The 63,154-nt window shown below is 38.9% G+C and overlaps 3 protein-coding genes and 1 pseudogene across 5 annotated transcripts; 2 read left to right on the top strand and 2 right to left on the bottom strand.

Moving 5' to 3' along the window:
* Positions 1-10,763: 10,763 nt before the first annotated feature.
* LOC103939736 (probable beta-1,4-xylosyltransferase IRX9H) lies at positions 10,764-13,752 on the top strand. Of its 3 annotated transcripts, none has more exons than XM_009349851.3 (4): positions 10,764-11,885; positions 12,551-12,800; positions 12,899-13,115; positions 13,426-13,752. In XM_009349851.3, exons 1-3 carry the CDS (start codon positions 11,080-11,082, stop codon positions 13,070-13,072), a joined length of 1,230 nt encoding a protein of 409 aa, XP_009348126.2. In that variant the 5' UTR covers positions 10,764-11,079; the 3' UTR covers positions 13,073-13,115; positions 13,426-13,752. The 3 variants fall into 3 exon arrangements, with proteins under 3 accessions (XP_009348126.2, XP_009348125.2, XP_048437499.1); XM_009349850.3 differs by having other exon boundaries at positions 13,362-13,752; XM_048581542.1 differs by lacking the exon at positions 13,426-13,752 and adding an exon at positions 13,233-13,322.
* A 15,440-nt stretch (positions 13,753-29,192) lies between these two features.
* On the top strand, positions 29,193-30,743 carry LOC125475996 (ubiquitin-fold modifier-conjugating enzyme 1). Its single transcript, XM_048581541.1, has 3 exons — positions 29,193-29,540; positions 29,644-29,705; positions 30,391-30,743. Exons 1-3 carry the CDS (start codon positions 29,208-29,210, stop codon positions 30,518-30,520), a joined length of 525 nt encoding a protein of 174 aa, XP_048437498.1. The 5' UTR covers positions 29,193-29,207; the 3' UTR covers positions 30,521-30,743.
* An 11,521-nt stretch (positions 30,744-42,264) lies between these two features.
* Positions 42,265-49,345, bottom strand: LOC103939731 (annotated as a pseudogene).
* An 11,826-nt stretch (positions 49,346-61,171) lies between these two features.
* LOC125476066 lies at positions 61,172-62,422 on the bottom strand. Its single transcript, XM_048581799.1, has 2 exons — positions 61,960-62,422; positions 61,172-61,633 (listed from the first exon to the last, which is right to left on the bottom strand). Exons 1-2 carry the CDS (start codon positions 62,390-62,392, stop codon positions 61,605-61,607), a joined length of 462 nt encoding a protein of 153 aa, XP_048437756.1. The 5' UTR covers positions 62,393-62,422; the 3' UTR covers positions 61,172-61,604.
* Between the last annotated feature and the right edge of the window lie 732 nt (positions 62,423-63,154).

Here is a 63,154-nt window from a genome sequence, read left to right as displayed (position 1 = left end):
TCCAGAGGGTCAACCTTTAACCTATATCATATTACAAAAAGGATACATAAGTGGTCATATTATGTTCTAATGAAACTAAGCCATCATCAACCGAATTTTTCTCTCGAAATTTATGTCGGGTTGAGAGTGTTGATATCTAATGACAGATTCAAGATTTGAACCTTGGAGCTTCCAGTGTAAATTGCATTTTTTATTTTATTTTTTAAGAATTGAATAGAGCGCGAAGTGTGTCAAAAAAAAAAAAAGTTTATTCACTTGGTGAGCTTGTTGTGCACAAGTCAACCGATATTGGCATATGCTAAAGTAATCTGATGAGCGATATGGAGAAAATTTGTTAAGTGTTGTTGATACAACATGTCGAGATATGTGCCTAGCATGCATTACATTATACATTTAACAAGCACAAAAAAGATTTGTACCAAACATTCTTCATAAGACATTCACATGCATACTTTCCGGACTCGGGTAGTCTTGGGATCACCTTGGTCCCTATTTCCATCCGTCCCTGCTGATATCTAATCCATCAAGTGCCAAGCATCATGGACAATTGATCAAACATTCCTAGGCACATTGATTGCCTTTTTTAAAACTTAAATCAAAATTTTAGTCTCCTTCAGTTTCTGCTCGTAATAATTGAAGCCTATATGCCCATATGAGCGCCTGTCGAGCAATGAAAGCTTTAGCCTACAACACAGAAGTGACTATATATAGGACCAAAATATAGGGTGTGTTGTATTATGTGATCCCCATGCATCGATGAGGACGACCCACATCGACCCCGCAGTTTATGTCTCCACCCGGAAAAAACTTCCTGAAACTCATGATTTACAGAACTTTGTGTACCTATAAAAATTGTAGATGCATGCATTGCCATTGTTGTTGTCTTTTTTTGATAAGTTACTTAGCTTGTTCTCTATGAACTAGATCAATTAATGTTTCCCTTAATCATAATAGACAAGCACTAATTAAACCATAAGCTGGTCGAGAGCTAATATCCAGTACATGGAGAGACGGACCAACATATAGGAGCAGCTTCACTCCGTACTCTGTAAACCAAAAATGAAAAAAGAAAAGTGGAGAATGAGTATCAAATCTCTTGCAAAGAAGATATGAAACCATGTTAGAATAGGGAATGTATATCAAACTTATAAAGAATTGGTTAATGTTTTTTATATTGGTAAATCTTAGAAAAGACTAAATTCATGAAGAAAAAAATCTGCCAATTATCGATTCAAGTTTCCTACAAAATTCATGTACTTTGTTTGATCACGACTAAACGTAAGTACCACCACGTACTAGTTGCCAAACATCCACATGGGATCGATCGTAATAGGAACATTCAACCTTATACCTAAGCTCACGAGTTTGGTTACTCCCACGCTAAAAGCAATACTAGTTAGGTAGACTAAATTTACAAACTAAATTATGTGTCATTAATAAAAAATAAGTACGTTAATCAACACTTAAGTAATAATCTAATCATCAACTTACATGTCATTTAGTTTATAAATTTAGTCTCCTAGTATTACCTCCTCGCTAATAGCGTTATGTAGAAAATAGTGCACGTACTATCTCATGCAGTAATTACAACACTTCCAAGTGGGGAACCCTAATAGTATCAAGCATGCGTATTAACATATAGTTAATATCAAAACAAAGGCGAAGAGAATGCTACATATTCAAATGATGATTAGTGAGAAAACTATATATATTATTCGGAGGTGATGATATATATATCTCTGCAAAAGGAAATATGTTCATTGTTACCGTGTTATTCCAATTCAATAAAACAAGGATGTGCATGTGTAATTTTTTTTCTCTATATGACATTATATTATACCAGAACACCATGATAATTGTGAATCCATTCCAACTAAGTTTTGCATCTCACATCTCACAAAATAACAAAATAAAAAAGGACTTTCATATAATGAATTTACTAATATCCCTACTAAACCAAAAACCCCAAACTACCCTAAACCAACCAACTATATTATGCATCTTACATCTCGCAAAATGAAAAAGGACTCATGACGTCAATATAATATAATTACATGTATAAGTTTTTCTTGTTAAAACAACATTACATTAGATCGAAAAGTCACACTAATTGTAAACTCACTTTATACAAATTAGCTCTTCGCAAAATAGCATCATGTTCTCATCGTGGCCTATATATCTCACTATTTGAAAAGTGAAAAGTTATGAAAAATTACAATACATAAAGGGATGAAGATTATTGGAGATCCACCCGTGCACTCCCCACTCTCTTCTTGTAGAGGGACTGCAAATAACACCCACAACCATAATCCCTATATAAATACGACACATGGCTTTTGACAGACTAAAGCACAACATATAGCATTGCCGTGCTGACCAGAAGTACCCTACTAGTGTATAAGGAGGGAAAAAATGGATCCTGCAACCATTCAAAGATGCCAATCGTGTGTCGTTCATACAGTCTCTCGCAAGGATAGCCTGCAGTGCCGTAATGGCTTTTCCATAGGGGTCCCCTGCATGGTGCTCTGCATGGACCATTTTTCACTACAACATCCACTAGGGGACCGACACGTTTTGGGGTTTTGTTCTAGTGGGGTATGGTACCACTTAAAGGGAACAAATCATTTGTAGGGCAAATACTGTGACCTAAGGGGTGAGGGAGGGTCTTTGTCTCTTATACATGATGATGTTTTTCCAGTTTCTAATATAAAAAACCGACCCATTACTTTGGAATGTTACAATAACTCCAAAAATTGTTGGCCTACTTCATGTTCTTCCCTCTTTCTTAAAGAAAAAAATTTGTTTTTCACCCTAGTTTGGCAAGTTGCTGGGTGAATAAAATCCAATTCAGTAGGGAAATTTTTCGAGGTCTGTGTGAGCAGTTGCCACTCTCGTCATTGAATGGTCTATAGCTGATTGTCGGTACTATTCACAATACGAGATATTAACACGGTATAATGAAATTATTAGCTAACCATTGTCGACAATGTATCAAATATAGTAAAATAGTACCTACTACTTAAAAAAAATCGTTTATTTTTCTTTACATGAATAATATGTGTATGAAATGAAGACACAACAATCCTGTTGCTTTTACGCAGAACATGTGGATGATAAGGAGCTATAGAAAGCACACGAACCCTCACAATGCTTCATTGCAGAGCATCTTTGATCTTGAAGTGAAGGCAAAGCAAACAATAGATGCTACTTTTCTATTAGTGGGTTGACATTTGTTTTCTACTGTTTTAGAGTATAATTGCGGTTTGACTATGAGGTTTAGTTGGGTCTCTCCTCCGATTAAAAGTGATTTGTTCTTAATTGAACAACCAGCTAATCATGAGAGGGGGAGGTGGAAAAGAAGTCCAACAAGCGATGATATCTTATTTGGAGTAGAGAAAATGATAATTACATTCTTTGTATTATTTTGGAGGGTTGACTAGGTCAAAGACTCAAAGTACATCAATGGATAGGGAAATGAACATTCGACATTAATACGACGACAGCGACGACGAAACTAGTGCTTGAGTCAACAAGGTATTTGTTCAAAAACGCTAACAATATTGGGCAAGTACAACTAAGACAATGACATGGATTTGAACCTACAGAAACATGTATCGATCAGTCTAAGCAATTTGTAGCACGGAAGCATGCGCATTGGCAGTGTTCTAGCAAAACCGAGAGGTTGAATGGTAGAAGCCAACAACAGATATGGATATGAAAATATCTATGTGCATGTTAAGTTGCACACTAACGTAACTCTCCAATCATATTGTGAACAAGGGAATGATAGTTGGGCCTAGGATATTTGAACAATTGTATTCGGAATGAGTGTCAAATTGACAGAGAGATGGGTCAAAGACCCACTTCTAACAATACCGATATTATTCTTAACTTGTTAATCACATTTGTACAATTGTACTTGCAATGGGTGTCAAATTAAACAGACAGGCCAAACCACTTCCAACAATACTGATATTGTCCCCAACTTATTATTTGCCACCTGCACAATCCAACATGTGTGAGGTTTTAACGCAAAATGTCTTGGGTATTAGTTAGAGTAGGGTTGAGATATTTAATTTTTTTCTTTTCAGATGGGCCAAAGACCCACTTCCAACAACATCAATATTATCCCTAACCTCTTAATTACCACATGCACAGTTCGACATGTGTGAGGTTTTATAAAGACCTCAGTATTAGTTAGAGTGATGATAGGATATACAAACTCTTCTATTTTATTCGTCTCTGCCACAATGTGGGATATTTCAACAATGAGTACCAAAGTTGCAAAAAACTTATGAATTCACAACAGTGAATAATTGAGGGCACAAGATAAGAAACAATAATAAAAGTTCCTCACCATACAATACTATGGTCTAATGATATACTTTTTACGCGTAAGTGGAATACCTCAAATTCGACATGGATGACACTAGCGCTCGATATTTGTATTGAGTTAGACACTTTATTATGTTTTGGCCATTGTGTCAGCCAAACAAATCTTACATTCCCATATAGTAGAAAATCTCCTTTTCTGGTGGCATCTCATCATGCACTCGAAGGCTCACATCTTGGAGTGGGATGTCATTTGAGAAGGAGAGAGCAATTGATATTAAATCGAGGTTTCGGCCTACACAAAAGGGTTGGGTTTTAAGGTTGGGCTTCAGGTAAGGTCCAATAATACATACAAAAATAAATTTAATTTTTGTAGGCAAATTAGTCCGGTTCAGTTGGTTTTGTTTTTTTTTTAAGAAAAAAACAAAAATCAAAACTGATTTAGATTGGTGAAATTTGATTTTTCATTTGAAGTAATGTTAGGGAAATTAAATTTGTAAGCAAAATTTATAAATCAAATGATGTATCATCAATACGAAATTAGCACGTTTATCAACTCTTAAGTTATAATCCAATCAACCTCCATGTCATTTAGTTTACAAATTTTGTCTACCAATTTAGCCTCCCTAGCATTATTCTTTTGATACGGGCTTTTTTTTTAATTTATTTTTTTTTATTTTTATTTTCGGGTTCGGTCAATTTTCTCCCCACCATTAACACATATTGTATGTATTTATTTTTTTTTTTAATTTTTATCTAGTGTGGAGGTTGTCTTACGTTGATTCAAGCAGTCTTAAGGTAGCCAACCAACTCCTTGTCAAAAGATTTAAAAAAAAAAAAAAAAAAAAAAAAAAAAAAAAAAAAAAAAAAAAAAAAAAAAAAAAAGAGGTTCAGTATGGGATTCTAAATCAAAATGGGATCTCGAATATCAAACTGAAAATTTTCGGGACAGAAATTTGAAGACCAGTTCCAAACCAAAATTTCAGTATTCCCAATTTTTGGGATTCCTGAAATTTTTTCGGTATTTCAATATGAATCGGGACTAAATTTTGGGTTTTTGTGTAGAAATTTAAGATTTTTGGGTTGTGGGCTAAATTTGGCTTTTGGCTTGAAAATTTGGTGACCAATTTCATATTAATTGAAATTTAGACTTTTACCTATTTTTGATCTGAAACTGGGATTCATTACCAAAGCGCGAAGGCCAGAAAAGTACATAGAAAGCTAGTAAATGGCTGACTGGCAGAGATTAAGAACAATTAAGTAACCACTAACTAAGGGGTTACTTAAGGACGCTGCCACAGATGGCTAAAGTGTCGTACCAGAAACAAAAGAGGAACTAATTAATCGGAAGGCAAGGTAGGCCATCCTTGTTCAAGATTCTCACAAGCGAAGATAAGGGCCTATTAACCCAAACTAAGTCGCACATCTCCTAAGTGTGGTTCGACACAACAAAGTCTGCTGCAACATTTGTTGATCTTGGAACCCAAGACCAGGAACAAGCTTGGAAAGGTTTCCTGATCACACGAATACGACTAAGGATTAGGAAGATTTCCCAAGCGATGTTCACAGTACAATCATTCAAACATGTGATAACTTGTTTCGAATCAGACTCGATCACCACCCGAGGTAGATTCAATTGTCGTGCCTGACACGTCTCGACCCCGATATCCCCATATACCAGGATAAGCATATGCTGGCTGACACCCGAGGGTGACGAAGCCATTTTAACATGCATGTAAGTGGTATCGAGAAACGACAGTAAATAAAATACATAAATATAAAGAAATACGCAAATGCGGAAACGTGATCAGAGCATACAACTACTCAAGAATAATGTGAAAGAATTACTATAAAAAATACGAACAAAAGGATGAATCCTAAACTGAGAAGACTTGAAGATACCTATGCTGAAGTTCCCTGACGCCGGGATCGTATGCCTAAAATCTAACTCCTGAAAGGGGTACTAAACAAAGGGTGAGTGGACCAAAGTTTATAATACTAATACTAATAATAAGAAAACCATTTTCTTTTTTAACATACTAACCCCCTGTTTTGAAAACTCATATAGTACTACATAATAGGTTTTCTGAAAACTCTAGCATGCCATGAAAAACATTTGAAAAACATGTACGTGTAAACCAGTGCTCAGTAATGGTAATATAGTCGCCCGAAGGCAAATCCGTAAAACCTCCGTAAATCACATCAATGATGTACTCAACTACGGGTATCATAGGCCCGAAGGCATAACCATCACTCAAAGGTGAAGCTGTACGACATTGGGTTACGCCAGTGAAGAAATATGGTAGGTCCCATTACTCAAAAGTGAAGCTGTACGACTCTGGGTTACGCCAGAGAAGAACCATATACATAACATAACACAACGACACTACCCGTAACTAGTGAAGCTATCCGACACTGGTTTCGCTAGTGAAGCTGGGAGCATGTCATAAATATCCTCAACTGTATCATATGGCCATAGACGTCTACATACTTGTGCTACGTGTATGTGTTGTATGATAACCCACTAGATAAGCACCGAAAACGTATCTCAAAACTTATACCAAGTTTAGCATTTAAAATCTCATCATCCGAAATCATAAACAAGCCATAAATGTGGTTCCTCTAAATATGCCATTTAATAAACTGTAGATGGGTAAGCCATAAATATTTCGTAAAAATAATTTAAATAATCATAAGTTCTCCGTAACCATAATTATAGAAATCTGTAAAACATATTATAAAACATAATCAATTCATGAATATATGAAATGCATGCAAGCCTAATATTTTATAAAAACATGCAATTTAAGAAGCAGTCCACTCATAGATACTCCGCTACCGGGGAACTGCTCAAACTAGGAAGGATGGAGTCACTTCCAACCGATGCACCTGAACATAAATAGAGACCATTGAATAAAACTTTACTAAACCGATTGAATTTAGGAAAATGAACAACGGATATGGATTCAACACGTCTAAAAACCTGAGGAGGGACCTCGGGTGCCCTATGCACCACGCGCTAAGATAAATCGCTGGCAAAGTCACCGGCACTACTGTGAACGGCGATGGAGGTGCATGCACTCCACACACCGCCCCAAGACAACCCACGCACAGGCTCACGTGTCATGAGTACAAGATGAAGGAGGATGAGTAGGCAGTGGCAATCTGAGCTTGTCGTCAGATTCCTTTATGTGATTTTCCCATTTCCCCATTTCTTGATTTGGGTCTTGGATCCCCACCTGCAATCGCAAATGTTGAACAAGAGCTTGTCGTCATATTTGCAGAGGGAAACAAACCGTTTTGATGTGTAGGCCAAGCTGGCGACCTCAGGAGGCGTGAGGAAGGAAAGGATGCAGAGCTGTACGTACTCGAGGAAGTCGGAGAAGTGAATGACGCAAGCCGATTTGTCAATTGCGAGACTTGGGTCTTTGATTGTCTTCATTTTCAGATTTGGGAACTTGGAGTTGGTTTTGTTGGGAAAGTTGTGATTTTCTAGGAAAATAGTTGGGAATTTTCAGGGGAGAATTGGTGGAAAATATGTGTTTTAGGACAAGGAAATGAGAAAGCATTGCGGTGGGTTTTGTTGTTGGGGGTTACGGGGGAGAATAGCAAAGGAAAAAAAGGAAGGGGGTATGGAAAGGTAGGGGACAGATGGAGAAGGGAAAAGGTGGGGATGGGGTGGGCCACGTAATTTTTTTAAATGATTTTCTATATTTATTATTATTATTTTGTTGAATATATATTTATTAGTATTTAATTAATTTTTTAATTTAGTTGGGTAAGGATTTGGGTCCCACACTTGCCGGCTCATAACTTAATGGTCAAACTTAACAGAAAAACTGACGGATGCATGATATTGAAATGAATTCGTAAGATGAGGTATGACATTGTCATTTTTCAAACATGAGGTATGAAATTGTCGTTAGACCCATAGTTGAGGTAGTTTTTTGTAATTTACCCTTTTAAAAAAAAAAAAAAAAAAAAAAAAAAGTAGACTAGCAAACTGTACACACCCCTACAAGTGTGTTTGAGAGAGGAGTGTTACCTTTGCACCACGCCTAGAAACACAGTCAGCTCCCTAATCTAGCATCTAATCTAACAAATCTATTGTTTGACAAAAAAAAAAAAAAAAGAAATAAATGAAAACCCAATTAGTAGCTCAATTTCGTTGTAATGTTTTCAATAGTCCTCGTCTGTCTTGCATTTTAATTAATTAATTCCCATAACTGCTTTTCTTGCTTCTAAGCTCATGTTGTCTAAGTTGCATAGCGTGAAAGCCATGCTTAAGAACTGCGTACCCAGAAAAGTAGTCCGGCCAGTTCAGAAAATGATAATATGAAACTAGACTAACATTCACCTTGTTTTAGGTTTTTAAAATATTTAAATGGCTGAAAAATTATGGAAGTGTATGTGTATCAGAAGTTAATAAGATTACAAGCCTGAAGCTTTTTTCTTGTCTAACTATTTCAACTCCACAAAATTCATCGACTCCAAATTGTTCAATTTGCTTACTAGAACAAATCTCACAATCATCTTCGAGGCAATTATCAAATATTGGTGGTAGATTCACCACATCTTGAACTGAAGAAGTCATCCTCGTCAATTGAGTAACCTGGGCTTAACTCTCTAAATTTTTTGCAAGCATTTTTTTGTTGCTCAATTTGCATGGTTTGGAGTTTGACTTATCGTGGCAGATCTTGAATTTCATTATCTCCACCAAAAGGATTCACCTCCCCATCATCGAATACATCATTTTTTGTTTCATGATTGGGATTATCACGTTCCAGAGGTTTGTAGTGCTCAAGACACTGCTGGAGCTGTTGCACTTGTCTTCTTAGGTCGTCTATTTCAATATCATGTAGATCTCTCACACTGCGTTGAGTCCCGTTGAGCTTGTCGGCCTTCACGACGCCCACGCCTCCCAACTATGATCGTATAGAGCTCTGCTTGATGCAGGGAGAACCAAAGGGTCTTAAAGAGACGGGAATAAAACCTTTGGAATCACTCAATCATGGGCAATGGATTTGCTTGACGTTGCTAATAGTGGATTCGCTCACACGACCAAACCAAACGCTGGATTTTAGAAGGAGGAAATACTCACTCACTTCAATAGCACACAACAAATGTATTTTCTAATTCATTAAGTCTACCTTAAACATACATATGGAGTCTTTTAAATAGAAAATAGAAATATTAAAATACATTAGTAGGATAAAATACTTAAACTAGAATTATAGTTTCTGCCACTTAGTACTACGGTCTAATGGTATTCTTATGCACTTGTAAGTGAGAGGGCCTTAAGTTTGTTTCTTGCCAAAAGTGAATTTGAACCACATTATTGTTGTTAGTCTATTATGAGGCTTAACCCACTCCCCACCCCCTCAATGTAGATAATATCGTTTGTTAAAAAAAAAAAAAATTATAGTTACTAGCCACTTAATAATACATAATTTTGAGATATGAGAAGCCACAAACAATTAAATTTTAGGTTAATCTCAGTTTATTACCCTGAAGTTTCTTGGTTTTCATCATTTGGTACATCAAGTTTTTTTTTTTTTCATAAGGCGTAGTATCTGAAGTCATAATTTTGGTAGACTTTTATACATCCGTTAAGGTTGCTGTGTAAATCAGTTGTTAACAGGTGACGTGACATCTATGTGGACAATGATTGGGTGCCACGTGGATATTAAAATTTAAATTTTTTTAAAATAATAAAATTATGACTTCAGGTATGCCACGTCACCAGTTAATAGCTAATTTAATAGCAACCTTAACGAATGTATGAAAGTGTCCCAAAATTATGACTTCAAGTACCACTCTAGGATTAAAAAAAATTTGTACCAAATGTTGAAAATCAAGAAACTTCATAATAATAAACTGAGATTAATCCTTAAATTTAATATAGGAACTATATTTATGGTCGTGCACTGCATCAACTACAATGAAGATGTTACTATAACAATATTCCGAACTATTATTCAATGTAATGCATTTTAATTTCTTAAAAAAAGTGATTAGTTTGAAATACGAGTATACGCAAGCGACTCTTTATCACAATGGTAGAAAGAAAATTAATCATTACATGAAGGCGTGAGTTCGATTTCCATAAATAACTAATATAACATCTAATCTACCAAAATCTATCAGTTAAAAATAAATAAATAAATATGCCACCAATTTCTGTGGATAAATAGTAAACAATATCAAACCAAAATACAATTTTTTGGATAAAAAATAAAAACTAAAAAACTAAAAACAATTTACGTAATAATTACCACATGATTAATTGATTATTCCGACAACAATTCAGTAACTAAGGTAAAATACGCATTTGCAGAAACATTTGACCCCAGCTGGACACGTGTTGAATCCTCAATGGCAGACCGACGCATACTGCTCAAAAGTGCTTAACAACAGCCCACTTCCCATTTCTGCGAAAAAAGTACTTCCCAGGTCCAAATTAATTCAAAATCCTTGCATTTACACCTTTGACATTCCGATCCTCACCCCTCCGTATTTACACCTTTGACATTCCGATCCTCTCCCGTCCGTACACTCCCTCAGTCCACTGCAAATTATCCGATTACCATTTCCGGTCAAAGTCTGACCCGAATTCACTTTCCCCAATTTTTCAATTTTTTTGTAAAAATTTTGGAGTTTCGAATCGGAATCTGTGGATTTGGGGAAAGGATTGTGATTTCGATCATGTAGTGGAGATCTTGAGGGATTCTTATAGGAGATCGATCAATGGCGTCGATCCGGAGAACTCTATCGCCGGCGTTCCGAGACCGGCCGTACGTGAACGGCGCCGGCTCTCCATTTTCAGTGCCGTCGCCGTCGCAGAAGCTTCTCTCCAGCTCTAGATACTCTCCGCCTTTCCCGTCGGTGATCCTCGCCTTCGCCGTCAACGTCCGGCGCTTCATCGCCGGAGTTCTCTTTCACCTGCCTAATCGCAAGGGCCAGCAATGGCGTCGAGGTTTCTACAGGTGCTTGCTCTTCTTCTTCTTAGGGTTTTTACTCGGCCTATTACCGTTCGGTCACGTTGACGACGACGAGATTCGAGGTCGCAGCAATTTCGACATCGAGCCGCCCCACGTCAATGTCCAGTTCGACACCGACAACGCGGATCCGGCCGTGAAACGGCGGGAAGATCTCGTCGTCGACGTGAGCCTCGGCGTCGTGGAGAGGAGTGTGGATTTGGTGCCGAGGAAGCAGCTGATTATTGTGACACCTACGTACAACCACGCACTGCAGGCCTATTTCTTAAACAGGTTGGGGCAGCTGCTCGGGCTTGTACCTCCGCCACTGATATGGATTGTGGTGGAAACTAACACCGCATCGATGGAGACGGCGGAGATTTTGAGGAAGAGTGGCGTGATGTATCGGCATTTGGTGTGTGGCAACAATTCGACTAGCACCAATGAGCGAGGTGTTTATCAGAGGAACACTGCGTTGGAGCACATTGAGCGGCATAGGCTTGATGGCATTGTTTACTTCGCCGACGACGATAATATATACTCCCTCGACTTGTTTGATCGCTTGAGAGACATTAGGTATCTACCTATCTTCGAAATTGAGCTTCATTTCGATCATTTTCAGTCACAATTTACCGTTGGTGGTGTTTGTTTTTGGTTCATACGCTTGTTTTCGAATGATGGTTTTCTTGGGTTTTCGGTTCCAAATTTGTCTGTTATTGCAATTTTAACAATTGGAGCTACATGGGTCTGCTTACATTTTAGATGTCATGTCTTCCTTGTTGATCCTCGCATTCGATTATGCCCATATAGTTTCAATACATAGAAATGCATAGCTTGGCCACTCTTTCACTTCACTAAACTGCATTTGGTTTGAATTCGCATTTTTTGATACATTTACGTAATCAAGTGGCTTCGGAATAATTGTTTCGCAGTTTTTTGTTTGTCAAATTGTTTAACAGTTTAAACTCGGTTCTTCTCGTCTTCAAACGAAGATGTGCAATTTGCCAGTATTACTAACTTTAGGTAGTGGAACATATACAGCTTACCAGTCTCATGTACATTTTTCCATTTTTGTTATTCTCCAAGTCTACGAGTTGGCATCTCTATGTGCTATTGTGCTGTTCTTGACTTGATCTGTTTGTAGAGTTTCATAAATGTCTAACTTTTTCGTTATGGATTCTATGCTACCCTGCCCGCCCTTTCTTCTCTGTAGCTGATTTGTGTTTCGATTTGATTTGAAGCCGGTTTGGAACTTGGCCTGTTGCTATGTTATGGCAAAGCAAAAACAAGGCTATATTGGAAGGTCCAGTATGCAATGGGAGCCAAGTAGTTGGATGGCACACAAATGAGAAAAGCAAGAGGCTTCGTAGGTTTCATGTTGATATGTCAGGGTTTGCTTTTAATAGCACAATATTGTGGGATCCAAAGCGATGGCACCGCCCCACTTCTGCTTCAATTCGACAATTAGATACAGTGAAGGAGGGTTTCCAAGTACGGGTCATATCATCTGAAAGTTTCTCGTACTTATCATTTGCAATGACACATTGTATTCTTCAAGCACTGACATTTCTCTCCCCTTTCATCTTCAGGAGACCACTTTTATAGAACAAGTTGTGGAAGATGAGAGTCAAATGGAAGGTACCCCAGCCGGCTGTTCAAAAGTAATGAACTGGCATCTACATTTGGAAGCTCATACTCTTGTTTATCCCAAAGGCTGGCAACTTCCGCAGAACCTAGATGTTGTTCTCCCCATTGAACGATAGAACTCACTAGCCCTGCAATTTTGATGCCTATAGCTGGAGAAAGGTACGAAACTATTCTCTTGAATAGATTGTCACGCTTTCCTCTATCTCGTATGTTGTATCTGTCAGCAATTATCTGTAAACGAAAAATATCAAAATGTTCAACCCTTCGTTTTGGCAGAGGGCATGTACTAGAACCTCTTAGGGCACTTGAAGACCGCTTCTAATGCCGTAGTTTACAACATAAACACCGTTTTAACCTTGTAGAGAAAATGATCTAATATATATACACATCCTTGTTTTATGGCAGTTCTTGAATTTCATGTTGGTGCTTCTCCGCCCGCTGAACGGATCGTTGCTTGATTTTGGTACAGTCGAAGCACTAACAAGCCTGAAAAACTCGGCTGGCGATGGCAAACAAACCGAAGATTCATGGTGGTTGATTTTTTTTTTCTTTTTTTTTTCCTGTGCATGATATTCTTTGACAGAAACGAAATTTCGTTTTTGTTGAAGATCTCCCGGTGTTCGGTGTCGTTTCATTTTCCTTTGAAATTTGTTTAATATTCGACAGTTAGTACAGCTCGCCGAAATAGGTGGGAGTTAGTTAGGTTTGTTATGGATTCCATACTCTGTGATGTAGACGGCCGTGTATTGTACCCAAATTTTAATCCAGCAAAGCAAAAGTGCAATTTCTCCTGAAATACTTGACACATTCAAATTCAACAACCATTGAAGGCCATGTGGCTTTCTTACATTACCAGTTAATAAGACACGAAATGACATGAAGAAAAAGTTGGTCTTCTGTCACGTTAAGATAACGACGAGTTGGTTCAGTGTCACCCTCATGCAACACATCAATATGTCGAGAGATATTATTTTGATAAGTTTAACGGCTAAAAGAAGGCCACAGCATTATGAGTCATGAACAAATCACATGATTTAGGGCTGGTTTGGTATTGTTGTGTTTTGAAAAAAAACTACTTCTGATGTGCTATGAGAATAAGCAGCTGTGAAATAAAGTAGCAGAGTGTATGGTAAACATTTTTGTAAAAGTGCTTTTGAAAAAAAAAAAGCAATATAATAATGTTTGGTAAACTTTTATGTAAAACAAATGTGAAAAAAAAATCTTTTTTTCAAAGATGGTTTTTGCAGTTTTTTGTTTTTGGGTTTTTTCATCCAAAATTGTGAAAAAAAACTGAAACTGAATGTTTACCAAACACAAAAATAATTCTCAGCATTTTTTTTATACCAATAGGTCTTAAGTTAACGGAGAATTAATTAGAAAATTTTAAAATCTAAGATCATCTCTAAAAAAAAAAAAAATGCTAAAAGTACCAAATAGGATAAAAAAAAGAAACAAACTTTTTCCAACCGATGCGTTTTATCTGATGTGGATTTGATGCCTCCCATCCCATGCGTTTCTTTTGACAGCAACGTCAAATCCTTTCCAATTGAATTATTTAATAAATGGCTCTCACATCCACCAATCACATTATGCACCCAGACCAATTTGCACAATTTTTTACAATTTTTATAACAATATGACCTAGAATGTATAATAAAAAAATAATTTGACTCATCGTTTGGAAAAATGAAAATTTAGCATTTGCATTCAAAGTGCTATGTCAGCTCTTAATTGAAATTTGACAATCTAAATTTAACATCTTTATTGGAGATGTTCTAATGGCAGTGGTAAAATTGGCAGTTTCTAATGATTTTGGGGACTCATTTTTTCAAAAAATAATATAAAGACTTAATTTTCAATTGGTTAATAAGTCAATGATTAAATCAACAAGTTTATTATTATTAAAATAAAGGCGATGATTTGACATGTCCGAACCTGATATTCATCAAACACCAAGGTAGGCACGTTGTACATTTTAACCGATATAATAAGACTTGTACATTTTAAATATAAAGAATATGCAACTTAGGAACTTGTTTAGAGAATACAACTAACTAGAACACTAAAAAGAAATAATATAAAATTAAATGAACAAGAGATGGGTCCTACACCAAGAGGACTCGAAGATGCTGATGTGGGAATGCCTTGACGTGGGGATTATACACCTCGCTTCTAAGTCGTGAGGGGACACAAAACAAACATGAGTGGACCAAGTTGATATATATAATAGTGAAACAGTTATCAACATACTAACCCTCAAAGTTTTATGAAAAATCAATAGCATATTATGTAATAGGTTTTCTGAGAACCCTAGCATGCCATAAAACCTTCATAAAACATATATCATATATAGTGTGCTAAGTAATGGTATCATAATCGCCCGTAGTACTAATATCTCCCGACCCGAAGCCAATATTTATATCTCCCAGCCCAAAGCCAACAACTATATCTCCCGACCCAAAACAAACAACTATATCTCCCAGCCCAAAGCCAAAATACAAGTATCTTCACCCGTAGGCAAAACAATGACCATTAGATAAGCACAAAAGCATAGAATATACTATTTCCAAACATAAATACATATATCTCAAAAACATCTTCATAGCATATAGTCATCCGTTATATATACTACAAAGAAGTGTATAAACATGTTCACAAATAGTATATAGTCATCCATCATATATACTATAAAGAACATAAATTTGATAAAGTATGATATTCCAAAATATTCTCACTAAAGTATGATAATCATAAAGTGTAAATCTAATTTACTCATAAAACGTAACCATTAAATCATGTTTTTCATGTATGCATTTCTATTATCAAAACATGCATTTTAGAAGGGGTCCACTCACAGATACTCTGTCGTCGAAGAGCCGTATGAAATAGGAATGACGGGATCGCCGCTAATAAATGCACCTAAGCACATAAAGGGTCCAATTAATAAAATTATAATTAAAAGATTGAATTTTAGAAAACGGACATCAAAAACGAATCCAAGACATCAAAATTAGCCTAGGAATTGTCCCGACCGAACTCGAAAAAGTCAACGTTGACCGGCCAACGGTCAAAGTCAACAGTCAGCGTTGACTTATCAACTGGTTTGGGTCAAGTCAACCGAGTTGGGTTAAGTCAACTGGGTCAAGTCACAAGGGTTTGGGTTGGTTCGGGGTTGGGCCTAAATAAGTGGGCTCGAGCTTGGGCTGATTATATTGCCCAAGGGTTGGGCCTGTTCTACATTGGGTCTTGGGTTCAACTTAAAGGGCTTCGGGTTTGGGCCTGAAAACATTGCCCAAAGGTTTGGGCCTGAAAACCTTGCCCAAAGGTTTGGGCCAAGGGTTCAATGGGTTAAAGGGGTTAACAGGCTTAAGGCCCGAGTTCTGCACGGCCCAAGGGCTAAGTCCAAAGGGGTTTTGGGTTAAAGGCTAATTGGGTTGGGCTTTTAATTCAACGGGCCAAAGGCCTTAGTTTGCTTGGCCTAAAAGGCCTGAAATATGTGGGTTTGGGCGAGCCGACCCATTTATCGCCAAGGAAGAAACGTATATGACACACCGTGGACGCCGTCTCACTGTTCTACCCTACGATCCTCTTACTAAAATGAAAATACGAGAGAGGGGGAAAGATTCGTACATGTGACACACCGTGAGGTGGCCGGAGTCGGCTAGACTTCGGCTCGATAGCCGTCGGGTTTCCATCGGAAATTGGGAAGGGGGAAGAGCATGCACGGATGAGTTAGATACCTTTGGTTTTCAACTCAAAAACACAACATCAACCCAAGAATAACTCGAACGAACGGAATAGAGCAATAACCTTACCTGGGTTTGAGAAATGGAAGCTTGAAGCTCTCGACTTCAATGGCAGATCACTCAAATGGTGCTCTCACAATGCAAACGAGGATGTAGTCGTGTTCCCTATGTCCCAAGAGTTCAAAATAAGGATTTATGGGACTGCCTTGGTCGGAATCAAGAGGAATGATGGTGGTTCCTTATCGGAGATAAAGGGAGAGAAAGTGCAAAGTTATGGAGAGAACCAGGAAAGGTGAGGGAGGGAGAGAGAGAGATTTTGGGGAGGGAAGAAGTGGGATGCCACGTGGCAGGCAAGGAGAGGGGGGAGCCAGGGGATCAAAATCAGGGCTTAGGCACACCATTTAACACCAAAAAGCAATATTTTAAAACAAATGAAACCCAACCAAATTGAAAATACGAAAATACCCTTCCGTTACGTAAATTCTGGGACGGATTGTTACATGATTTCCACAAACCTTTTTGGCATTTTTTGGCATTGAATAAATCAAATGAAAACAACAATCAAGATCAAATAGAAAAAATTAAAGGGCAAATAAGGAAGTAGAATGACGTTTTTGTTGGGTGAACTTAAAAGTTTGGTACCCAGAACTAGGAACGTTTTGTTTGATGATTTTCAGTTTCTTTTAACCAAACATGGTTAATGTTACATCAAAACTCGAAGAAATAATTATAATTCTGGAGAAATAAAGGAACAAAGTACCAAAAGAATATGAACTAAACTAAAAAATTAAATACAACTACAATTTACAGGAGCCTATTATTTAATGACCCAAAATTTATACCTGTCCTCGTATTAGATTGGAGAATCAAAATTTACAAGGATAAATCATAAAATACAGATGCATACATTCTTTTTTTTTTTCCCTTCCTTTTTCTTTCTTGCCTGTATTTCTGAAGAACTGATATTTCCTATGCAGCCGGACTGATTCATCATTAGGTTCCACCAATCAGCGATCAAATACCCGAAAGCAATCAGACGCCATATACGTCGTCAATCTACATCTTCCTTCCCACATTTGTGGCTCTCAAATATCAGATGTCCCAATTTGTACCGTACATAGCCGGTCACTTCTGAGCGTCCAAACGCTTTCTAATTACCACGTAGGAGTTACTCCATGAATTGATGAGCTAGTGTTGCTTTGTAATTATCACGTTGGAGTCCGCTCCATGAACTGATGAGCTTGTGTCTGTAGGGTAAAACGATGGTGGCACATGCGGTTGCTGCAAATGTGTTTCATTTTCTAGACCAAGGTCGGCAAGTGTTGGTCCACCAAAATACATGCAGTAAGTTTAAATAGAAGTTGCTCTGCCAAAACACGTTGTAATCTCCATGAAATAGAGTTGACAGTCAACCAGATGCGCAATAGTATACCTATGGAGTGAAGCTTTTACGCTATAGGCTGGCTAGCATAAGCGGCAGGGGGACCTCTGAGGTTCACATATTTGTTCAGAGCGCTTTCAAGTTGCGGGGGTGGTAGCTGCAAGGAAATGAGATAGGAATTAGGAAACTGAGCTGTAAATTCACCAGTTGAAAGAAAGGGGGAGTTCTCTATATAAAAGACAATGATGTGATACCTGTAACAATACATGGAAAGAATGTGGCTGTGTCTGTGACGCGCATTTCAGGAATCCAAACCATAGGTTTGGCATTCTCCACACCTGCAGTCAATACATATAGCACATCACTTGTCCCCTAGCCATGTCAACAACCAATACAGACACGTTGACCTGAAAGAGTACACAGAGATAGAAAGAATACTTTCTGTATTTCTGTTTTCTTAATGAAGAAGAAATTACAACTGAGTATATATACACTTTGCTAAATAACCTTAGTGACTAATGACCACTAGATTAGCATCTAATAACACAGCTTAGTTACAACCAAATTACAGCTGTTTAAAACATAAAAATATCTAATGATGAGGTGTCCCTTTACCCTCCCTCAAGCTAAGCAGAGGATCACCGAGAGAAAGCTTGGACTGCAATAGCTTGAATCTGGCCTTAGGCAGGGCCTTGGTATGAATGTCAGCAATCTGAAGGTGAGTACTGATATGAAGGACCTGAATCAGATTTGCTAAAACAAGTTCGCGAATGTAATGATAGTCAAGTTCCACATGCTTTGTGCGAGCATGGAAAACTGGATTAGAAGCCAGAGAAATGGCAGAAACATTATCACACCAGAGTTTAGGAACCTGCCTAAGAGGAAAAAGAACATCCTGCAACAGTTTACAGATCCAGGTCAATTCAGCAGCTGTGTGAGCAAGGGACCTATATTCAGCCTCTGTGGACGATCTAGCAACAGTGTGTTGCTTCTTTGCACTCCAACTAATCAGATTGGGACCAAGATATACACAATAACCACTGGTTGATCGTCTGTCAAAAGGGCAGCCAGCTCAATCAGCATCCGAAAAAGTTGTAAGGTGTAAGGGACCTGGCTTGAACCACAGACCTTGAGTAATAGAACCTTTGAGAAATCGCAAGATTCGTTTGACTGCTTGAAGGTGAGGTTCGCGTGGACAATGGAGAAATTGGCATACTTGGTTTACAGCAAAAGAGAGATCTGGTCTTGTCCAAGTAAGATATTGAAGGGCACCTACAATGGATCTGTACTCCTTAGGATTGGGTAGTAAAGAACCAGTGTGATCCAATTTAACAGATCCAAGAGGAGTAGAACATGGTTTGCAGCCATCCATATTTGTTTTAACAAGTAAATCAAGAGCATACTTGCCTTGAGACAAGAATAGGCCAGTGGAGGTTCTGTGAACTTCTAACCCGAGGAAGAAATGAAGGGGACCCAAATCCTTGACAGGAAATAAACTGCTCAATTTTTGAATGAAGGCCTGACAATGAGAAGCATTTGGACCAGTCACAAGAATATCATCGACATACACAAGGACTATAACCAGAGAGGGCTGTGTTTGAACAAAGAGAGAGGAATCAGATTGTGAATTTGCAAAACCAAGAGAGCTGAGAGCATGAAAAAGTTTGTCATACCAGGCTCTGGGAGCCTGTTTTAAACCATAGAGAGACTTGGTAAGTTTGCAAACAAAGGAGGACTTTGATGGATCAATAAATCCAGGTGGTTGCTGCATAAAGACTGCTTCCTTCAGATTGCCATGCAGAAAGGCATTACTGATATCTAACTGATTTAGAAACCAGTTGTGTTGAACAGCAAGTGTGAGTAAAATCCGAATTGTAACGGGCTTGGCAACCGGACTAAATGTCTCTTGAAAATCAACCCCCTCTTGCTGATGAAACCCCTTAGCTACAAGACGAGCTTTGTACTGGTCAATGGTACCATCTGGTTTTCTCTTAATCCGAAACACCCATTTACACCCGACAATATTCTGATTGGGAGATGAAGGAACTAAAGTCCACGTACCAGTACTTTGCAAGGCTTGATACTCTGCAAACATTGCTTGTCTCCAATGCTCATATTTGGAAGCCTGAGCATAAGTAGTAGGGACAAAGGTGCTGGTGTCAATAAGGTGCTTGGTAGCAGCTAAAATCTTAGGTTTAAAGATCCCAGCTTTGGACCGGGTGATCATAGGGTGTGTGTGTGTAGGAATAATAGGGGGAGAAAAAGCAACAGGAATGGAGGATGAAACAGGGACGGAAGAGGCAACAGGTACTGGAGAAGCAGCAGGTACTGGAGATGCAGCAGAGACTGGAGATGCAGCAGGTACAGGCGAGGAAGGAGAAATATGAGGAGATGATTGTAGGGAAGACGGAGCTGCATTAGATAAGGGAGCAGTGCTGTCCAAGAGTGAGGAGTGAGGCTTATCCCAATAAGGAAAGGGAAGAGTAAATGAGGAAGAGGAATTGGAGTCAGAGCCCAATGAGGCAGAACCCTGTGACTGAGAAGTGCTTTTGAAAGGAAAATGATCCTCATAAAACAAAACATGTCTTGATATGTATACTCGATGAGATTGAATGTCCAAGCACCTGTAACCCTTGTGTTGCAAACTATAGCCGAGAAAGACACACTGGTTACTCTTGCCATCAAGTTTGGAAGAAACATATGGTTTAAGCCAGGGATAACAGCTACAACCAAAAATTTTCAGCTTGGAATATCTGGAGCCCTTTTGAAAAGTAGTTCCCAAGGAGAGGTGACCAGATTTGATAAGGGTAACCGATTAATAAGATACAAAGCTGTACTGAAAGCTTCTACCCAGTATTTGTGAGGGACACTCGAAGCAACTAGGAGAGTGCGAGCAATTTCTGTGAGATGTCGATGTTTACGCTCAACACACCCATTTTGCTCGGGAGTGCGAGGACAGCTATATTGATGACAAATACCATGAGTAGCAAGAAAAGAATTAAAAACAGAACCAGTAAATTCACCTCCAGAATCAGATCTGAAAATTTTTATTCGATTGCCAACCAAGTTTTCAACATAAGCCTTGAAACTGACAAATACAGAATACACTTCAGATTTTGCCTTCAAAGGAAACAACCATGTGTATTTAGTGAACTCATCAACAAAAAGAACATAATACTTGAAACCACTGACAGAGACAACTGGAGCTGGACCCCAAACATCACAATGAATCAGTTCAAGACTGGCAGAAGCACGACTAGTACTGGAAGAAAAGGGCAATTTGTGATTTTTACCAATGGCACAATCAGTACAAAAGAAGCTAACAGAATTGCTACCACTATGAGCAAGATGAGCTTTATTTAAAATCTTCCTAAACATTGCTGTAGAGGGATGGCCAAGCCGCCTATGCCATGTCGGAAGAGAAGCTTGAGTGCTAAGAAAAGCTGAAGGGGCAGAAGTGGAGGGAATGCCTTGAAGAGGATAAAAGCCTTCATGGACCGGTCCTTGAAAAAGCATCCTCCCCGTAGAGCGATCCTTGATTGTAGAACCATCAGAATCAAGGGTCAATGCACAACAATTATCTTTTAAAAACTGATAGGCAGAGAAAAGATTGAATTTCATCTTGGGAACATGAAGGACATTGTTCAATCGAAATGTAGCGGATGGTGTTTTAAGCAAAGAAGTACCAGAATGATGAATGGACATACCTTGTCCATCACCAATGTAAACCTTCTCTTCGCCAGAGTAGGGAACAGGAGAATGAAGAGCAGCAATATCATTAGTGATATGAGATGTAGCGCCAGAATCAATGAGCCACGGAGGAGAAGTTTTAGAATTCGTGTGAACACACATGGCAGCCAATTTGGCAAGGGGTATTTTGCCAGCATACGCATAATTCATGCGTTCATAACAGTCAATAGCTTCATGGTCAAGAGAGTGACAGATTTGACAAGAAGTTTTACCCCCAAAATAAGAACCAGAGTTGGTGTGAGTATTGCGATTGAAACCACCAAAGTTAGAGCGATTTCCACCAGAATTATGTCGAAAAGAACCAGAGACATTGCCTGAGTTAGGAATGTTACCACGAAACTGAGAAAAGTTCCAGGAGTAGTTACCACGATTGTGACGTTGAGAAAACCCTTTTCCATTGCCACGATTGTTCTGAAACCTGGGAAGAGCATTGAACTGTGCAGCATAGGCTTGAGGAAAAGGAGAATAGGGTGGTGTGGGCAGAAGAGGACCCTGAGACTGAGCTACAAAGGCCTGAAAAGGTTCTTGAGCGGAAGAGACAGCACCTTTCTTTTTGCGATTCATGAATAATTCCTTGTTTATTAATAAACCATGCAGTTCATCCAAAGTAGTAGAAGAGATGCGCAACATAATAGAGTCAATAAACGATTCATAGTCATCAGATAAACCATTGAGAGTGACAGCAATAAGATCCTGATCAGAGACTGGAGAACCAGCCGCCATTAGGGCATCAGAAATACCTTTGATGCGCTGCAGATACTCAGAAATCGAAGAATCACCTTTGTGTATGGCATGGAGACGAGAGCAAAGTTGGTGAATATGAGCAGCAGAGACGCCCCCAAATCGATTTTCAAGATTAATCCAAAGATCGTGAGACGAAGTTACACCGACCGTAAACGGAATGATTTCTTCAGAGAGAGTAGAGTTAAGCCAAATCAAAATGTTTTGATCCTTCTCATACCAAGCTTCAAAGGCAGGATTAGGGTTTCCAGTAAGACAACCATGTTGATCAAGAAGATAAGGTGGTGGAGGGAGCTCAGAACCGTCAACAATACCGGTGAGCTTGTAGCGCCTGAAGATTGGAGCAAATAGAGCCTTCCAGACTAAGTAATTATCATGCTTCAGCTTCGTAGGCACCATACAACTAATATTCTGAATGGTGATTGATGCAATCGACGAATGAGAAAAATTAGGGTTCATCGCAGAGAAATTGGGGGCGACGAATTCAGACGATGCAGGATTTGGAGGAACAATTTCAGGAGGAGAAGGCGACGAGGAGGCTGTCGCCATTGTTGAGAAGAGGAAGCTCGAGATCAAGAAGAACGAACCGCAAAGAAAGGAGGATCGAAAAGCGGTGAAGCAGAAAGGCGAATGATACCAAGATAGAAAGAATACTTTCTGTATTTCTGTTTTCTTAATGAAGAAGAAATTACAACTGAGTATATATACACTTTGCTAAATAACCTTAGTGACTAATGACCACTAGATTAGCATCTAATAACACAGATTAGTTACAACCAAATTCAGCTGTTTAAAACATAAAAATATCTAATGATGAGGTGTCCCTTTACACAGCACCAAATAACAGGCGCAGATGACACACGTACCTGTTTCCTCACAAGTTTGGAAAGTATTTCCATAACAAAATCAACCTGAATCATGAAACCATATACAACATGAATAACGAAATCAGGGCGTTGGAAAAGAAAAGGATAATAAAAGGAAAAGGAATTAGAGCAGTTACCAGTGAAGGAAAATCATCTATTGCCTGAATAACTGTTCTCATAAAGAGAAGAGGAAGAGGAGTTTGATCAACATGAAAAACAAAAAAGTTACTTAAAACAACTAAATAATATGATAGACGCAATGGGCAAAGATTTATAGAAAATACGTACAGACCATCTGATTCAGGGCCTTTGCCAAGACCTGTGTGAAAACTGTGCGTTGCTCAAAACAGGCTGAGCAAGCATCTGTTATCTGCAAACAAGAGAAGCAAACAAAGCTGTTAATAATGATAAAAGGAGCATGTTATAAAAGGAGAAACTATACGATTACCATATAAAGTGCATCAAGAAATTAAGGGTAGCCTCCATTCATTACTGACACGGGAAGGGATGCACCTTGGCAAGGCAAAATATCTAACCCAACAAGTGGATGCACCTTGCCAAGACAAATTGATAAGAAATAGGCATTGGCAAGAGCAAGTCAAAATTAGTTGAACCTCAGACGATCTGATCATCCCAATATGTTTCAGGGTTTAATCAGTCCGAGTTGTATTTCATAAAAAAGCATATCCCCCATATACATTGTAAAGATGATTAAATCAACTAACCATCTAATCGATAAGGCTTATATAAAAGAATCATATTCAGTAAGTACGTGTGCGAGTCCATCTTTCTCAGGAACAATACCATGAATGGAAACCAACACTTCTGCGGGTGTTAAAGCTGGGCCTGTATGAGCTGAGCCCTGCGATTGAAAGGATATGAATCTTAACAAATCATTGACGCAGGTTTTGTCAAACTTTGTGTCATATCTTTGTCCAACATGAATTGTTTTTCTTTAAGAAAGTGCCTACATATTGGTGATTCTCGTTAATGGAACTTAGAAGGTAAATAATGAATAAAAAAGGAAATCACAATATATCTAGACACTAATTTTTTGGTTTAACAAGGAAAATCATAACCATATGGCCCCATACACAAGGACCTATATGAAAACCACATGTACCTGCAGTAAGCGGGCAAGTGCTGTCTGGAACTTTTCCAATGGAAGAGAGACAAGCCGAGGAAATATAGGTATAAAACCTGGACCCATAAAATGGTTACACAGAATTAGATAAAAATCAATGTGAAACTAACAGCATAAGAATTTCTACTTTCCATTAACACAAAATATGATACTGTTTCATAGGTATTATTTAATGAGGATAATCTTGCTCATGTGCAAGGCCAAATTCGTTGCCTGTACTCCACACCATCAACCTAAGTGATCTATTTGTTGGCCTCAGCAGGCCTACAGTGGATGTGCTATGTTGATACTTTCACAGTTGGTATTCCAAACCATGCAGCTAAACATATAAACTCCCACCTGGTGCCAATTTAACATGGTATCATAATGGGAGACCCTTAGTTCATATTCCTGCGATAGCAATCGTCCATTCTACGTTGAATCACACAGACTGGATTTCTCCGGTGGTTGGTTCAAACCAGGCCAAGAATCTACAGACATAAACACGGAAAAAAAATGGAACTCTTGTTCGTGCCTATTGAGTTTGCGACTAAATGGAATATTTAACTAAGCTAACACAATAAGTTAAGGTTAACCATCATGCTTTGGTTTATGACAGTTTCAGTAACACGAGCATACCATTAAAGCACGAAACGTTTCCAGGTCGAAGCAGATCCAATGGTTAGAGTTAGATTACAAGCCAATTATTGCCACCACTATAACAGCTTAGCTTTCAGGAAATAGTTTTAAACCAAGAACCTTGACAAAAAGGTACTTGAGAATGAGACAGAACCTATGAAACAAACCTCATTTTTAGAAAGTGCAGACAGCATTGGAATAAGAATTGTGACATCCTGCAGCCAAGAATTTCCCAACTCAGTTTTGAACATGAAAATAGCAAGAGATTTAACTACTATTCAAAAGAAGAAGCTTTAGTTAATTGTTGGAACCCCCAGTCCCACATCGGACAGAGGGAGAAGAGAATAGTGCTTTAAATAGAAATACCCCTCTCAAACTAACATCGAGACCTTTTGTGATAAAACCTCACACCTGAGGATTGTGCAGGTGGTTAAGTGGGGACAGTATCGGTGTTGTTGGAGTGGGCCCTCGGCCCGTCGACCTAAAAATTTCTACATGGTATTAGAGCCAGGAGGCGGGCCCGTACTGCCACGTGTTTGGGTGGGTCCCCATTGGCCCCACGTGATTGGGTGAGTCCCGACATGGCTCCACGTGGTTGCCGATGTGTGGAAATTCACGTGAGTGGGGTCTCACGTGCGGGGGAGTGTTGGAACCTCCAGTCCCGCATCGGACAGAGGGAGAAGAGAAGAGTGCTTTAAATATAAATACCCCTCTCTAACTAACATCGAGGTCTTTTGTGATAAAACCCCAACCCCACACCTGAGGATTGTGCAGGTGGTTAAGTGGGGACAGTATCGGTGTTGTTGGAGTGGGCCCTCAGCCCGTCGACCTGAAAATTTCTACAAAAACCTTTAATTTTGTTCATACAAATGTTTAAACAGTGGCTATCAGATCAGCCGAAGGCTTGGGCACTCTGAGTTATTCTTAAATTCAGTTTTTCAAAATGGCCTGCCAAACAAGAAATCGAGAGTTGTAACTCAAAAACAGTTTCTGAGTTAAAATACTTGGACTCACATAGAGTACCAAAAGGACCCTAAGATTCTATCAAATTCTGGTATAATTGGGTATATTAACAGAATCAAGATCCAAACTTTTAATATTCCCAACTCGTACAGCCAAAGTTTCCAAACCATATATTGTATCTGCAAAGGGTCGGTTCATGTGGATTTTGGCTATAAGTTTTGAGAATTCTCAATGTGTTCAAAATTGTGACATCCCGTCCCGGAGTTATCGGAACCGTACGCGTGAAATTACCATTTTACCCCTAGTTATTTTGTTATGTTGTTTGGTTGTTTGTGTGGTGTTGGCAAACTTTGGGCCACACACACACACACACACACTGTCTCACTCACCCTCACCCTCTGTCTCTGTCTCTGTCACTCTCTCCCTCCCGTGTCTCTCTCTTTCCCTTATTCTTCACCATATACGTACGGACACACACACACACACCCTAAAACGTCACAGATCAAGGGATCCAAGGCTACCATTGAACTCGTGGAACTGAGAGGAGTCTAGTGGTGCCATTTTCAGGTAAGAATCTCGATGTTTTCACGTCGATTTCACAAGGTCCGTTTTGGGTCACTATTCATGCAAACCTAATCTAGTATGTTTTTGGACATTTTAAGCTTGTAGATGTGTTAGTGAGGTTCCCAGGAGCTTGGGAGTGCTTCGTTGGGTGAATTTGGACGTTGGGAAAGCTTGGTTCAAAGTTGGCCGAACTTGGATCGTTGTTGCAGGTGAGATTCTTGGATTTTTAGGCCCTAAAACTAGTCTAACGTGAATCTACTAGTCTTAAGCTTCATTTTGGTATAAAGAACGTGAAAAATGGTTGAAAAACAAGTGAGAAAACAAAGTTGGAAAATTTTGCAGTTTTCCAGCGACGGCGGCTGTGCCGGCGGCGGTGGCTCGCCGGAGAAGACAAGGGAATATTCCGTTAAGGCTAACAGACAGTAACGGCGTCAGTCAAGGTTAACGGAATATTCCAGGGAATATTCCTGACGGCGTCACCTGACGCCGTCAGTGTGCAGGTCACGTGGCCGCGCGTGGGGGCGCGTGGACCCGTGCCTGTGCTGGCGCGTGGGGGCGCGTGACGTGTCCAAAAATTATTTTAAAAATATGGTTGTGATCGTGAGGTTGTGTAGATCACGTTGGTATATTCATTTGTCCATTTTGAGCAATGTATGAGAAGTTATTTTGAACGGACGGTTATGTGCTTTAAAGTTAACGTTTTTGTAGTTAATTCGCATATAGGTGACACGTATCCCGAGGACAAGCGTGCACATTCGAGGCAGGGGGGCTACGACCCTTCTACTTACCAGTGAGTGGGCTTTTGTTTTCCGTATATACCTATATACATGTTATTTCCCAGAAATTAGTATAAATGCTTCGTTTTACGCCATTAATTTTATATGTTGAGTATGCATGATTAGCGGCACATGAATTGGTTTATATTTATTATTACATCATTTACATATATGTTGGTGCTGTGGCGGCCTAGGTAAGTGCCAGGTAAGCGTTGTTTTACATTCGCATTAAATAGTGATTCGAAGTGCTTAGAGGACTCATAACCTGCACCCCCGGTGTTAGTGCTCCCGCCCAGTGTAGGGCACAGTCCTTCACGTGTTGTTCACCTCCAGCACCACACGCTCATCTTGAATCCAAGTTAGGTGCACAGTCCTGTCGTACAGACCACTATAGGTGGTTCCGACTCGTAGGTGACCCGCGATTATTCGCACAGCCTTCACGTGATCGTAGCACTAGAGCGTTTATATGTATTACACCCAGGCTTGTCGTACAGATCACTATAGGTGGTTCCGACTCGTGGGCAGGTTTAAGGATTTAGTTGTGAGTTGAGCTCTAGATTCAGCCGTACAGGTCACTTAGGGGACTCCGGCTGCCAGCTTAATTATGCTAATGATGTGATTTACATGTTTGAGCACTTGCATATTATTACGTGGCGTTGAGCATGACGGCATGCAATTGAGTATGTTGGCATATCCTTGAGTATACTCGGTATATTTATACATACGTATATATGTTTATTTCCTGGGAAGTATACATGTTTTACGGCGAGGGGTTATATTATGTTTTATGAAATGGTTTTCTAATAGATTTGTTTTGCCCACTCACGCTTTTGTTTTTGCGCCCCTCCAGGTTCTAGTAGCCTAGCGGGTCTGGTGGTTTCTCGGAGGACGTCTCGGCATTCTGACAGATACTCACCTACGTAGGGTCACCCTCGGGTGTACTTTTGTTGTATTGTTTCCTTTGGACTGCTGTAGGCCTTAGGCTTTGAATTCAGTGTCGTATTTAAGCTAGCTCATATTCTATCACTCTATATTTGCTAGTTTTTAAATTATTCGCACTTTTATATTACTGTTTAGCTTCCGCACTGTGCACATGGCTACGTCACTTCCACGTGACGGCCAGCATACCCTGATCTCGGTCGGGGTGTGTCAAAAATCATAGTGCAGTATATCAAATGTAATAATATAATAAATTATAAAATTATAAAGAAATATTTAACAAATTATAGAGTTTATCCTTGTTTGAAAGTATTTTTAAATGATTGAAAGATTTTTCCATAAAAATGTTTTTGAAACCAATTCTTAGTAAAAATTCAAGTGGATTCTGAAAAAACATCTTAAGTGATTCCTACAAAAAAAACATATATTTGATGTTTCTTCTAAAAAAACCATTTAAATGATTTTAGAATTCAAAATCAATTTCAAACATTTTAAAAACACCTTTAAATAAACCATTAAAAATGAGTACAAGCTACTTTTAGAAGCTGATTTCTAGACACGTCAGCTTTAAAGCATAAATTTTTTTGTTACTAAATTTTTAAAATTTTATTTTTATGAAAAAGAAACGCCAAATGGCCTAATTATAACTGAAGCCTTTTTCCCGGTAAAATAAAGAAGCCAACAATTTTTTACGGGGACAAAGAAACAGTGCGAATCGAATTCAATTGGGGGTTAGGGTTTTTGCTCTGTGAGAAGAACAAAAATGGAGGGTTGGGACCCGAACACCAAGTCGACGCTGACCCAGATCCCACTCTTGACGACCAAGGCCGGTCCTAGAGACGGCGCGGCGTGGACGCAGCGGCTGAAGGAGGAGTACAAGGCGCTGATCGCCTACACCCAGATGAACAAGTCCAACGACAACGATTGGTTCCGAATCTCCGCCGCCAATCCCGAGGGCACACGGTGGACAGGCAAGTGCTGGTACGTCCACAACCTCCTCAAGTACGAATTCGATCTCCAGTTTGATATCCCGATCACCTACCCCGCCACCGCACCGGAACTTGAGCTCCCTCAGCTCGACGGCAAGACCCAAAAGGTCGGCCTTATTTTGATTTTTCGATTTTACCCCTTCCCCTTTTTTTGCTTTCTGATAGTAATTTAGTTTCTTTAATTTCTGGGTAATTTTGGATTTGTTTCAGATGTATAGAGGGGGAAAGATCTGCTTGACGGTGCATTTCAAGCCTCTTTGGGCCAAGAACTGGTAAATTTTCTATTTTGTTGTCTTTAATTTGTTGCATGTTTGTCGAAGTATTGTGAATTTTTTATCTGTTTGGTCACTGAGAAATTGTAAGAAATGAAAGGAAAGTGGTTTTTTTTTTTTTTTTTTTTGGGGGGGAAAATTTGTAATTTTGGATTTACAAGAGATTTCAAAATCAGCTTTGAACTCGGTTCTAAATTCGCTTGAGAATATATGACATGACAGAACAATCCAAACTCAAGTTTTGTTGCAACTCGAAATTTGTTTTGCTTTTAGATTATTTGCTTCAAGCTGAAAATTTGGATGCATGGTTTGTATATTTCAATATGTTAGTCTTCTGTTTTTGAAACCAATTCGTGTAGTTGCATTTTCTTTGTGGAAGAATGATGTTTGTTTTCTTGTCTGTGGAAGGTAAATCATTTGTGGAAAACTTGCACAACACATTTTCTTATTCCTTAATTTGAATTATAGTGGGAAACATTGATATGGGAAACTTTTGCATTTCATTGTATTCACATAGTAATTTATGACCATGAAAGTGTCATTCTTCCTTTAATCTCGTACGAGGAACTTACTCTAATCTACTCTCGAAAGCATTAATGTAAACAAACAAAGTGCCCATTTGTTTAATCAAACAAGTTTGGAGTTATCGGCTAGTAGTATTTATGATCTTTCTCATGTTATGCAGTCCAAGATTTGGTATAGCACATGCACTCTGTTTGGGTCTTGCACCATGGCTTGCAGCTGAGATTCCCATCCTTGTGGATTCTGGTATGGTTAAGCACAAAGATGATGCTGCATCATCAGCTGAATCTTAGTTCAATGTAATACTGACGCTGTACGAGTAACACCTCGATGACTGAAAATAAATGTTGAGCCATAAGTAGCAACTTACTTGGAACGGGGCGTTATAATTTATCTGCAGAGAAATACATTTTTGAGATCAAATACATACTCTTGGAACTATGTTCGTTTTAGTTTTGAAATGCATACATGTACATCGTAAGATATGAATTGATTCTTTTTTTCTGTTTCCTCTCAGTTGGTACGATCTTGTGGTACATGTTTTCGAAATTGTGTATCCTAGGGTTGAAGTCCCCGGCACCCTTGACTTGACATCTTAAAGAGTATGATTTCCCTTGAGCAGATATTCCTACCGGTTTGCGGGGCAAACTGTTGAGTTTTTCTTTCTTTTCTCGAACCGTTGAGTTTTTCCAACGTCGGGACAACTTTTTAATCCTCACATGCCCTCTCATGTGTGGTAACACTCAAGACAAACGCGTACAAAATAGATATTGGGTGACTTGAAGTAACTAATTTATAACAATTTTAAAACCTTGAAGCTGAAACCACCTTGAATCCCTAGTACTCTTTTTCAAAAGAATATGAATTGAGGAAATGATCGCCAGAATGCATCAATGGCGGAAATTGATTGAAAAATAAAATGACCAGATTCATTGTGATACAAAAAACATAAAAGTAAACCCTCCTGTTTTAAGTTACGATCATCAAAAGTAAAAATAAAATAAAATAAAATAAAGTTAAATTTACAAGGAGAGGTCGGTGAAGGACTTGATCGCTGGGGAGTTGAACCGCCTTATAGCGCCTTGAAGATCTCAAACGGTCACAACAAATTTCACTCTCTCTCTCTCTCTCTCTCTCTCTGAAAGTGAAAGTGAGAGGAAATTAGGGAAATCATCATTCTTTCACTCTCGTAAAAGGAAGTTGCTAGAATTGTTTCTGGGTTTAGGGTTTACAAGCCCTCCTACATGATCCTACAAACCACGAACAAGTATTTACGAAGTTAGAGCTTTCGTATATACATTTGTATCACCTCCCGAATATAGATGGGGCCATCAAGACATACGGATCCCTTTTTCTGTTAAATAGGTGGTACAACGCGATATAAAATATGTGGTATAAGTAATATTCTTGTTTAATTGTATAGAAATATGGGTAAAACCTTGGCCGTTGATGAATTTTCACCACGGAGCCAAGATGGGGCGTTTTGGCTCCCCAACAACTTAAAATATCTCCTCTTTGAAGTTTTATATGACCCTATAGTGGCTAAGGCAAATAAATTACAACCAGTCCAAAATAGGGAGAGCATTTTTAGTGGTCAATATTGTGCAGAATTCACATCATATGCGAAATCAATGATGGAATGATAACTTGGTTGTATACAATGAAAAATGAATGGAAACCAATAGTTGAATGACGACTTGGTTATATAGAATGAAAAATACATTCAATCTATTGATAATGATACTATAATATGACGTTTCTAAAATATTTGACTCCGTCATTGATTTTCACATCACATTGGTGATGAGTTCGAACGTAAAATTAGAAAGATATAAATAGAATCACGCGCATACCAGCAAATAGAAAAACCCTTGGTTCAACACCAATAATTGACCACATAACCCGACCAACTCAAGTCTAAGGTTGACTCTTTTACTACAAAGCTTAACATTATGTTTCAACTTTGCTAATTTAAGATTATCTAAAATGCCATGCATGTAGTATCATATTCTTTATATAATTTTAACGACAATTCTTTTGCTAAACATAAAATTTAGTTTCCTTAGTTGGTTTATTTGTTATGTTAGTTGTTAATTAGTTAGCATCAGCTGTGTGTATGCCAGAACTTTCTGTGTGTGTATATACATACATACATACATACATACATACATACATACATACATACATACATACATATATATATATATATATATATCAATATTGTTCAATTAACGAAATCATAATTTCCTCAATAGTTCAATCGGTTTCGGAAGTCTTGACCTGAGGCTTATTTGATTGGTTTTATTGGAGCTAGCAAGCAGCAACCATGTCTATTGCGGCAGGGCTTGCTGGGGAGGACTTGTCCCGGCAGACCAGCAGTCGAGGGAGCTGGCGGTCTGCGAGTGTGAGGGAGATGTGGAACGCGCCGGATGCTTTTCAGCGAAGTGGGCGGCAGCAGGTGATGAGTGAGGAGGAGGAGCTCAAGTGGGCGGCCATAGAGAGGCTGCTTACATATGATAGGATGAGGAGGGGGATGCTGAGGCAGACCATGAGCAAAGGGAAGCTTGTGGCAGAAGAAATCGATATGGCGAATCTTGGGGAGCAAGAAAAGAAGCGGTTGATGGACAGCATACTTAGGGTTGTGGAGGATGACAATGAGAAGTTCTTGCAGAAACTGAGAGCCAGAAACGAAAGGTTTGTGATTTGTATTCTATTTTTGTTGAATTGGAGTTTGATATATGTATATTTTGCTTTTTTGGTTGGCAAAAATCGGGTTCGGTTTTGAATACTTTTGGTTGGTTGGAAACAGGGTTGGGATTGATGTTCCTAAAGTTGAGGTTAGATTTGAGAAAGTATCAACAGAGGAAGATGCATATGTTGGCAGCAGAGCACTTCCAACACTGCTAAATTCTTCCTTGAACATGATAGAGGTACTTTACAACATATATATTGATTCTAAAATTTCATTGTTCATTTCTAAATTTGTATGATGAGCTCACAGATTTGTAAATTTCTATGGATATGAATAGGGAATAATTGGAATGCTTGAACTCTTACCGTCAAAGAAAAGAAATGTTCAGATTCTCCAAGATGTGAGCGGCATCGGGAGGCCATCGAAGTATGCTCAAGATCTTTGCAGATTTAATCTCTTTCCTGTACTAGTGTTACGTTTTTTTGTATCAATAATAATTCGATTGAAGATTTATATATTGGCCTACGGGTCGGGAGATGTAGGGGCCTATAGGTCGATTATGATACCACTAGTTAGCATACTATATACGATATATGTTTTATGAAGGTTTTATGGCATGCTAGGGTTTTCAGAAAACCTATTACATAGTATGTTATTGAGTTTTCATAAAACTTTAGGGGTTAGTCTGTTGATAATTGATTCAGTATTTTATATACATACATATATATATATATATATATATATATATATATCAACTTGGTCCACTCATGTTTGTTTTGCGCCCCCTCAGGACATAGGATCAAGGCGTACAACCCGTGCTACTAGGCTTTCCCTTACCAGTGATATCATATCATCATCTGTGCTTTGACATCATTATAATAACACCTTCCGTTGTATTTTGAATTAGATGTATGTTGTAAACATGTCATGCACTATCACTATCTTCACGCATAAATGAATAGTCACCTCTTATTATTTTGCTACATTTCATAAACACCATATCGTACCCTAGTAGTTCTTTTCCAATGATATATGTTGAATATATTAAGGAAGATAACAAATCTTCCATTTCTGTTGATGTTAGATAGTTAAGTAAAAGCTAAATGTGGTTAGTTTGTTAGTAACTGTAATTAGTTAGAATGGTTATAAGTTTGGTTATAATAGTCAAGGGTAGATTTGTAAAGAGCCAAAAAGGCTATATATATTCTTTTCGGTGTAATTGTAATTCATTGAGTAAATACAATCTTGTGGAGGAAGTTTTATCGTTCTTTATCTTTCAATATGGTTTCATCGCTGGTCGCCTCACGGCTTTTCTCGATCTTCTTCTCTTCTGCTCCGATCTTCTGATCTTCTACTCTGTACCTTGATTCGATTGTTCTTTGTGGCGATCTTGTTCTCCTCCTGTTAATCTTGATCTGTTTCTTGCTCTCTCATGGCGACTTCATCTGAGTCGGTGCCTAGTATCCCTCCCTCTTCTAACCCTAATTCCTCTTCATATTCCTCTATCACAATCCAAAATATTGGTACCATAGTGCCAATCAAGCTCAAGCGGACCAATTATCTGCCCTGGTGTGCTCTGTTTGCTCCGATTCTTCGGCGATATCATCTTCTTGGTATTGTCGATGGCACAGAACCCTGTCCCGCCCCTCTTCTGCCTGATCGTACTCTTAATCCGGATTTTGAAGTTTGGTACGAGAAAGATCAGAATCTGCTGATCTGGTTTAATTCCACGTTGTCTGAAGAGGTCATTCCTTTCACAGTTGGCGTTTCGTCTTCTCGTGATCTATGGCTTAAGCTCAAACAACGATTTGAGGGTGTTTCTGATGCACATGTTCATCAGCTTTTTTCTCGCCTTCAAAGTGTTCAGAAAGGTTCTTGATCCATGTCTGATTATTTGCAAGAGCTCAAAGAGATCTCCGACTCTCTCACTGCTGCTGGATCCTCAATTTCGGATCGCGATCTTATCGCTGCTACTCTGGCTGGCCTTCCTGATGAGTTTGAATCATTCACCGACTCCATCATGCTTCGGTTAACCTCTACATCTTTGGATGAATTGCATGGCTTGCTCCTTACCAAAGAGCTCTCTCTGAATCGCCGCAAGAAATGTGTCTCTTCTAGTATGTCTGAACCGTTTCATGCTTTATCTATTCAAGCTCAACCTCCATTGCTTCCCAATCCACCTCAGGTGTATGTTGCTCAGAATCCACCTCTTCAGCATTCTTTTCGTTATAATTCGAACCGTGGGAAGATCAATCGTGGCTCTTATCGTGGCAATCGAGGTTCTTATCGTGGTAATTCTTCCACTAATAACTTCCATCGCTCCAATTCCTCTGCTCAGTCTCGTGGTTCTTCTTCTGGTCCTCGGGCTCATTGCCAGATTTGTGGTAACTCAAGTCATGAAGCACTTAACTGTTTTGATCGTATGAATCCTGACATCTATGGTCATGTCCCTCCTGCCAAACTCCAAGCAATGTGTGCTCGTTCTAATGCCAAGTCCTCTCCCACTTGGTTAATTGACTCCGGAGCTACTTCGCACATTACTAATGACATATCCAACATCAACTCTCCTACTCCCTACACTGGTGAAGATAAGGTTTATATAGGTGATGGTAAAGGTCTGTCCATTTCTCATGTTGGTTCATCTACATTACGAACTCCTACTTCTTCATTTAAATTGTCAAATGTTCTGCATGTCCCTCACATCCAACACAATTTGTTGTCTGCTTTTCAATTTCTCCGGGACAATTCCTGTTCATTGACTCTTGATTCTGATGGATCCGTTGTTAAGGATCGTTCCACGGGGAAGACGCTTTTGCGGGGTTCAATTAAGGACGGCTTCTATCCTCTGCAGTCTACCACATCTCCTAGTCTCGCATCTGGTCATGCTTCTTCTTCATTTGTTGCCTCAGCCTTTGTTAGTATTAAAGCTCCAATAAAGATCTGGCATAGGCGCTTGGGTCATCCATCTTCTGCTATTTTTCGTCGGGTAATCTCTACCAATAACCTGGCAGTGCACGGCAAATCTACAGTTGATTTTTTCTGTTCAGATTGTGCATTGGCAAAGAACCACAAGCTTCCTTTTGGTTTGTCTTCTTCAGCAACTACTCACAGTCTTCAACTTGTACACTGTGATTTGTGGGGACCGGCTTCTGTTACATCTAGCAGTGGTTTTCGCTATTACTTACTTCTTGTTGATGATTTCAGTAAATACAGTTGGTTTTTTCCTTTGAAAGCAAAGTCGGATATACTGTCTACCTTTGTTGCGTTCAAGAACTATGTAGAAAATCTGCTTGGTAATAAAATCAAAGTGTTGCGTTCCGATTCAGGGGGTGAATTTACTGGTCATTTGTTTGCCTCTTTTCTTAGTGCACATGGTATTTTTCATCAATTCAGCTGTCCACACACGCCTGAACAAAACGGTTGTGCTGAGAGAAAACACCGCCATCTTGTTGAGATCGCTCGGACACTACTTGTTGCTTCTCATGCCCCTCATGTGTTTTGGGTCGAGGCTTTCTCTACTGCCCTTTATCTCATTAATCGTCTTCCAATTTCTGGTCTCTCACAATCTTCTTGGGAGATTTTGTTTCATCAACACCCGGATTATTCCAAACTCAAAGTTTTTGGTTGCCAATGCTTTCCATGGCTTAAACCTTATACTCACAGTAAATTGGATCCTAAAAGCAAGTCTTGTGTGTTCTTGGGCTATAGTCTTCAGCATAAAGGTTATCGGTGTTTTGATCCGATTGGTAACCGTGTTTATATCTCCTGCCATGTGATCTTTAATGAAGACTCTTATCCTTTTCAGTATCTGGCCCTGTCTCCTCCTTCCTCTGGCAGTGTTACCCCAGTTCCTTCTTCTTCAATGGATCTATATTTTAGCAGGTATACTCATCCTGCTTCTTCTCCACCTCCTGATGCTTCTACCCCTCCTAACTCTTCCCCACCTCCTGATGCTTCTACCCTTCCTGGTGCTTCTCCTACTCCAACTGATTCTCCACCTCCGGATGCTTCTCACTCTGCTTCTACCTCTCTGGTTAACACTCATCCTATGGTTACCTGATCCAAAGCAGGCATCTATAAACCTAAGGCTTATGCAACAACTAAGCATCATCTGCCTTTTCCATTGAATTCTGTTCCCAGTACGTATTTACAAGCATCTAAGTTTGCTCACTGGCGAGTTGCGATGCAGGATGAGTTCAATGCCTTACTGTCTATAGGCACTTGGTCCTTAGTTCCTTCCCATTCTTCTCAAAACATTGTTGAGTGCAAGTGGGTGTTTCGTATCAAGACGAAACCTGATGGTATTGTGGATCGTTACAAGGCCTGGCTTGTTGCCAAGGGCTTTCACCAACAAGCTGGTATTGATTTTCAAGAAACCTTTAGTCCAGTTGCTAAACCGGTTACCATTTGCATCCTCCTTAGTCTTGCTGTTCAACATAATTGGTTTCTAAACCAGTTAGACATCAACAATGCTTTTGTTCATGGGGATTTAAAAGAGGATGTCTACATGCTTCAACCTCCGGGCTTTATTGATCCTCTCTTTCCCAATCATGTGTGCAAACTTCAAAAATCGTTGTATGGTCTTAAGCAAGCCCCTCGTGCTTGGTTTGAAAAACTGTTTCAAGCTCTGCAGGACTTTGGCTTTCATCAATCTTCATCTGATGCATCTCTGTTTGTACTTCCTGGCCCTCAATTGGTTATCGTCCTTGTTTATGTTGATGATATCCTTGTCACTGGCCCTAATCCTCAGCTTTGTCATAACTTTATTCACTGGCTCAGTTACAGATTTCCAGTGAAGGATCTTGGTCCTTTACACTATTTCTTGGGGCTGGAGGTCCAGCGTTCTTCTCAGGGGATTTTTCTTCATTAAACCAAATATTTACTTGATCTTCTTCACCGGACCAATATGCAGGGTGCCAAACCTTATTGCACACCCCTTGGCTCCCACAAACTGGATCATACTAGTTCTCTTCTACCCTATCCCACTGAGTATCGCTCGATTGTTGGTGGTCTTCAATACCTCACATGGACTCGCCCAGAACTTGCCTTTGCTGTCAATCAACTCTACCAGTTCATGTATTCTCCTCGTGACCAACATTTACAAGCTGCCAAACGTGTTCTTCGCTTTCTCAAAGGTTATGTATCTCAGGGCATCTGGTTTACCAAGGGTTCTGTTGATCTCTCAGCCTACTCCGATGCTGATTGGGCTGGCAGCACGATTGATCGACGCTCCACCAGTGGCTACTGTGTCTTTCTTGGTCCCAACCTCATCAGTTGGAGTGCCAAGAAACAACATATTGTTGCCCATTCATCTACAGAAGCTGAATATAGGTCTCTGGCTCATACGGCTGTTGAACTCACTTGGGTTTGTAAAATCCTTCGTGACCTTCACTGTCCTCTTCCCAAATTGCCTACATTATGGTGTGATAATATTTCAGCCATCTCCTTAGCCTCTAATCCTGTTTTTCATGCTCGCATGAAGCATGTTGAGATTGATTACCATTATATTCGTGAACTTGTTCTTGCTAATCTTCTCAAAGTCCAGTTTGTTTGTAGTGCTGATCAACTCGCTGATCTTCATACCAAATCTTTGTCTAAACCTCAGTTCAGATACTTGTGTTCCAAGCTTCCCATTGGACTCTTCTCTGATTCCTCCTCTCGCTTGAGGGGGTGTATTAAGGAAGATAACAAATCTTCCATTTCTGTTGATGTTAGATAGTTAAGTAAAAGCTAAATGTGGTTAGTTTGTTATTAACTGTAATTAGTTAGAATGATTATAAGTTTGGTTATAATAGTCAAGGGTAGATTTGTAAAGAGCCAAAAAGGCTATATATATTCTTTTCGGTGTAATTGTAATTCATTGAGTAAATACAATCTTGTGGAGGAAGTTTTATCGTTCTTTATCTTTCTATAGAATATTAGTATATTATTTTATGTTGTTCGAACAAAATTTATGCGCATGTTTTACATGTTCTCAGCATATGCATTCATTAAATAGCGTACGTCACCCTCGGGTGTCAGCCAGCACGTGGCCATCCCGATGTCCCCTGAACATTGGGATCAAGGCGTGTGACTTGGCCCGCTAAACCCTAAGCTCAACCCATTTACCCTAAACCCAAACCCCTTTTTAATTAATTAAACCCCAAAACCCTTTACTATGGGTCGGGCCTTCAAGCCTATGGCCCAATAAAACCCATCCCAAAACCGAGCTTTCAAGCCCAGGCCATATGACCCAAAACCTCTTTAAACCCTGGCCCAGTCCAACCCAAACCCCAGGCCCATTTGACCCAGCTCGTGACTCGATCCGGTTGACCCGGACCTGTTGACCCGGTCTGACCCGTTAACTTTGGTTAACGCTGACCGTTGACTTTGACCTATCAACGCTGACTTTTTGTTAACTTTTTCGAGTTTCGATCGGGACCCTTCCTAGGTTAATTCGACGTCTTAGATCCCTTTTTGACATCCATTTTCTAAAATTCAATCGTTTGAGTAGAGTTTTATTAATTGGACCATTTATGTGCTTAGGTGCAATTATTAGTGACGTTTCCATTCCGACTATTTCGTACAGCTCTTCGACGACGAAGTATCTGTGAGTGGACCCCTTCTAAAATGCATGTTTTAATATTAGAAATGCATACATAAAAAGCATGATTTAATGATTATGTTTTGTGAAACTTTTTATGAGTAAAATAGATTTAGACTTATGATTATCATGCTTTACTAAGAATATTTTGGAATACCACACTTTATCGAATTTATGTTTTTTATAGTATATATGATGGATAACTATATACTATTTATGAACATGTTTTTACACTTGTTTGTAGTATATATGATGGATAACTATATGCTATGAAGATGTTTTTGAGATATATGGATTTATGTTGGAAAGGGTATATTCAATATTTTTGTGCTTATCTAGTGGTTACTGCTCTACCTACAGGCGAAGATACTTGTTTATTGGCTTCAAGCCGGGAGATATAGTTATTGGCTTCGGGTTGGGAGATATAGTTGTTGGCTTTGGCCGGGAAATGTAGTACCATGGGCCACGATGATACGACTATGTAGCACACTATACGATATATGTTTTATGAAGGTCTTATGGCATACTAGAGTTTTCAGAAAACCTATTACATATTATGTTTCATAAAATTTTGGGGGTTAGTATGTTGATAACTGTTTCAGTATTATATACATATACATATATATATATATATCAACTTGGTCCACTCATGTTTGTTTTATGCCCCCCAGGACATAGGAACGAGGCGTACGATCCGAGCTATGAGGCATTCCCCTACTAGTGATATTGCGCCATCATCTCTGCTTTGACATCATTGTAATAGCACCTTCCATTGTATTCTGAATTAGATGTATGCTCTGAACATGTCATGCACTATCACTATCTTTATCATTATTGGCAGTTGAATATTAGTATATTATTTTATATAGTTCAAAGGAAATTTATATGCATGTTCTCAACATGCATTCATTAAATGGCTTGCGTCACCCTCTGGTGTTAACCAGCACGTGGGGACTTCGGGATCGAGGCGTTTCAATTTAGCTGTCTGAATGTCGAACTTTTAAATGTACTTGCAAATATCCAATCATAAAATAAACTCAGCTTTCAATGTGCCGAGCCTGATAACACCTTACTTCGCCAAGAAAGCTGCTGAGATGACCTATTCCAACAAGGACTCGGAAATCCTTGTTGACCGAGACTTGGATCCTTGTTGACCGAGACTTGGATAGATAACCAGTCAGTCTCGAAGTAGTGTTGTTTATCCAAACGGAAGATGCTCATTGGTTGGCTGATTCTACGGCATCACTGATGTGTTGGCGGAGAAAAAGAAAAATAAAAATCTCAAAATGTTTGAGAGGTTTGCACAGGGCAATTGTGTGTTGAATTTATAGAACTATTGAATTCTGATGCATCACACTACAAGAGAATTTGACTCGTGGAATAATATCCTAATGCTAGCCGTATCATGCACTGACCTTTTTCCACACGTCCCTAAAATGCATGCACTTGAAATTTCCCTTTCAGATAAGAGTAATGTTATTCTTACCACAATTGTATATCACATTTCTTTACCATCTTAGGTGGCATATGAGTTGGACAAGTTACATCATTTAATTTCAATCTTTTTATTAATTAAAACACTTAAATAATCTTAGGTGACAGAAGAAGACTCCTCGTATACTACAATCATCATTTAATTAACAATCTTTTTATTAATTATTGATTAACATTTTGAAATTAAATGCTAATTAATTTAGATGATGTGGCTATCCATATCAGATACCACCTAAAGTGGTATATGATTGTCATACAAAAATATGGTAAGAATAGCATTATTGTTTAGATAATCTTCATGTGTATGCAATAATCTTCCACGTGGAGACCACCCTTTTCATGTTCGTCTTGTCCATGCAAACCATTTGCAAATCAATTGCAAAATCTCCTCTGCCATTATCACAAGCTAATCCTGATCACCATCATCCACCTGCTGCACTATTTCACCTTTATCCAATGCATGCATTGATTTTAAATGAAATTAATCCCTGAGTCGTACCAAACATCCCAAAACCCGTTTGAACTGTACTTCCAAGTTGGAGATATGATTTGCATCATCACTTATCTTTAAACAAACAGCTGGATATAGCTAATATTAGGTTTAGATAATCTAATATATATTAAGAGATAATATCATGATTAAAACCACAATATTATTCTTCAATAATAATTGAAAATCATCTCAACTACTTTATCATCCAACAATCTAAAACTTACTCATCCAACCGCCTCGATTGCTCGGACCGATGGTGTAATTTTAGGTCCAAACAGTATGTTTCAATTAGGTTGTGTTTTCTGCAGAAGGAGGATTTGCGTGGTGAAGTATAAAACTTCTATTTCTAGCCCAATCATTAGACACTACGTTTCACTGAAATTCAAGACGAAGGGGAAGGCGGGGGAAGGCGAAGGCGATCTCTGTATCCTTCCAAACATGCATTTCGGAAAGCTCGATAGTTCGCCTATATTCCATCAACAGTTTGTTCATTTTCTAAGTGGCATTCGTTCATAAAATCTATTTTCTGAATTAATGGATTATGGTTAACAATGGTGTGACATTTTTTATTCTATTAGAGTTTGCCAGTTTGGTAGATGTTCTTTTTAAATAAAGGAAAACTAACGAGACGGGTTTTGCCAGTTTGGTGGTTGATGTTCTTTTTAAATAAAGGAAAACTAACGAGACGGGTTTTGCCAGTTTGGTTGATGTTCTTTTGAAAATCTATGACGAGACGGGTTGTCTTTGACGATGATGTTTTTCCTGCGATTTCTTACTAATATAGACTAAATCTCATACTACTTTGCTAATACCTCGTCAAAATACAGCACATGTGCTGTTTTCATACGAACTCTTATTTGAAAAATGCATGACTTTTATTGATCATTCAAAGAATAAATAACTACACACAATAATTCCAAGTGAAAATGTTTTTGTGATCGTTAATTGACACATTTCTGCGGAGTGAAGTTGCTTATCTTCTTTGGAAGTTAAGGTACTTGATGCCGTAGGCAAAGAGAAAGAAGAAGAGAAGGACCCAACCAACATGAGCAAACACTACGGGGATTACAAAATCCTCTTCAAAGCCCAAATAGTCCTTCAGGAACTGATCCACTGGCTTAGACTTCTCACCAGGAATTTCGACTAGAGTCTTAACATCTCCCATTTGAGACGCAAAGAGGCCATAGATTGTCCAGGCGATTGGAGAACCCCAGTAGTACCACCTCCACCAGATGGGAATTAGCTGCAATATCGAGATTTAATTGTTAGGAATACACTAGTAACGGAGATCATCCATAACAAGGTAAATAAGATATAAGTAAACTCCGATGAGCAATCTGCATATATTTGGCTTTTTTATGATCACCTGCTCAATCATGCAAATACTAATGACTTATAACAACAATTTGCTGCATGTTGTCCTTATAATTCATTTGTTCAACATTCTAAGGCATGAAAGTAAGAAGAATAACTTATGACATACCGTTCGTGGGATGAGGAAACCAGAGAACAAGTTCCAGAAGCTCATGAAGAAGCCCATAACAATTGCAGCAATTTGGGGACCGGGAGTTAGGGCAACCGCCATCATCCCATACATGGAGAAGTATGTGAAGCACATGAATATGAAGTAGTAGAAGTACAAAAATTTGTCCGCCTTCCAATTGAACCCAATCATGCCATACAAAATAAGGGAATACGCAAAGGTTTGGATTAACACGTAAAATGTCTCAATAGCCACCTACAACACCAAAATCATGAATCAATACACAAAAGCAACCAAACACATAACCCTGAGCATAATTTCCAATATATTACCTGAGAAAATGCATAAGGCAACTCGGAATACATCCCAGCAGCTCTTTCACGGTAGAAAACTGTTCGTTCAACAGCAATAACAGATTGCACAGCAGAAGCATTGCCCGCCCCAAGGAAAAGAACAGCACCGTATCCTGCCCCCAACAGATTCATAATGTCTTGCTGTGTGTTCCTGTTCACAAGTCAATATGCAGTTGAATATTATTTAACTAACAACTCTCAGAAATACAAAATTCTTAATTGGTGAAAGAATTCAAGTGGGTCAAAAAATCAAATTAAATTATAAGAATATAGGTGATCATAAAGTTCTTAAACTTACATTTTCTTTCCTTTGTTCCAAAAGATAATACCAAATATAATTCCAACGGAAACTGTCATGAAAAATCTAATCGCATTGTACTGCGAGTTCCTCCAGTATGACCAGTGTTGTTTCCAGAAGCACGCTTTGCATTGAGTTAAAAAGCTTTGGGAGAATTGGGTGGGGAAGTAAAGATCTTTGGAGCCTGGTTGTGGTGTGCTTAGTTCCTTGATAAGTTCCTGGTTTCTCCTGAACAGGTGAAACAAAGATACAAATTTTTAAACACAAACAGACAAGTGCATGGCTACGATTGAAATGTTTACACGTAACTTACCTATAGAGATCAGAGTTTGCAAATATTTCTGCAAAGTCTACGTCATTTTGAGCCTCAACGGCAGCAGAGCTAACGTCTAACATCCAGGTAGCGGGATTGTAACCCTCTTTGATCTTCGGAACCCCTGGAAGAGCCTGCATGATGTTTTGGATAAGTCAAACATGTACCTGTTAATTACTTTGCTATATAACAAGTTTATCTGATGTTTGAAAATTTTTCTTCCTGAACTTGGCTTTAGCCCCAAGTCAGGATTCGATCAAATAGAGGAGTTTGGATCATTGGAAGGAAATTTAACATGAAAGCTAGTGTATTAACCTACCTCGAAATATTGAACGAGCTTGTGAGACCGATCACCTAGAGGTCCAGCATAAATCACACGTCCTCCTCTTTTCATTAGGAACAGCTGCAACAGAAAACAAAATCGGGGTGAAATATGGCACAAAAAAAATACTGAACAATGTTACAGATTTGATAGATTTGGGATCATATTATACCTCATCAAAAGCCTCGAAAATGTCAATGCTAGGTTGGTGAATAGTGCAAACAACAGTTCGTCCTGTATCCACAGTGTTTCTTACAGTACGCATAACAATAGCAGCTGCTCTAGCATCAAGACCTGATGTCGGCTCATCCATGAAGATGATAGATGGATTAGCAACCAATTCTACGGCAATAGTGAGCCTTTTTCTCTGCTCAGTTGAAAGTCCATTAACTCCTGGAAGTCCAACTAAAGCATCCCTCAATGGATTAAGCTCGACCAAATCTATGACCTCATCAACAAACATCTACAGAAACAGAAAGAAAAAAGTAAATAAAGACTGAATTGCAAGTGATCACAAATTGAATGGTAGAACTACTCAAAAGTCAAAGTGGTTAAAATAAATTACGTACCTTTCGTTTATCCTTCGTGACATCCTTGGGAAGACGTAACCAGGCAGAGTATACGAGAGATTCATAAACAGTAACATATGGTGAATGAATGTCATTCTGTTCACAGTAACCGCTGACCCGAGCAAATGTGGCTTGGATCTTTGGGTATCCAGAGATGGTAATACTTCCTTCAATGTACCCACCGGTCTTTCTTCCAGCTAAAACATCCATCAAGGTTGTCTTTCCAGCACCACTGACACCAACCAATGCAGTCAGAACACCAGGCCTAAATGCCCCACTAACATCTCGTAGAAGTTGGAGTCGAGTCTCTTCAATACCTTGGCTCTTCATTTCCTGGTAAGGAACACAAATATTAAGACCCAATTGACCAATTACATGTGTTTGCCATCATATGTATGATCGATTGCAAGACTAAAACAGTCACTTCTAGACCAATGAGCAGAAACTCATTTTTCATTTCGTTTAATGCCTTGTTAATTTGTAAGTACTCACGTTGATTGCTTGAAGTTAGCATATCAAAGAAAATAGACGCAAAGTTACTTACAGGAGGCATATCCACGTAGTAGTTCATATGGTTGAAAGCAAGTGAAAGGGGCTCGAAGGGCAAAACCATTCCTTTTTTGGCTTGATTTCTCACTTGCATATCAGTACCAGACGTTAGTCATTTTGTATTAGACAATGAGATGTAAGTTTTATGCGGTAGGTTTTGTTATAATGCATATGCAAATTAAGATCCACAAGAAATATAACATTATACCTTCTGGATTGAATCGTCGCTTGCTCTTATTTTCAGAGTCGTCATTATCGATCAAGGTTTTATTATCTACAATTGCTGCAATTTAGTTAAAAGAGAAAGCAAATAATCAGAACTTAAACCAATGATCCTGGTTCACTAGTACCAATGAGTAAAAAAGATGGAACATAATTCACTTACGGTCTAAGAAGGTCAATGCTGCAACGAAAAGAAGATTAAAAAGAACAGAAAACCCGAAAAGTGCGCCAATACAAATCCAAAACCAAGTCTCTGTGGTAAACAGGCCTCTTCCCTTCAGAAGGACCTTTCCAACTGTGTTTTCAGCGGCGTTGGGGACAGGCTGTGAAAAAGAAATCACACAGTTTGTTATTTGTTAAGCTCATTGTTAATATTACCATATAAGGAGAACTCAACTTAGATTTGATAGAACTTACAGTGCTCCATCTTTCGTCAAGAAATTCATTGATGGCAATCGCATTTTGTCCATACATCATAGGTGAAATATAGTAGCTCCATAGCATCCACGGCTCGAGGTCATCTGCACACCAAATTGAGAATATTGTGAACATTTCAAATTATAAGAAAGAAACTAAAACTTTAACACTTTGTTGATTCAAACATGGCAACGATAAAAGTATCAAGCTGCTACGTCCAGTGACTTAGGTTGTCAATTAAAGAGAGATTTCATACTTTTAGAAACAATAAAGCCTCCTAGGACAAACACTATTAGCAATGCAAAGGAACCAATAGTGTTCGCTCGAATCTCTGATCTTCCAAGGCCAGCTATGAAACGGAAGAGGCCTAGTGCCATTTGATGTGTACCAAAGTAAGCCAAGAGCTGTTTGAAGAACCTGAACATATTGTACATACGTCAAACAAAAGAATAACTAGGATGTATATCTTTCATGATTCATGTAGCAACATGAAGAAAAAGTTTCCGATAATAATAAGATTGATAAATTAAAGCTTACCTACTGGCCGCAGGTGCAAATCCAATGGTGTAGTATGTCAAACAGATCCATATGAAGGATTCCATAAACGAAATAGGAATTCTGGTTAGCCAAATGGGCAAGGCAAAAGCCCATCCAGGGAAGAATAAGGCATCCCTTTGTTTAAAGAACACCGGAAGCCTGAAAACTGTCATTGAAAGCTCTGCCACTCCATTAAACATGACGTTAATGAGACTGAAAAATAATGCTCCCATGTATTTTGCCGAATCCCCCAACTGCCCAGGTTTCATTTCTGTTCTGAAGAATACAGTGAAAGTAATTGTAGCCATGATTCCTATCTGCACAATCTTGAATATGTACACAAATGAGTTACGCTGCATCAGCAACCATTCCCTTGCAAAGCATGCCTTGAAAAGCTCCATACTGCTTATTCCATACTTTTCCTTCACCAAGGCAGCAGAATGGGCTGTTGTTTTGTCATACGGAACTCTTAGGTGTTCAACAATACGTTGGCCAACATGAAAAGTGGTGAAAGCTTGTGCAAAATCAGCTACAGAGACATATCTGAATGGTTCGCTCTTCTTAAACCAGTATTGTTCTTGATCCTTCTTTGAGGTCACTTCTTGCAAGAAATCTGCAACACCTTTTCTCTCGGGGCATCTGAACCCCATATGTTCGAAGAATTCAAGCACATTCTCTCGTGGGCCTTGGTACACAATCTGACCCTCAGAAATAAGGATAATGTCATCAAAGAGATCATATGTTTCTGGTGCAGGCTGCAAAAGAGAGATGATCATTGTCACATCGAGAATGTGAACCATTTGCCTCATGAACTTGACAATCTGAAAGGTAGTGGAACTGTCCAGCCCTGTTGAAATTTCGTCCATGAAGAACGCTTTCGCTGGTCCAACCAACATTTCTCCTGCATTATGGGAAACGACTTCCAGTTATAGTTACAGGCAAATGTTTGCAGATGACTTATCAGTCCTATTATTCCAATATGAATTGAAGAATTTCAAGACACAAAACCACCTTTTGAAAATAATGGGATTGGTTCCTAGGTTTCTAGTAAATCAAAGTAAAATACATTAATCATGCATTTAGCCTGTGCTATCACGGTCGACATACTACACGCACTCGTACTGGTGTAATATGACGTAGAGTCTCATACCGGTAGTTACACGTTTCCTTTGTCCACCAGATATGCCCCTTTTCATGTCATCACCAACAACCGTATCAGCACAGACATCTAATCCGAGTATCTGTCAGAAGAACAAAAATAGTTAGGCTTGTACAATAAGAGCTCAACAACACATTCTTATTATTGAATTTACAAACCTTGAGAACGTAATCCGTGATCAAACTCGCTTTCTGGCCAGACAAAGATGTGGCTTTCATGACTGCATCGATTTCAGGGTCTGGTTTGATACCGGAATCTTTCTCCCGTCTAGACAACTCTACCAGCATATCATACCTGGTTCCAACTCCCAGGCAACGTCCGGAAAAGTCCAACGTTTCACGAACAGTCATCTCACCATAATGAAGATCATGCTGGCTAATGTAAGCTGAGGTTCTTTGAGGCACAAATTCCTCAAATTCATGGCCACAGTAGGTCACTTTTCCAGTTACCTGTTCATAACCCCTACTTCAATACATATACATGTAAAAGAAACACGAAACATGTAGGTGCTCGTCTGCAATAGAACAACCGAATAAAATGTAAGGAGTTCGAGAGGATTACAAACCCTTAGATCCTTGTCAAGTTTTCCTGCGAGCGCTTTTAGAAGTGTTGTTTTTCCCGATGAAGGAGGTCCCAGAAGCAGTGTCATCCTGGAAACAAAGAAACCAAGCTCTTAAATTCTTTCGGAATAATGAATTGTTATTGATACAGAAAAACGTAACACGAGACCAGGAAAGAGATTAAATCTGCAAAGATCTTGAGCATACCTGGATGGCCTCACGATGCCGCTCACATCTTGGAGAATCTGAACATTTCTTTTCTTTGACGGTAAGAGTTTAAGCATTCCAATTATTCCCTATTCATATCCATAGAAATTTACAACTCTGTGAGCTCATCATACAAATTTAGAAATAAACAATGAAATTTTAGTATCAAGATATATTTTGTAAAGTACCTCTATCATGTTCAAGGAAGAATTTAGCAGTGTTGGAAGTGCTCTGCTGCCAACATATGCATCTCCCTCTATTGATACTTTCTCAAATCTAACCTCAACTTTAGGAACATCAATCCCAACCCTGTTTCCAATCAACCAAAAACATTCAAAACCGAACTCGATTTTTGCCAACCAAACAAGCAAAATATATCAAAACCCCAATTCAACAAAAACAGAATACAAATCACAAACCTTTCATTTCTGGCTTTCAGTTTCTTCAAGAACTTCTCATTGTCATTCTCCACAGCCCTAAGTATGCTGTCCATCAACCGCTTCTTTTCTTGCTCCCCAAGATTCGACGTATCAACTTCTTCAGTCACAACCTTCCCATTGCTCATGGTCTGCCTCAGCATCCCCCTCCTCATCCTGTCATATGTGGGCAGCCTCTCTATGGCCGCCCACTTGAGCTCCTCCTCCTCACTCATCACCTGCTGCCGCCCGCTTCGCTGAAAAGCGTCTGGCGCGTTCCACATCTCCCTCACACTCGCAGACCGCCAGCTCCCCCGACTGCTGGTCTGCCGGGAAAAGTCCTCCCCAGCAAGCCCTGCCGCCATAGACATGGTTGCTGCTTGCTAGCTCCAATAAGACCAATCAAATAAGCCTCAGCTCAAGATTTCAGAAAAATGGGTTGATTTAAACCGCCAACTCTGGCATACAACTATTAAACAAATTATGATTTAATTAAATGAACAATAAGATTACATTTGTGTGTATATATATTATATATATGAGGCTTTGGCATGCAGTTGTATTGACAGCTGATCCTAACTAAGAAACAACTAACGTAACAAATAAGGTTTATCTTTAGCAACACAATTGTCCTTAATACAACTATTGAGAAAAAAAATTTACTTAATTCATCAGAAGTGTCCCGCTTTATGCTGTTATGTGGTCAATTATTGGTGTTGAACCAGATGTTTTTCTATTTGTTGGTTTGCGCGTGCTTCTATTTACGTCTTTTTAATTTTGCTTTGAACTCGTCATCAATGTGATGTGAAAATTGATCAACGACAAAGATTTTATCCTTATTTCCATATAATTAAACAAAAATGGTACTTTTATCACATTTTTCATACTACTTCCCAGAAAAATTATTGCCAATTGCCTGAAATGAGGAACAAAAAATATTCTAATAAAGACGTTCATTGTACCCCCTCTTCAATGAAGACGGGACCCGCACGTGTCGGTGGGCCCTACCTCTATCGAAAAAGAGGTACAAATGTAGTATGAAAAATGTGGTAAGTATAGCATTACTCTTATGCTAACTAGATGAGCTTGACTTGAGCACGTTAACGCATCTACACCCTAAGCCTATCATGATTACTATAAATAGAGATTATGAGGTGAGGATTAGTGAATCACATTGTAGCCGAAATTCAATTTGGGCCTCACAATCATTATCCAATATGCTTTTCTCCAATTCGATGAAATTTAAAAGTTAATTTTGTTGGATCAAAGGATCAGGAAAAAACAAAAAATAAAAATAAAAAAAGAAGAGGTCCGAACCTCCTGTGAGAATGATTTGGAAGATCAAAATGATTCGATTGATGAGATTTGGTATGATACTTATGAAATCGACGAGATTGATATTCAAATATTAGGAGTAACCCTATCACAAATCTCTCCCAATACGTTTGGTTCATCACAGTAAAGGCGCAGACCCATAGGGAAACTCTTAGAGGAAACTTCATGTAGCTAACTCGCCGCACTACATCCTAAGTGTGTACACGTTGAGTTGGCTTACGTTGCATATTTTTGAATTTCAAACTTTCCTTGTAGATAGGGTTTCTCAATACCCTGGATGTAATCTGAAAGTATTATATACATATTATTGAATGTTTGATGTATATTTCATATCTGAAAAACATTACACGATGCAACATATATGGGAGAAGAAAAACGTGAAGAAGAAAGGAGGACCATGGCAGCTAAGCCAACATAATGATGACCTCCAATCCCACTAATCTTAATCTATTATCTAACTTTAGCTTTACAGTGAAGAAGGGCCGAAAGCAATGGATAAAAACAATAGATGATGGAGGACCGAAAGCAACAGCTAAACACCAATAGCAGCTGAGCTGTTATCCACCCTACTTTTAATAATGACACATCCAATACTCCCCCTCAAGCTGGATCCAAAAGGTTGATAGATCCAAGCTTGCCAAGAAGAAGCTGAAACTGATGAGAGGTCAATGATTTTGTGAATAGGTCCGCAAGTTGATCCGAGCTCCTTACAAAATGCGTTTGGATAACCTGAGATTGAACTTGTGTACGAACATAGTGACAATCGACTTCAATGTGCTTGGTTCTCTCATGAAAAACTGGGTTGGAAGCAATGTGCATTGCAGCCTGATTGTCACAGAAAAGGGACATGGATTGATGATTGAAAACACCTAAGTCACACAGTAAACCTTTGAGCCAGATTAGTTCACACGCAGTAGATGCCATTGCCCGATATTCTGCCTCAGCACTGGATCTTGCAACGACAGTTTGTTTTTTGCTTTTCCATGAGACAAGGTTGCCTCCCACAAACGTGCAAAATCCCGTTGTAGACTTACGATCAATGGAATTGCCAGCCCAATCTGCATCACAATAACCTGTAATCTGAGTGCTTGCATTTTTCTTCATGATTATACCACGTCCCACAGAACCTTCTAGACACCGAAGTATCCTTTTGACTAGGTTAAAGTGCTCCATCGTGGGAGAGTGCATAAATTGGCTAGCAATACTGACAGCATAGGTAATGTCGGGCCTTGTGATGGTCAGGTATATCAACTTACCAACCAACCGCTAATAATAACTTATGTTTGGAAGAGATTGACCCTCTAAGCTGACCTTAAGTTTAATGTCAAGAGGTGTAGGGACCGGTTTAGCATCACTCATGTTTGCTTCCTTAAGAAGATCCAGAACATATTTGCGCTGGTTAAGGAAGAAGCCCTTGTGAGATGTAGCCATTTCGATGCCAAGGAAGTATCTCAGAACACCAAGATCTTTTATTGCAAAGTGTTGCTGAAGGGAGTGCTTGAGTTCTTTGATTTCTTCAGGGTTATCTCCGGTGATGATCAAGTCATCAACATACACAAGAACAACCAATGTACCAGCGGTGCCTGAGCGTACAAATAAAGAGGAGTCCGCATTGCTTCTTCCAAAACCAACACTGATAAGGACTGAACTAAGCTTAGCATACCAGGCTCTCGGTGATTGTTTAAGACCATAAATTGATTTGTGCAGTTTACACACAACATCCTGTTTATGACTTTGAGAGTGACCCGGTGGTAATCTCATGTAGACGTCTTCTTCAAGCTCACCATGTAAAAAGGCGTTTTTTACATCCATTTGATACATAGGCCATCCTTTGTTGACAGCCACAGACGAGTACGCGCACTGTGTTCATCTTTGCAACGGGGGCAAAGGTTTCCTTGTAATCCACATCAAATGTTTGAGTGAAGCCACGGGCCACTAATCGTGCCTTGTGTCTTTCAATAGACCCATCCGAGTTGAATTTAATCTTGTATATCCACCTGCAGCCTACTATCTTCTTTCCTTTGGGCAGTGGCACAATGCTCCAGGTTTTATGTTGATCGAGTGCATGCAGTTCATCCTGCATTGCTTGCTGCCACACTTGGGATTGGTTAGCTTCTTGAAATGATTAAGGCTCTTCATGCGCAGATATATTACTCAAATAGGCAGTGTAATTGTGTGACAACTTTTGATAAGAACAGTAGTTGGATAAGGGGTGCTTGAGCTTGTACGTAATAAAGTCTTGCAGTCTTGCTGGTGGGTGCCTCTCACGAGTTGGATTTCGTCGAGGTATGGTAGGAAGAGACTCTTCTGAAGGTTATTCAGGACCAATACTACGTAGAGTTTCATCTTCTACAGGCATGTTGCTGTCGTCATATGAATCCGGTTGATTTGGAGCCACAAGATCCATTGTGTGAGTTTGATCACCCGCATTATTGAGTATCTCAGTCCTTGGCAGTGGAAACATGTCCAAGATAATCTCCCCCTGACTTGTATTATTGATAGGAGCATATTCATGCGACTTAATTAGCTTGTTCTCGTGCATTTATGTTGTGTTTACTTATCTATTTCAGTGTTTAAGGCCACTTTTGTGTATTTTCAGATTATAAGGCCAAAGTGTGCAAGAAGATGCAAAGTGGAGCTTTTTGGAGCGAAAGAGGAATGAATGAGTTGAAGACTTGAAGAAACGACGAATTCCTACTCCAACGATGAATTCTTACCAAAACGAGGAATCCTACTCAAACAAGGTTTTCTATTTTAGGAAAGTTAACCCTAAGTTTCCCGTTTTGGTAACCTTTCCTAAATCTTAAACGTCCGTATTTTCTAGCCACTTTGAAGTCCTTGTAGGCGCTTTAGGACACAAAACGAATGCCCTAGCCCAAATTCCAGCCATTGCCATGGGCTTTAGCCCAAGTCCTTTCCCTTGCCATGCAAGGGGAGGCATTTTAGGCCCAAATCCATGCATTAAGCCCTTCACCCTAATTGGCCCAAATCCATGCATTAAGCCCTTCACCCTAATTCTTCCTCCTAATTAGTGCATCCCACCATTCCATTCCATAATTTCCATTAGTGCATCCCACCATTCCATTTCATAATTTCCATTAGTGCATCCCACCATTCCATTCACACTTAAATGCCCATTATCCCATTTTTTTTAGCTTTTAATTCCACACCATCCCATTATCCTTTACATCCACTAAACCATGCATCCACATTCACCTAAATAAACCCTAAATTAAATCCACTAAACCATCCATCCACCATAATTCCCACCATCCACACCTTTTCCCATCCACCAAATACCTTAAACAAACATCCATTAACACCCATTCTCTTCCTATAAATACCCATTCATTCCATTCACCAAATCATCTCATTTTCCATTGTAATACACAAACACTTCCCCTTCTCCATCTTCTCCATTTCCACTCCATTCCACACTTCCATCCCCCCAACCAACCTATCCTTAAACCTTGTGCTACAACAACGAGGAAGAGAAGAGTGCCTAAACGTTCATACAATTCAAGTTTGAGTTGTTGGAATGTTTAGGTGTTTCTTTGATTTCAAAGTTTCATTTTAATTCTCTTTGTTTTGTACGTATAAGGAATGGAAGAGAAGAGTGCTTAAACGTTCATACAATTCAAGTTTTGAGTTGTTGGAATGTTTAGGTGTTTCTTTGATTTCAAAGTTATGAGGAACTAAATCCCCCTAGTTAGCTAGGGGGTGATTCGAAACCATGGTTATACTTGCAATATGAATTGATTACTTTTGGTTGGGATTTCATGAATGTTGGATTCAATTTGTTTAACCGTTTGATTGATAACTTATTTATGAATGTTTATTAAGAATGCGCGCTTAATTTTCATGCATAAATCTGACGCTAGAATATAAGTGAATTTCACCTAATCGTTATGAACTTATATTCACAAGTAGTGGAGGTTGCTTATAAACAATTGCGTTAATTGAATTCCTGGCAAGAGTATCATGCTTTTCATAGTTACAAATGCCTTGTCGATGCTTATAATTTCCAAAGAACGTAATGATTCTAACTTGTATCTTTATCATGCTGTTCATATAGAGAACTTGTTAGGAATAATTTGTTTGCGATGCATATTCATCCAATTCAATGATTCTAGGGAAATTTGAAAGTTAATTTAAGCGGACCTAATTAACTTGAAGTGTCGAGTTCCATAATTTATCGAAAGACCAACTGAGAATCAATTTTGTATGCAAGTATAACATGTGTGGAGATGAACCCCTTGGCTATTCCATCATCCATATTTTCATCTCATTCATATTTACGTTTTGCCTTTAATTACAATTTGTCCATTTAATTTAATCTCGTCCAAACACAATCCCCCTTTACTTTATTGTCAAATTAGTTAGAAATCAATTTAGTTTAGTGTTTTATATTGTTTTTACGTTTTTAAGTCAAAAATCCAAGTGATTAACAATCCCTCCTAATCCCCGGTCCAGAACGATCCCTCACTTATCCATTCTACTACAATTGACAAAAAGAGGGTTTAATTTGTGTGCGCATAAATAACGCATCAAATTTTGGCGCCGTTGCCGGGGATTAGCAACTTTGCTAATCCCTTGGATTGTTTTATTTTCGTTTGTTTTTATTTTTCTAGATTCTTAAATTTGTTTTGTTTCTTGTTTTAGGTACTAGTTCATGACTCGGAGTTCTCATCCGATTCGTGAACATATCCTGGAGTGATTGAGTTCATCGTCCGGCTGTACGACGTTAAAGCAAGCGCTACTTGGGAGGCAACCCAATACAGTGAATAAAGCTTGTTTATTGATTTCCGAGTGATGAAAAAAAAAAAAAAAAAAAAAAAAACATGGCAGAAAGATGGAGTATTCACAAAGGTTGTGTACTTGAGGCCCCACTACGTGGCAACACTCTCGGAACAGGAGGTATCGGAGCAGAAGGCATTGGAGCAAGAGGCATCGGAGCGGAAGGCATCGGAGCGGGAGGTACCAAAGATAGATCATTCAAGGCCTCAAACCTTGGTGGAACGCTGGATGACCCAGGAAAGAGGTGCCTCTGGAAGAAAGCTGCAAACCGTTGACGGTCATCAAGCTCATCAAGCTTCCTCTTCATGCCTGTTGAATAATTGTTGGCGAGCACGTGCAAACTTCGGTTCTCATACTTAAGCTGTTTGATCTCCTGCTTAAGACTCTCCACCTCCGCCATCAAGGATTCAACCTGACGGGAGCGAGCAAGAAGGCGTTGGCCCATGTTGGACACAGAGCCAGCGCACTGAACGCTAAGAGCCAAGGACTCTTGAACGGCCAACTCATCGGACCGTCCAGAAAGCAGCTGACTGTCTTTGGGAGTGAGGAGGTTCCGAGCCACTATCGTAGCCGTTGTGGGATCCGTCATCACAGAGTCCTCATCTGTAAGAGGGCCATGGGAAGATAAGAAAGACGGGCACCATACCTTACCCTGACGAGACGCGACCGGATCACTGCTTAAACTCAAATCTAAGCAAAGGTTCGATGGGTTGGATGAGCTAGCCATTGTTCACGAAGTTAAAAGAAAAGGGGTGGACGGAGTAGATTTTCAAAAAGGGCCGGAGACGAGTTTCAAGAATGGAAAATCTTCAGAGTGTGTAAGTTGGCGGTGATCGATAGCTCTATAAAAAGCCAAGGCAACGCGTCCACCAATTTGAAAAGCCTCGGCTTTTCAGAAATCGCGTTCAACACGTGGAGGCCATCATCGCAACTACACGTCTTTAGCCGACAAGCGCAAAGTTTGGCGACGCTTTATCTGCTTTTCAGAAAACGCGTGCAGCTTTATCGAAGAGGCGTCTTCAAAGATCGAAGAGTCGTCACTATTCCAAAAAGCCGGATTTGCGGGATCAAAATGTTTGTCGACAACGGTAAAAGAACAGTATCACCACTTGCTATTGAATTCCCTATATATGTCGACCTTCATTTTTTTTTGGCAAGACAGAACTGAAGAAAATGCCCAACTCTTTCTCACCTCTGAAGGCGCACTCCCAGTAAAGCCTTTCAAAATACTCCATTCTTTCTTCTTCCCCAAAGATGATACCAGATGCCTGGAGTACAGATGACCCAGGAGGAAACAGCACCACAAATACATGTGCTGATTCATTCACCGCTTCTTCAAAAGCAAAGGTATCTCATATCATCAAGGGCAAAAGCAAAGGTATATCATATCATGCTCTTTCCCTGTCTTTTCCTTTGTCCTTGATATTACTTGCATGGCAAAGTGAAAGAAGCAATCAGCCGGCACTTGGAGTCTATCTGGACTCTATTCCCTGGTTGCTTACCTAGCTTTGCTGAGCTATCCTCTAACCCTCTTCAATACGAATTGGAGAGATTGAACAAAGAAACAGATAAAAGGAGGAAGCTCAGACCCTCGGGGGAGACTAAAGGAAGCCTACTACCCAGTTCAAGAGTAGCACAAAGGAAAATCAACGATGGGAGTAGCGCAGTTCAAGAGTAAGCCAGTGGAATTATTCAAGATGAAGCCTCACTGCAATCACCAAGGAGAAGATGGAATTTACACTCCATAACCAGATTTGCATCTCTAAAACTCTTCTCTTTGATAGATACATTCTGCCATGTTTAGTATGTTTAGTTGCTGTTTTATATGTTTTCTTTTGTTTGGTGTGTTTTAAGCTTAACACATTGAGGACAATGTTTGATTTAAGTGTGGGGGGGTAACTAAGTATGTTGATGCAAATTTGTTGGATTTTATCACCCATAACTTCAAGTGTTGTTCCTTGCTGTTTTAAAATGTTTTTAAACTATTTTAGTGTGTTTTGACTTAAAAATTCGAAAATCCCATAAAAATTTGAAAAAATTGTTTTGAAAAACCCAAAAAGAGTTGTTTTTGTGTGTTTGTGTCGTAGGGTACCTTCCAACACAATGATGAGGATTTGGTTTTTAATTACATGACTGTTAAAGAAAGTTACAAACATGGATGGACGTTTGATATACTCTTTGGTTTATGCTTGGTTGTAGTTATAGTTCACGAATTCACATGTAATCACAAAGAAAAAAATTAGTTTTTATAACATGCTTGAAGGAATGAGCTCAAACTAACACTACATCCCTGTGAGACTTGAGCTTAAACGTTTATTTGGAGAGTTAAAATCTGTGCATTCTTTGTTTTCTAAAGTCGTTGCATGATCTCATTATTCTTTGCTTGGTTGCTACTTAAAAGGCGTTTCATCACTTAGTTCCAAATGCTAGAACTCATGCCCATTTCATTCAAAGCATGTCATTGATTTGCATAACACGTATTCAAGATGAAGTTGTGTAGTGAACACCATAGCCAAATTGCCATATTTCCCTTTTCATTTGTTTTATAGGATTTAACCCCGTTGAGCCTTGTGTAGCCTACTTTCTTTGTTAACCCACATTATCCTCACCTAGCCTAGATTAGGACCATCCTTACCCTTGTTCTTGAAGCATAGTAAGCATGAATGAATTCCCTTTGATTAATGTGTGCAGAAAATAAGTGTGGGGGAAAGTGTATTCATGTGAGTTTTTGTGCCATAGGCACGGTTAAAAAAAAAAAAAAAAAAAAAGAAAAGAAAAAAAAAGTGGAAAAAGAGTTGAAAATAGTTGAAAAGTATTGGTTGTTGAAGTAAGGGCCCAAAACAATGAATTAGGCCCTAAGAGTTGTTTGAATCTCCCCTATTTGTTTAAAAGTTGATTTCTGCATTTTAAGGGAATTCTAGGTCTTAATTTCATTACTTTACTTATTATTGCTTAAAGAACGTTTGTTTATCCTTACCTTCCCTTGTTAGCCAAAACCCCAAGCCCCGTTACAACCCTTGACTTCTATCTTGAGTGTTGTGCATTTCAATTGTGGAGTTTGAATTTAGTATGAGCATATGGTGTCACTGGTTCTCGCATCTAAGTAGTAGCATTCCATTCATGAGATCATATCCAAACACGTTTAATTACTCTAGAAATTGCTTTCTTTCTTATAACATATGTGAGTACTAGTCTTTCATGTTACATCAATCTGCTCACATATAACTAGTGTAGGGTGTGTAGTCAGAAAATCTGAGTGAAAATTGAGTGCATAACTAGTGAGGAATTGAGGGAATTCTCTAAGGCATGTTACTACATTCAAAATATGTTTTAATTGATTAAATGCGAACTAGTGAATGGTGACTATGAGTAAGTATGTGCTTGAGGGGAAAGAAGACTAAAAGCTATGTGTGTAATGATCTTAGACATGTCATATTTCATTGGAAATCCCTGAGGCAAACGTTGGAAGGTTTAGGTTATGTTTTGTATGTTTTGTTGCGTTTTGTTTACTGTAGTTGTTTTGTTTTGCTCGAGGACTAGCAAAAGTTAAGTGTGGGGGAATTTGATAGGAGCATATTCATGCGACTTAATTAGCTTGTTCTCGTGCATTTATGTTGTGTTTACTTATCTATTTCAGTGTTTAAGGCCACTTTTGTGTATTTTCAGATTATAAGGCCAAAGTGTGCAAGAAGATGCAAAGTGGAGCTTTTTGGAGCGAAAGAGGAATGAATGAGTTGAAGACTTGAAGAAACGACGAATTCCTACTCCAACGATGAATTCTTACCAAAACGAGGAATCCTACTCAAACAAGGTTTTCTATTTTAGGAAAGTTAACCCTAAGTTTCCCGTTTTGGTAACCTTTCCTAAATCTTAAACGTCCGTATTTTCTAGCCACTTTGAAGTCCTTGTAGGCGCTTTAGGACACAAAACGAATGCCCTAGCCCAAATTCCAGCCATTGCCATGGGCTTTAGCCCAAGTCCTTTCCCTTGCCATGCAAGGGGAGGCATTTTAGGCCCAAATCCATGCATTAAGCCCTTCACCCTAATTGGCCCAAATCCATGCATTAAGCCCTTCACCCTAATTCTTCCTCCTAATTAGTGCATCCCACCATTCCATTCCATAATTTCCATTAGTGCATCCCACCATTCCATTTCATAATTTCCATTAGTGCATCCCACCATTCCATTCACACTTAAATGCCCATTATCCCATTTTTTTTAGCTTTTAATTCCACACCATCCCATTATCCTTTACATCCACTAAACCATGCATCCACATTCACCTAAATAAACCCTAAATTAAATCCACTAAACCATCCATCCACCATAATTCCCACCATCCACACCTTTTCCCATCCACCAAATACCTTAAACAAACATCCATTAACACCCATTCTCTTCCTATAAATACCCATTCATTCCATTCACCAAATCATCTCATTTTCCATTGTAATACACAAACACTTCCCCTTCTCCATCTTCTCCATTTCCACTCCATTCCACACTTCCATCCCCCCAACCAACCTATCCTTAAACCTTGTGCTACAACAACGAGGAAGAGAAGAGTGCCTAAACGTTCATACAATTCAAGTTTGAGTTGTTGGAATGTTTAGGTGTTTCTTTGATTTCAAAGTTTCATTTTAATTCTCTTTGTTTTGTACGTATAAGGAATGGAAGAGAAGAGTGCTTAAACGTTCATACAATTCAAGTTTTGAGTTGTTGGAATGTTTAGGTGTTTCTTTGATTTCAAAGTTATGAGGAACTAAATCCCCCTAGTTAGCTAGGGGGTGATTCGAAACCATGGTTATACTTGCAATATGAATTGATTACTTTTGGTTGGGATTTCATGAATGTTGGATTCAATTTGTTTAACCGTTTGATTGATAACTTATTTATGAATGTTTATTAAGAATGCGCGCTTAATTTTCATGCATAAATCTGACGCTAGAATATAAGTGAATTTCACCTAATCGTTATGAACTTATATTCACAAGTAGTGGAGGTTGCTTATAAACAATTGCGTTAATTGAATTCCTGGCAAGAGTATCATGCTTTTCATAGTTACAAATGCCTTGTCGATGCTTATAATTTCCAAAGAACGTAATGATTCTAACTTGTATCTTTATCATGCTGTTCATATAGAGAACTTGTTAGGAATAATTTGTTTGCGATGCATATTCATCCAATTCAATGATTCTAGGGAAATTTGAAAGTTAATTTAAGCGGACCTAATTAACTTGAAGTGTCGAGTTCCATAATTTATCGAAAGACCAACTGAGAATCAATTTTGTATGCAAGTATAACATGTGTGGAGATGAACCCCTTGGCTATTCCATCATCCATATTTTCATCTCATTCATATTTACGTTTTGCCTTTAATTACAATTTGTCCATTTAATTTAATCTCGTCCAAACACAATCCCCCTTTACTTTATTGTCAAATTAGTTAGAAATCAATTTAGTTTAGTGTTTTATATTGTTTTTACGTTTTTAAGTCAAAAATCCAAGTGATTAACAATCCCTCCTAATCCCCGGTCCAGAACGATCCCTCACTTATCCATTCTACTACAATTGACAAAAAGAGGGTTTAATTTGTGTGCGCATAAATAACGCATCAATTATCCAGAGACTTACTGTAATAAGAGTTAGTTTCATGAAATTGAACATCCTTTGAAACAATTAATCTCTTAAGTTGTGGATTATAACACTTATACCCTTTTTGTGTGGACGAGTAGCCAAGGAAAATGCATTTAGTTGCCCTAGGATCAAGTTTGTCTCGATGTAATGACTGAACATGAACAAAACAGATGCATCTAAAGACTTTAAGGTGAGACAAGTCCACCTTTCTGTTCTTAACTATCTCCATTGGGGATTTGAACCCCAAAACCCTACTAGGTAATCTGTTGATCAGGTAAGCTGCTGTCATGACGCTTTGAGACCAAAAACGTTTTGGTACATTCATTTGTAACATCAATGCCCTAGTTTTTTCAAGGAGATCTCGGTTTTTTCTCTCGGCAACACCATTTTGTTGGGGTGTGCCAACACAGCTAGTTTGATGTATGATGCCATTGTTGCTCAAATATTGAGTCATAACTTGGGACATGTATTCTGTGCCATTATCAGACCTTAGGGTTTTGATTTGAGAAGAAAAATGATTTTTGACAAGGTTGTGAAAGTCCTTAAACACTTCCATCACCTCACTTTTTGATTTTAACAAATATAACCAGGTGGCTCTTGAATAATCATCAACAAAAGTTATGAAATATTTATAACCATCAAAAGATTCATTTGTTGGTCCCCATATATCAGAGTGTACAAGCTCAAAAAGATGAGAAACTCTAGACATCGAAGACCCTAGAGGTAGTCTTGTTGCCTTTGACAAATGACAAGTTTCACAGTGGGTTGATTCTTTGCCTAAGTCAGGAAATAAGGTGGATAAGATAGGTTGAGATGGATGAGCTAGTCGTTGGTGCCACAAGGTGGAAGCTTGAATGGAGGTATGGATGGACTTTGACTTGGCATGGAACCCACAGGAAGAGCTTTTTGATATGTAATAGAGACCATCAAGGTAAAACCCCTCACCAATCGTCCTCTTGGTTATACAATCCTGAAAAATGACAGTTTTTGGTGAAAAAATGGCCAAACAATTTAAGGAATTTGTGATTCTTCCCACTGAGAGAAGTTGAAATGGAAATGATGGGACATATAGGGCCATAGACTCTATTTGATCAGATATCAGGTGGATTTTTCCCTTTCCTACAATCCTAGCACCTTCACCATTAGCAACAGATACATGTGAAGGATTATGTAGTTTCTCAAATCGATGTAACTTTGACATTTGATTAGTCATATGGTCTGTGGCACCAGAATCTACAACCCAAAAATCATGTAACTCATTTATTTTAAGAGCAGTTTGGAAAGCAGTTACGATACCTTTCAAGTCTGTCTGAGGTACATAATCAGCATCAGCTAAAAAACCTGCAAATTTGCCCATCAATGCAGTAGTACTTCCATCTTCATGATCAACCGATCCATCCTCTTTTCCCTTCTTTTGTTGGAGATACGCTGCGAACTCATTTAAAAGGATGGCAGGATTTGCAGTGAACTGTTGATAGGTATCAACATTGTTGATAGATGAAGATGTTGCAGTGTTGGCACGAGGGTGTGCTCGACTTGTCTTTGGTGCGGATTTATCCTTTATGAAGTCAGGTTTGAGTTCTGGATGTAGGATCCAGCACTTGTCTCTCACATGCCCGATGTTGTCACAATGTAGGCACTTTAAATGAGGGTTTTTTCCTTTATATCTTTTTTCATTTGTCAGGTAAGCCCTAGCTTCTGTCACGTTGGTTTTTATACCATTGTTCATGACTTTTCTCCTTACTTCCTCACGTTGGATAGTTGCACAGATACTAGTGAAGGATGGTAGCTCCGAGTTCATGAGAATGTGACTTCTCAAATCCTCATATTCTGAGCTCAAGCTAGACAATAATTGAAAAATTTTATCTTCTTCAGTTCTTTTAAGGAGCACAGAGAGATCAGTTGTGTGAGGTCTGTACACATCTAACTCATTCCACATGCTTCTCAAAGAACCAAGATGTTGAACAAAGCTTTTACCTTCTTGCTGTATGTTGGAGATATCCTTCTTGAGTTGAAAGATGCGAGCTGCATTGTTTTGATTTCCATACATCTCCTTCACGGTGGTCCAAAGGATGAGAGACGGCTCGGAATAGCTGAAGATTTCAGCAATATTCCTTTCCATAGAATTTAACAACCATGACATGACCAGTTGATCTTTACATAGCCACCCTCCATATTCTGGAGAAGAAGCATCTGGTGCAGGTTGACTGCCATTGATGAAACCGAGTTTGGATCTTCCACCGAGAGCAAGACTAACAGCCCTTGCCCATGGCAAATAATTAAACTCATTCAATAATACTGAACTGAGTCGTTGGTTTGGATTGATATCCATTTCAGAAGCGCTTCCAGATGAAGAAGCAATGATACTTCCATCTGCCATTGTTTTTGAAAAATAAACACAGCAGGTTCAATATACAGAACTGGCTCAGGATGATGCCCGCTCTGATACCATATTGAATGTTTGATGTATATTTCATATCTAAAAAACATT

Source organism: the organism of the source record quoted next, unplaced genomic scaffold, assembly GCF_019419815.1.
Source record: "Pyrus x bretschneideri cultivar Hongxiangsu unplaced genomic scaffold, Pyrus_bretschneideri_v1 Contig17, whole genome shotgun sequence".
Classification (NCBI taxonomy): domain Eukaryota; kingdom Viridiplantae; phylum Streptophyta; class Magnoliopsida; order Rosales; family Rosaceae; genus Pyrus; species Pyrus x bretschneideri.
The sequence above is the reverse complement of the archived record's forward strand: the minus strand, read 5'-3'. Positions and strand labels throughout refer to the sequence as shown.

Bases quoted from the DNA above. Each gene is read 5' to 3' on its own strand.
- LOC125476066 (XM_048581799.1), bottom strand. From the start codon at position 62,392: ATGAACAATGGTATAAAAACCAACGTGACAGAAGCTAGGGCTTACCTG. The intron at 61,634-61,959 runs GTATCGTAACTG...GTCATTTTTCAG, and splicing joins ACCTCAGACAGACTTGAAAG to GATTGTATAACCAAGAGGAC.
- LOC125475996 (XM_048581541.1), top strand. From the start codon at position 29,208: ATGGAGGGTTGGGACCCGAACACCAAGTCGACGCTGACCCAGATCCCA. The intron at 29,541-29,643 runs GTCGGCCTTATT...GATTTGTTTCAG, and splicing joins TCGACGGCAAGACCCAAAAG to ATGTATAGAGGGGGAAAGAT. The intron at 29,706-30,390 runs GTAAATTTTCTA...CATGTTATGCAG, and splicing joins CCTCTTTGGGCCAAGAACTG to TCCAAGATTTGGTATAGCAC.
- LOC103939736 (XM_009349851.3), top strand. From the start codon at position 11,080: ATGGCGTCGATCCGGAGAACTCTATCGCCGGCGTTCCGAGACCGGCCG. The intron at 11,886-12,550 runs GTATCTACCTAT...TTTGATTTGAAG, and splicing joins GATCGCTTGAGAGACATTAG to CCGGTTTGGAACTTGGCCTG. The intron at 12,801-12,898 runs GTACGGGTCATA...TTTCATCTTCAG, and splicing joins CAGTGAAGGAGGGTTTCCAA to GAGACCACTTTTATAGAACA.